This window comes from Haemaphysalis longicornis, unplaced genomic scaffold, assembly GCF_048455015.1.
Source record: "Haemaphysalis longicornis isolate Haplotype H1 unplaced genomic scaffold, Haemaphysalis longicornis Haplotype H1 scaffold_9, whole genome shotgun sequence".
Classification (NCBI taxonomy): Eukaryota; Metazoa; Arthropoda; class Arachnida; order Ixodida; family Ixodidae; genus Haemaphysalis; species Haemaphysalis longicornis.
The window spans coordinates 165,856,818-165,928,566 of NW_027526460.1; the positions used below are offsets into that span (position 1 = coordinate 165,856,818).

General features: G+C 48.6%; 1 protein-coding gene across 1 annotated transcript; it reads left to right on the forward strand.

The window, feature by feature from the left end:
* Window positions 1–3,942: 3,942 nt before the first annotated feature.
* On the forward strand, window positions 3,943–44,554 carry LOC144152589 (dnaJ homolog subfamily B member 9-like). Its single transcript, XM_077683898.1, has 4 exons — window positions 3,943–4,153; window positions 9,671–9,903; window positions 23,162–23,587; window positions 41,065–44,554. The coding sequence occupies exons 2-4, from the start codon at window positions 9,681–9,683 to the stop codon at window positions 41,133–41,135; spliced, it is 720 nt and encodes a 239-aa protein (XP_077540024.1). The 5' UTR covers window positions 3,943–4,153; window positions 9,671–9,680; the 3' UTR covers window positions 41,136–44,554.
* The last annotated feature ends 27,195 nt before the right edge of the window (window positions 44,555–71,749 follow it).

Genomic DNA, 71,749 nt, shown 5'->3' on the forward strand with positions numbered 1-71,749 from the left:
CCTCAAGGATCGGTTTTATCGCCTTTACTTTTTAACATCCTTATGAGTGACATTCCTATATTCCCAGATGTAACAACCTACGTTTATGCGGATGATATAGCGTTTTTTGGGGCCGCAGTCGACATTCATTCGCTATATGACCGTTTGCAGGCCTATTTATCTGTCTTGGAGACATGGCTTGATAGCATTTATTTAACGTCAAATGTGTCGAAGAGTGCTTTACTTGTCTTCCCGGTTGCAGGAACAATTTCAATTTCTCTCGCTTACAAAAATCAAGTCATTCGGCAGGTCGATTCGCTTAAATATCTTGGTGTTACATATACGTCTACTCTTGATTGGCAGGCACATATTAACGCATCAGTCACAAAATCGGAGAGAGCATTTGGTCGCATGAAAAGAATATGTGGGAAACAAGCAGGAATGCGCCGGGACACACTTTTGCTGTTGTACCGAGCCTACGTCCGGCCAGTCATGGAGTTTGGGTGCGTCTTGTTTTGCAGTTGTCTTATCTACAAACTGCGTCCGTTATGCCTGTTGGAGAGGCGCATTCTTCGATTTTGTCTTGGGCTTCTCCGGTTCGTCTCGAACCGAGTTCTGTACTTAGAGGCACGCGTTCCTGAACTTAGGGGCCGTTTTCTCTTGCTCACGGTGCAAACTTACCTCCGCATGTACGAAGCCCCCTCTGGGGCTGCCAAGCCTGTATTTATTTGTGCTCCGAGTATATTTTTTACATCTCCGTGGCCTAAACGTATCTCCCCCCAAGTGCTATTCGTTCAATCATGCCTGGATTGTATTTCTGTTAAGTTATATGAGGTTATTCCGGTATCCACAATCGAGCGAGAAACTGAGTTTTACTTTCAAAACCCCTTCCCTTCCGCTGCAAGACTTCTACCACGCTCGCTATTAGCCGCTATTTTAAATGAATATTTATCCAAGTATCCTGCTTCTTCTGTGATTTATACTGATGCATCTCAAAATGGCGAGAAAGCTGGAATTGGTATTTTTTTCACAATCTTTAGATTGGAGTTATTCGCTACGAATCCCGGATTACACACCCATTTTTATGGCCGAATTTTTAGCAATAGCTCTCGCCCTATGCAAAGTACCGCAGCATGTATCAAAAATCATCATTCTATCTGATTCAATGGCAGTTATATCGGCATTAACTTCCTCTTCGGACTCTCCATTGTACCGCACACTATTGTTTTAAATGCAGAGCACTTCTTTAACTCACGATGTCACCCGTTCTAGTTGCCCATCGTAGTCCGCACCCCTCCCCCTACACTATATAAAAAAATAATACTTACCGGCGCCTGGTTTCGATCCCACGACCCTGCGGGCGGAACGCAAGGTACATGGTGCTCTACCCACTGCGCCAGAAATCCGACACAGAATGGAGGGCTGCGAACGCGCCTTATATCCTTGACTTAGTGTCACTAGATAAGGTAGCTTATCTAGTGACACTACCTTGACTCATTCAAACTACATCAAGAAGCTGCTGATACAACGCATTCACTACGTGTGGGCGGAACGCGAGGTACATGGTGCTCTTCCCACTGCGCCACAATAATCATACCCACCTGCTAATAAATGATGTCACGTGACCACGCAATTACGTCTCCTCATTTAATTACAATACAACCAACAGCAACAAGTGCAACAACATTAACGTAACGCAAACTACTTAACGTCGTGCGCCCCCGGAAATGCTCTGCATTTGATCGTGTCCATCGCGAGGGGATGTTTAGTTTCCTGCCGCAGCAAGAACCAGGCGGCCTCCTGCGCAGTTTGTGGCGCATACCCACTTGGGGGATTGGCCAGGATCGTTTCACTTACTACATGCCGGTTTTTTTTTTTTTTGTTCCCAGGCACGTGAAGGAGGTACGCTTGTCTTGGGTACCTGGCCATAGGGACATCAGGGGCAATGAGCAAGCGGACCATTTAGCTAATGTCGCTGCCACAGCTCCAATTCAATTCTGAATTCCTAATCTAGCTCTATTTGCATCTGCGAGATTAAGACGATATTGGCATTTAGACGCCACCCGTTCCGATTCACTTTTATCATTTGAACAGTCCCAACATTTAAAGTTCGGGTGGAATGTTCATTTTTGTGGCTCTCGGCAATGCGAGGTGACCTTCACCGAGCTGCGCTGCAGGGTTCCAAGGCTTAATTTCTATCTGTTCAGATCAGAACTTTCACCTACAGAACTATGTGTGCGGTGCCAGGTCCCCGAAACAATCGAACATTTTTTCTCAACTGTCCCCGTTTCTCAACAGCTAGACAACTGTTTTTGAAGGACCCGATTGAGCGGATAGGGTTGACCTTATCGATAACACTTATATTATCTATTGGCGCATCAAAGCTGGGGTTTGCAAAAAGGGATATATATAATTGCATTCAAAATTTTCTTTCTGCCTCAGGTCGTTTGAATTGCTAAACGGTGCTGATTAATGGGTAATTCGGGTTTCATTCACAACTAAGTTTCCTTTTACAGCCTCTTCCCGGAAAAAATATATTTTGAAGTCCCCACGTATTTAACCGAATTAGCCCTGGCCAATCCCCCCTTGTGGGTACGTGCCAAAAGGTTTGAGGACATCATCATCATCCTGCTGGAAGCATCGAGTGTGTGTGTGTCTCTCAGGGCTGTGTGCTCTGCCGGGGCGGTCCCTCGGTGTACCCGCTCGGTCACCCTCAACAGACCTGAGTCGTAACGCCACTGTACAATCACCTCACACACACACACACAAAAAAAAACCTTTATGGAATTTTTGTGCTTGTCTGACTTCGTTCACTACGGTGAAACTTGGCTCCCTCTATAGTGTAGAACCCTGCGTATCATAGAGTTAATACTACTGGCTGCGTATTCCCGTGCTCGATCTACGTTTATAGATATAGATACTTGTCTATAAACGTTGCCCATGCTAGTAAAACAAATGACAAATCAATTTACACAGGATCACTCGGAGGGGGTGCGACCTGTTTACCAGAATTAACTTGAATGGAGTGGCAAAGGGAGAAATAATTAAGTAGCTAAAAAGTAAATAACTACATACAAAGCAAATGGTAACAGAGTGGTGAGCTGGGCAAGTTGGTATGGCGTTATTCTGGAAAACAGCGCGAAAAAAGACGCGGACGAAGGATGCATGAAGGAAATGGATTTAATTCTAGCTTGGTACATACCAAAAGGCAAACGCATACCAAACTAAAAAACACTGAAAGCTCCTGGTGTGTGACTCGAAAGAGTAAACAACTGCCATTACGCGTATCGGGAATCGCGCATTTTGGCGCGAATAGCTTCATTTCCTATCGAAATTTTTGTGTCAGACATACGTGCACACTGAGAGCGACGCCTCAGTGATTACGCAGAGAAAGAGAACACGCTTTCTTGAATTATGTATCTAAAAACCGATGCCGGTTATCAAGCAAAACTAAAACCCAAACCGAAAATGACAGCTGTTAACATTTCGTTAACCCCTACGCTGTACAGCTGGGACGCGCTGGCTTAGTTGCTCAATCGCAGCTGACTGCAGCAGCATCATTCCCGTTTACAAAATTCCTACCCAAATGCGCCCAGTTAATTCCTTCGAAGTGACGCAATATCTGCACGATTATGCACAGCGCTGTAGACTGCGCCCGGCATATCCGCTGAGGCGTATCATTTGGCAAACGCACAACGACGTCGACTACGGCACAGGAACACCTCGTTTACACCCTAGCTCATGTTTAAACCACCATCAATACCCCATCGATGCGGATAGCCCAAGCTACCGCAACCCGTTGCGGCTCAAATGTCGCGCGGTGTGCAGGACAGTAGACGAGGCCAGCTGTCAAGACAGCTGTCGCCTGATCGACGCGTGCGCCGCAGGAAGCCCTCCCCGTCGTCTTCCGCGTTGTGGCAGAGCGGCCAACTTCCAAGAGCGGCCTACATTCCGCCCTTCTCCTCGTCGACGGCGCAGGCCAATGGGAGAAGACTTCGTGTCCCGCCGGGAAATCGGTGGTGAAAGCAGCTCGCTCACCTCCGCTACAAGCCGGGAGACGTTGATAGTCCGGTTGAAGCGTGTTGTCGTTCGTGACGGGAATACGCCGAGGCCCCTGTTTGGCATTCCCTGAGAGTGGCTGTTTCGTCACCGTTCTTCGACTCTGTGCACTGAGGTGAGCTCACGTACTACGCGCGTCGTTTGAGCGTGCTCTCGGCGTGTTGGCAGTCTTGGTTCGCGTTTACTTCTCCCACGCGGTTCTTTCGTAGCGATGGGGCGCTCGATTTCTTCGACCCGTTCATCGTTTCGTGAGTGACACGTCAGCTCTGGCGTCCACTGCGCTGTCGTGAGAAGGAAGCACGGCGTACCTGAGCTGAGGAAACTGGTTGAGCGGAACGGCGGCTTCAGTTTGCTTCCTCTCTCCGGAAATGCACAGCTCGAGTGGCGCACTCGATTGTCAGTTCTCGGTCGGGATTGTCGCTGTCATATACTTGTCATTTACTTGCTAGCGATACATTGAACGAGCCTGCATCCATGGCAAGGCACTTTGCGCGCCTGCAGAGCGTACGGAACTGTCCACTTGCTGGTGTCGGAAAGTTGGCTTGGCAACATGCTGGAACGCGTTTGCGTGAATCAGTTTAAGCAATGCGTGTCCTTCGGGGCGTTAGCAACGACACACCAGGTTAACGAACGTAAGTAAGGCCTCTTCGGCCTCCTCCCGGCTCTCCAGCTGCTGTATCTACTGAAAACTCGCATCCAGCAGTCATGGAAAGATGAACTATAGCTGGAGAGCACAATAGGAGCTCTATTTCTGTCGCTCGGCCTGTGAAAGGTGCTGGTTCGGCTAACATTGTTCGCTGCAAATTTAGACACATGAAATTTGAATAAAGCCTGCAGTTTTCTGCTTAATGTATTGTTCAACAAGCAGGTATTGTTCTGCCTCAAATTATTTTATCTGCTGCATTTCATTGAGCATTGTTCCAATAAATACGTGTGAATGCTTTATCGCCATTCATAACTTCATTTTTAAATGCCTTGGCAAAATGGGTCGGCCTGCATGTGGGACGGATACAGACGGCAGTGTTGGTCCGTTTGTCCGAGTTGCCTTGGCAACTCCGATCATAGTGTCGACCTTGTATCTTGGAGTATGCCGAAACTGCTGTAAGGGCAAACATGCATGCCATGTCGGGGGGGACAGCAGAGTTTCAAACAGGGTGTTAGCTGCCGTGTGAGAAGGTTTACGTACAGTATTACTTCATTAAGCCATTCCTGGCAGGAGCGAGGCTGCAGCCGTTCAATGTGACTAGCTTTAACCATAGCAGCTGGTTATTTAGTATTTTAGCTTGTCCTTCCCAAACTCTGTTACTCCTACTCAAAGTGCTGCAAATGCACTTTGTGTTGCATACAGCTTTAACTATAGAAATTAATTGACACTTAAAAACAGCATGAATTACTGAGACAAAATAAAGAACATCTACGCCGCCAATATTGACATCACTGGCTTGTAGATTGAGAGGCTGTGATGCTCAGCTCGGACCTAGAAGCTTGACAGACAGTTTTCACTCAAGCTCAGGCAGCTACCACGTCCCAAAGAATACTGGCAGACTTCTAGCTAGGGGTTAAAAAAAAAAAAATCTGATGATTGACACTGAATAATTTCCAACGTCGCACTGCTTCCATTTTTTTAGAGTGAACCAACTCCCACCCACCTCTATAGTTACCCAGGCACAGTGGGGCGCAGTGTCCAAACGATATACGCACCTGTACGCCTGAAACGTGCTAAAGTATGCAGAGACCAGTGCTTTAATTTCCCCGGTGTTGCAGCTTCAATGACATAACAGCTGATCCCACAGGCATTCTTTTTAAAATTGCCTGTTTCATCGTCATGAGTGAGGTTTTGCTGGTAATAAAGTAAGGATACTGAGGGATTTGGGTTGGGAAGACAGCAAAATATGGCAACAGAAAAGAAAAAAAAACATTACACAGGGTGTCAGTGCAGTGAACCCAATGACTCAACTGGACTTGTTTTTGCTGTTGCATCAGTTTCTTGATAATGGCAGTGTTTACGTGCTGTGCGAAGTACGGGGTGGCCAAATCAAGATGAGCAACAGTGGGGGCTAGTTGACGTTGCATAGCTGGAGTGGAAAGCGCTTGAACAGCTTCGTCCTGTGTGGCCGTCTTTCTGGCCCTTGGTCGACTTGCATTGTTTACTACGAGTAAACCCTGCAGTTTTCTGTGGGGATGCTGTTCAACTTAAAGCGCTTTGTGCTCCAGCTATTGAGGTCAGAGCTTTTTTTTTTTTTTCATGGCGTATTCTCACTATATGAAAATCTTCTGTAATGTGTGTCACTTGCAAGGAACGATCTAAACAGTTATCTTTTTTAGTAGCCGTGATGTATGTACGCATCTTGACATTTCTTTTTCCCAGTTGAACGTGCCATGCATCTTTTGTGCGCCTAGCTCTTCACGTGGAACTTCAATATAATGCATCTGGTAGAAAAAAAACGAAGGCCCTAACTTTTTCCATTATCAGGAGAAGTTACAACAGGTCCAGTTGATAATGTTTTTGCGCACTTAGTGGATGCTGAGCAACCATGAAGGAAAAAACAAGAAAAATCTTCCACCGTCCCTCTTGTTGCAGTGACAAGTTAGGTTTTACAAAACTCCACTTTGCTTTGATTCTTTCCATTATTAATCTCCTGGGAAGTGCTACATTGTGGGCGCATTTCTGTCTTTGTGGCAGGCCTGACCTACTAGAGGACGCCACCCCTAACTTGGGCCTCGCAGCCTGCAAATAGGTCATCTAAAAAAAAAGTGGATGGGGCAGTTTATCCTCGGACAGGCAGGAAATGGGCGTCTTGGCAGAATTATCAGATGTCCACTTTTGCTTATTGGCACTCTGGTAGCCTGTTTACTATGAGAATTAAATTCAGAAGCCATAACTGGCTTAATACTGTAGCGATTGTTGTGCCACTTGATTAAAGGTTGTTAATACCTAAAAAAATACTTTTGCTTTTTTTTTCTTTCTTGCGGGCAAATTGTGTGAGCATGTAACATTTATAGTATGAATTAGAGCATTTGAGGCTGTCTTTATGGCTTAGTTCTGAAAAAATTTCGGGCAGAAAAAAACTGTGGGCCCGCAACTTTTGCTTGTCTGTATCACAGGTATAGTAAAGGGCACAAAAATGGGTGCAGTAGTTGATTGGCACATTTGCTCGTCGGGTGGAATGGTAAAGCCGCTTCACCTATATCGTAGAGCATACTATTCTGGTGTGCGGGTTAACTTGCGATAATTGCGACACAAACACGATGTTTAGGAGCCACCAGCATGTCTTGTTCGGCACATGTGGAGAGGAGACCAAGGAGTGTGCATTTTTGAACAGTGTATAGTGGAATGTCTTTTGTTGTGGAAAGTATTTCTTCACATTCCACCTTGGCGGTCGTCTGCCAGTCTATTGGCAAGGACTTGCTTAGATTGTAAAATGTGGGACCTTTTCCAACAGCACCGTTTCTAAACTAGGAACACGAGCGCAATCGCTGAAGTCTAACAAAAATGCCAAAGAACACTCTCCATAAATGACGAGCCCTAATGGGGCGTACCGTTTTCTCATCGCAAGAAAAGGTCGAAGGGGAAGTCAGATGTGCAGTCCAGGTGCCTCCCTTGTTCTGTGCCTTGTGGTGATGGTCAAAAATTTTGCTGTAGAGGGAAGTGAGACAAGAGGGTCGCTGTTGAGGAGGAAGAGAAGAGAATGCTGACTCTGCTGTAGGACTTAACGGTGCCGTGAACACAAAATCCAAGTTTCGTTCTTCAAGAAAACTGCAGCAGAACTGAAAGTTGGGTGAGATAGTATATTATCTTGGGAAGAACACAGTGCGCAAACTAGCGGGACAACAATAAAGAGGAACAGCACAAGTTCTGACTCACAACTAGTGGTTTATTAGGGAAAGCAAAGAACGCACATTCACAGAGGAACAGGCAAAGATTGATGCCACTCAACATGCAATAATGTTGAATAACGCGCAGCAAAAGGCGTGTGGGTATGGGCTGACAGGTCACATGAACTTGGGGCTTGTTTTTTGTGGAGCCATATTGCGGTCTGGCTTCCACAGTCATCTTTCTGAAGGTTAATGTAGAATGCTTCTACCATCTTCCAAACTGCCTGATTTCGATGCTTGAATAGCACCTCGGTGTCACAGAAAAGAGTGTGGCATCCACACTTTTTGCAATGCGCATGCAGATTTGCATGCGTGCGATTTTTTATTGTCCCTCAGTGCTTCATGCAGGCGTCTTTGTATGCTAACAGAACACTTGTACTAAGGTTAAACTTGGGGTGACTACCATGCTTAGAGCAATGCGCCGAAAGGTGGGATGTGGGCATGCCCTGTAATGTGCTGCAATGTTCATGCAGGCGCTCATTGATACATTGTGTCACACCACAGGGGATGCAGTACACAACGTTGATTTTGCAATCAACACACTGTGACTGGAGTATTATGCCGCAGCCCTTCTTTTGCGAAGACCCTTTTTCTTTCTGTTGTTGTCTAACTTCGTGTCGATTCCGGGACAAAGCTTATCTAACTAATTCTTTGCCGAAAAACCGAAGTCCACATTAATCCTGCCAGCTTCCAGCTACCCGCCGCGGTGGCTCAGTGGCTAGGGCATTGCGCTGCTGAGCACGAGGTCGTGGGTTGGATTCCTGGCCGTGGCGGCTGCTTTTCTGATGGAGGCGAAAAGCGAAACGCTCGTGTATACGAGATTTGAGCGCACGTTAGGGATCCCCAGGTGGTCAAAATCATTCCGGAGCTCTCCACTACACCATGCCTCATCGCCTGCGCTGCATTGGCGCATTAAGCCGTACAATCAGTCAGTTAAACCTGCCAGCTTTCTTTTTAAATTTATGAGATTCTGGGGGAACATTGCAACACGTTAAACAGGGCACACGCACGTCCCATCTTTCGGTGCAGTACTGTAGCCATGGTTGTCACCCCAAGCGTAACCAAAAAACAAGTATTCTGTTCGCACACAAAGATGTGTGCACGACGGAGATTTCAGAAGCCTTCTTGATAAAAAAAAAATTCTCATCGCCGCCAATGTCCTTGGTGGGTTGCTTATCTTGGCAACACTTGCGCTTCAGTTTTCTGTCGGGGTGAGTGTGTTGGGTGCAAGGTCTATGTCATGGCTGTGGCTGTGCACAGCTTTGATTCTCTGATTCTAAATAAAGCTTCAGTTGTTATATAGTAAGTGGTTGTGTTGTGTCCTCCTCTCGTCCCGTTAAGTTTGCACTGTTCAGTCATAAGGTGAGTCAGTGCTTGTGTTGTTCCTCTTCCATTTGTTTGCACACTGTGTTTCCCCCTTTGTCCCAACCGCAGTGATGGCAATTTTATCACAAACTTCAGACAAATAATCGAAGTATTGAGAAAACAGAGGAAGCAGTGGCGACTCCCCAGCCACTTTCCGGTGATTTCTGCGTGGCGTCTCTGGATCCTGTTTGTGTGATTGGTGGCTGCCGGCCCAAGCCGCCGCCAAGAAGCGCGAACTGGCCCATGGTTCCAGTTGGTGATACAACGGAGATGCTGATGTGCAGCTAACACGCTCCTGCCCATATTACGTCACTGCATTGTGGAGTGAGGGCCTTGTGCGGCTGCAGGCTGGCTCTTCCCAGCTGGACAGAGTTTCGTGTTGTCTTTGCAGTGGTGGGAGGATGGGGAGCCGGTGTTGTGCGGCAGCCCTGCTGCTGCTGCTGGCGTGTTGGGTGGCGTGTGTGGCGGGGGAGGAAGAGGCGGACTACTACGAGCTGCTGGGCGTGGAGCGGACGGCCACCGACCGAGAGATCAAGAAGGCCTTCCGCAAGCTGGCGCTCAAGTACCACCCGGACAAGAACAAGAAGCCCGGCGCTGAGGAGAAGTTCAAGCAGATCGCACAGGGTATCCTCCTCTCCTCTTCTCTTCTTGAGACTGTGTGCTCAATCTCCCACCTGCCTTTATGCGTGACTGCATCGAAAAGCACTTTTGCAGAGTCTGCTGTGTTGTGTAAGCTTCTAAAGTGTGGGAATTAGAGCATACACTTGATCACTTTGTGTGCCACTCATGTACCCTAGAATTTGAAATTACATTGAGGATTGAAGGTACAGTAGTTGACACTGTTTTTACACTTTTCTTTACTGGGGTTTACTGGTTGTGGTTGAGCATGAGAATGGTTTTTAATTGACGTAGCCAAGACTGGCAGAGGTTGAATTGCATTGAATGGAAACAAGGTCATCCAACACAATATACAGAAAGAGGTCCCTAAGTAAACACTGTAGCGGGACCTCTTGTTAGTAAACGCGAGAAGTTATCGATTGAAAGGTACAGAAAATGCAGTCGCGCGTACAGTAGATAAGGTGAAAAATACGACAAACAAGGCTAATAAATAATATCCGCTTGTGTGACAAATATTTTCGCAGACAAAATACATAATTATACAGTGCAACAGATTTAAAGGCTGGTCATGAACGTAAGCATAATAATGAATTTTCTATGTAATCACAGTAAAAAACAGACCACAAGAATTAGCGGGATAAAAATGTCCCGAGTGAGTGTTTGAATGAAGAAATAGGCGACAGATCTTCAAGTTCAAGAGGGAGGCTGTTCCAGTTCTTTATAGCAGTAAATTCTACCATTTGTTTTCCATAGTTTGTGCGCACTCTCGGAAGCAGATAGTTGTGTTGAAGTGAGAACTGTGTGTTGTTAGGATTGGTAAGTTGCTTTTTATTGATAATGTATAAGTATTCCGAATTTTTGGTTAAACGGTAAGGAAATATTCCCAGGTTATACAGAATGAGTTTGTCAATGGTAAAAAGGTTTAGTTTCCGAAAAAGCGGGGGCACATGCACGTTGTACTGGCTGGATGTTATCAGTCGAACCGCTTGGTTTTGAATGGGCTGAAGGGGGGGTGAGGTGCGAATGATAAGTAAGGCCCCAAGACACGATACAGTAGTTGATGTGACTATAAACAAATGCATAGTACAGGGAAATGAGCGTCGATGAGGCAAAATATTGACACGCTTTTATGAAAACTCTAATACCATATGCCGTCTTCTTTTTTAACTACTGAATGTGAGCAGTGAATTTAAGGGAGCAGTCCAGTTGTACACTGAGAAACAAGCATTGATTGCTTGGGAATATGGGGTGGGAGTTAATGAGTATGGTCACATTATCGTGCCTGAGCTTACGGGAACTAAATAATATGAAATGTGTTTTAGATGGATTAATTACTAGCTTATTCCTGTCGCACCACATGCTAAGTTTCCTAAGGTCGTTATTTAGCTGCTGTGTTATTTCATCGATATTTTCGTGGGCGTTGTAAACGGTTGTGTCGTCAGCATAAAGTAGGCAGTCGGCTGGAGTTGTTAGGCAGTTTGGGAGGTCAATAATGTAAGTTAAGAATAAGATTGGACCAAGGATAGACCCTTGTGGTACGCCTATATTTACAGTTTTTATATCTGACATTGCACCTGATACGTTAACGGTTTGTTCTCGATCGAGCAAGTAATTCCTAATGAGGTTTAAAGGGGGACAAATTATACCATATGAGGATAAGTTTTGAAAAGGAATGTCATGATTTATGGAATCAAATGCCTTACTAAAATCTATAAAAACAGATCCGACTATTTTACCTTCATCGATTGCCTTCTTAAATTCGTCAGTCGTTACTCCACTAATCGTGCTATTAGAGCACGATTAGTGGAGTAACCGGGCCGGAAACCGAACTGTCGAGGTGTCAGAATTGCAAACTTATTGAGGTAGTTTAAAAGACGTTCAATTAGCTTTTCAATCACTTTACTAAAAAATGAAACTATAGAAGTTGGTCTGTAGTTATTCATGGCAGTCGTATCCCCCTTTTTGAAGACTGGAATTAATTTACTTCTTTTCAGCTCTTGTGGGAAGACAGAAGTTTTAAAAATTAGATTTACAATGTTTATTGTATCAGATATAATATCAACAGTATCCTTGATGTAGCGCGCATGAATGTTATCCAGGCCGGCACTGGTTGTTTTAAGATTAGTGATAGCAGAACTAACTTCACTGGATGAAACTGGGAAAAGAAAGCATGATTGTGAAACCTTTTGTTGTGCAGAGGTAAAGGGTGCATTCGTTACATTTGATGTTGTCGGAAAAAAATGAGCTGGAGGCGTTAGCGATTTTTTTGTTTGTGCTGAGCGAAATACCGTTGTGTTGTATTTCTGAGATAACATTAGGAGGAGCATTGTATTCAGAAATTCGTTAATGATACTCTATTGCTTTCTGCTGTTACAACCGGTTTCACTTATTCATCGTTCGTAACAATTCTTTTTAGCGGTTTTCAGCAACAGCGTCAAAGTAATAGAATATTCTTTGTACCGCCTGAGAAGCGCGGCGTTGAAAGGTTGCCGCTTAGTTTTTTGTACAGGTTTTCTTTTTTACGCATGCTTTTGAGCAATCCAGGAGTTAACCAGGGGTTCTCAGGGAATGAGTAGTTTTTACAACACTTTACTGTAGATGTAGACGACGTTATGCAGTTGTTTATTATCGCGGTAAATTCACTGTACGATGACTGAGCATCTTGACACGACAAGACTCGGGACCAAGGTGCGCTTGACATTCTCTCTCGGAATTGCTGTTTGTTGAATATTGTTCTGTATGACTGATCTTTTCAATAGTTTTTTGCCCTGTGAAAACGAAGGGCTATTGGATAATGATCAGTGATGCTTGCTCGAATGATAAATGCTTCAGGTGGGGTGAGGGCATTTGTTAGCGCATGATCAATAAGTGTCCCTGAGTTGGTCCTCGAAGAACGGGTTGGTGCGTGAATTAGTGTCTCATATCCATAGCCAAGAAAGCAATTAGTGTATTCATTAACGCGCGCGACCGAGTCATCTAGAAGGTTTATGTTTATATCCCCTAAGATCACGACGTTTTTGTTTTCGTTTGACAGAGAATACAGGAGATCATCAAAAGCGGAGCAGAAGTTTGAGATAGGACAGCTCGGCGAACGGTAAATGCAGCCAAAAACGGTTTTCTTGTTATCGTTAAAAAAATTAGGACTGTCAACTTCAATCCATACAGATTCGCAATCCGGTACATTAAGAGAAAGGTCAAGTCTACTTTTATAGGTTACACTACCTAGTACAAAAATGGCTGATCCACCATGGCTTGAATTTCGTCGGTGGCAGTATTCGGCGGTATAAGACGGGAAGCCATACAGGTTCTTATCACTTTCTGATAGCGATGTTTCCGAGACACAAATGACAGAAATGGGGGAGGTTGTTGACGAAAATAAATTGTGAAATTCATTGTAATGTTTGCGGAGGCTACGGGCGTTAACGGGGACAGCAGAGTAGCACGTGTGGTTACTGATCGATTGGAATTCTTTCAGTCCAATGTAGGCCATATTTTCCTGTTGTTTGCTTATTCGGGTGCCATATTAACGGAAGATGGAAAGGTCAGCCTCGTTGCGAATACGGTGAACTTTGCTGTGATCGGTTTTCCTGGCCTTAATTTGGCAATTTTCGGTCCAGAGAAACTGCCACTTGTTTTCTTTTTTCAGGTTTAGAGCCTTCCCAAACAAACGTTTGTTGGCAGGGGTGAGGTGGTCATTAATGTGGACCGGTTTTGGGTCAGTACCGTGAAAGTTGATTTCGTCAGTTTGCAGTCAAGCCTCCGACTGCAAACCTGTGGTGACTGTTGATGCGATGTTACTTGCATTCTTGTGGTTGTGCGATGAATTTTAGGTGACCAACTGCGCCCCCTTGATTAGTTAAATGTTCAAATTTCCCCCTCTGCCTCCAGCCTCTCTCTCTCAATGCCTGTCAAGAACTTGCTGGTAACAAACACAAGCTTTGCGCAAAATACACACCATGAGGGGACGGGACAAGCGCAAACTCTCAACTAACGTTTATTGGACAGACCACACACATGAAGTACACTTGTTAACGGGTCACTCATGCGCACTTTTTACAAAACATAGCAACGAAGACCGCAGCGCAACCGCATTTCTAAAGATACGAGTCAAGATACATCATCTCCTGTTTGTGAAGGAACACGGGTGTGTCACTCGCACAATCTCCTCCCTTCTTTCTAAAGTGATGGGCCTCTAGAATTTCCTGTGCCTTTGTGCCGCTGCACCTCTTTGAACAGTGGTATGCACTCGCCACTCGTGCAGGCCAGACAGCGGGCAGACAAGTGCACACTAGCCTTGTTTTTAACGCAAAGGTCATGCTCACGGATACGGTCGTTGATGCAGTGTCCGGTGTGCCCTATGCAGGCTTTACCATGCTTCAATGGTATTTGATACAGCACGCCAACTTTCAAGTCCACATAGGGGTGGTTGGCATGCTTCTTGCCCCACCCTTTACGCTTCTTGTCTTCTTTTGTGATGCGTGAGCACATGCCTGCGAGTTTCACCGGGGCTGAGAATATCATTTGAATTCTGTACTTGTTGGTGACCTTTTTAAGGTTATGGGAAGTTCTGCATACATAAGTTCAAGCTTGCCAGCTCTCTGGTGCTCCTCTGTTTCATTCGCTTGCTGACTGATTTTAGGCTTCTTCAGCAAGATCTCCACTACATCAGTCTCTACCAACTCCGCTTGTCCCATCCTTCTGTATGTGTTGTCTATTTTCACAAAGCCTGTGGTGGTTGTAATGTCAAATTGAGCCCTACTTCAAAAAAAGCGGTTTGAGCCCAAGCATGCTGTTTCAGTTTCAGTTTCAGTTTATTATTCATTCCAAAAAAGTAGTACAGTAATATTTTTATACAGACGAGGGTCCCAAAGTTAAAAACTGTAACGGGACCCTCGATGCACTACAACAATCAATGAATTAGATAAAGTAAAAAAATTGCATAGGACATGATCTAAAAGAGATTGTGAACCCTGGTGGCCACATCTTGTTGGAGCAGTGATAAGCGATTCGTAGCCGAAGCCACTGAAACAGTTCGTGTAAGCCGAGTAGACACTGGATTCCATATCTAATAAGTTTATATTTATGTCCCCTACTAGCACAACTTGCTTATTCTCAAAAGATAACTTGTGAAGTAATTTATCGAGATTTCACAGAAATTCCAGAACAGGAGATGAAGGAGAGCGATACACACTGCCAATGATTAATTTTTTTCCGTTGTTTAGGAATGACTTGCCACATTCGATCCACACAGATTCGCACAGTGGTACGGTGAAAGACAGATCAAACCTGCGCGTGTACGAAACCCCACTGGAAACAAAAATTGCAGCCCCACCGTGCGCGTCAGAAGGTCGGTGACAATACTCTGCCTGATACTGTGGAAAAGAATGCATGTTTCGGTCTGCGTCGCACAGCCACGTTTCCGAAAGGCAGATAAACGAAAACTAGTGGTGCAGTAGAGAAAGAAAAGTGGTAATCGCGTCATAGTTCTTACGGATGCTGCGAGCATTAAAATGAATTAGCGAATATTTCTGTAACATAAGCGAATGTTTGAGGTTGCCAACGGTGATCGAAGTCATAAAAAAAAGAAAAGAAAAGGAAAACTGAGTGGCCGATACAGTGGATGTAAGGCGTCGTTTAAATGAAAATCGAGAGGTCAGAGGCGGCATTTATTCGAAAGACCCTGCTATCTTCAGACTTGCGTGCCAGGATGCGACAGTTCTCTGTCCAGAGAAATTTCCACTGGTGCTCTTTCTTTAGAGCCAGTGCCCTAGAAAAAAGCTTCTTATTTTCAGCAGTCAGGTGATCATTCGTATAAACAGCCTGGTCAGAAGATTCCGAAAAGCCAATGTTGTCAGTGCGAAGCCGAGCCTTGCGAGCTTTGCGGATGAAGTCATTTTTTTTGTCACGACTGCAAAACCGCGCAATGATGATGTTCTCTGCTGATTTCGTGGGAACACGATGCACTGTGTCTATGTCAGCAGGTGTCACAGTACATCCGATTGCATCACCCATGCACTTTAGAATGGCAGTACAGTCCTCGCCTTTAGTCGTTGGCACACCTTTAATTTCTATATTGTTTTGTCGAGAATATTGCCCAAGTTCAGCCAAACGGGTTTCAAGAGACTCGTTATGGGCCCTTAGCGCTTTATTTTCTGCAATGAGCGCATCCTGCTTCACACGCATGCTATCGTACTGAGCACTGAGGAACTTAACACTCTCGCATAGTTTCGCATGCTCTTCAAGGCCTTTGTCATCCAGTGTTTTCCTAGCCTCCGCCTTGACCTCCTTAACTGCAGTTTCTAATTGCTTTTTAAACGCAGATTCAAGTGCTTTAATTCTTTTAGCAAGTTCAGCACAGGTAGGCATTGTATACAGATAACAAGCAGCGTTGAGCAGCAGTCACGGTAATTTTTACAGCACAGAATAGTTACTTAAAACTCGCACACCAACCTGGAAATACAGAGTGAGATGATTCAGAGCATGCACCTTCCGCCGTGACTGCTGCTGCTGCAATGGATTCCAGGCAGCCCAGAGTGGTCCTTATAGCCCTGGTTGGATGTGCAGAGCAGGATGCGCAACCGCTGCTTACTTATCCCTTGAACACTGTATCTGGCGACACGCGGGCGTGACGGAGCGATGTTGCGAGGGGTAGAAGGGCGATACTCAGCAGCAGTGCCTGCCAAGCAAGGAACTTGGGCGCCTGGAAAGACAGAGTGAGACGATTCAGAGCGTGCACCTTCCGCCGTGACTGCTGCTGCTGCAATCGTGACTGCTGCTGCTGACAGCATGACAACAAAAGTGCACTCCATTAACCAATTATGATGCCGGTACTCTGCAATGTACGATGAACATCAATTTTTACACAGCCAACGCTTTATTAGAACCATAGGGATGGCTTACTGCAGAAGTTGCTTTCTGGTGTACTAAGTTGACTTATACAGCATATAGGACAGTCCCATAGCAGAGTTTTTCAGGTAGCCTATGAATTTTTGCAATAGCAGAAATTGTCGTTTCCTTTCTTCTTCTTTTTTTTAATGAAGGACAATGTTTGAGGCACTGAGTTTGAGCGCACCATATTTTTCGTACTATGCTTCAGCCTTTAAAGGGACCCAGAAAAGCTTTGTGAAGGTGGCAATCAAATGCATTCAGGTGGTAGAACACATAACGGGGGATTTTCGAGCCAAGTGTGAGCCCCATACATTGTACGGACAATATGTAAACAATTTTTGAAGATCGCCTTTCTCAGAGGATGAGCGCACCGCCGCAGCGAGCCGACCGCGGCTGACGCAACGGCGAGGCGCCCCCCCCTGGTTCGGCCCATCGTCGTCGCCGGCAACGTCACTGCCATTGGTTTTCGGCTGCTCTTCCTCCTTCCTGCGCGAATCCGAGGCAAAGGCGGGTCTGCAGCGATTGACGCGTGCCTAGGCGCAGGAATGTAGCTAGCGGAGAATGGAAGTTGAGCGTCGCGATGTCACATGGCTATTCCAGTGTTTCCAGCTGCTTTGAAAGAAGCGGAGAGGGAGGAGGAATCGATCGGAAATGGGGGAGAGGTGCACTTAATTGCTTCTGGCACAGCTAATACTGAATGTAGATCAATAATTCCAACGGCATTGCATCGCTGTATTGGTGCTACGCGACCTGTAAAGGCCTTTTGTAACTTTTACAAAAGGCTTTTCTGGGTCCCTTTAAAGGGACCCTGCAATATTTGCCATCGACTACTAGTAATGCATTCTGGGATAAAGTCTATTGTCCCAGAAGTCTCCTCCAGCAAAAATTATGAAAATCCGTTCACAATTAACGAAACTACGCGCGATGAGAAATCGCGCATAATCGTTCCCTCTCAACTCGACCGTGGACAACGCGACGAAAGCTGCGCGCTCTCTCCCGGAGAGGGGGGCGGCTCGCGGCGTTCTCTTCGGCGGCCTTCGATATATCACATGCCGGGTAGTTTTCTCCTTTTCTCCGCAACGCGGAGGGGCCTATTTCCGGTCTGGTGCCACAAAAAAGCAGGCATGGGTGCCTGCTCGCAAGTGCGCGCTCGGGCTGGTAGGGTGTTTTTGAAGCAATAAACGTTTGTAGTCGAGTGGTCCCATTGAAAGGGAAGTATTGAGCTCATCACTCAAACTCCGCGTGCACTCAAAACACAAAAGAAACGACAAAACTGTGCCTACAGGTTCAGGCATAGAAGAGGTTCGTACGCAGCGATGACGACGACGGAAATGGGAGACTCTAGCCGCGAAGTTGACCAGTGACAGCCGATCGGGCAGCCATGGCCTATGTGACGTCCCTTAGGCAATGCCAGGGGTTGCATAATGAGGACAACTGAAGAGAGAGCGGTTGGTTTTTCCGCGTCTTTCACATCGATTTGCGCTCTTACCGCTTCACGTGCACGTGTAATATTTGGCTCAGGTATTCCTGGATGTGTAATCTAAACGTCGCGCAGGTTTACTTGCACTGCTCAAAGACTGTTGCAGGGTCCCTTTAAGCTAGCTTAGGCCTCAGTTAGTGTAATGCTGTTTAGAAGCCTGGTGTAAGGGTTTAAAAATACAAATGGACTTTTTTTCCAGTACCTGTCCCCCTAAGTGTTGCCACAGCAAACCAGAAAACAGCAGCAGCCGCGGCCCCTGCAGAAAAACTCGTGCATGAAACGTTTTCATAGTGAAATCCCTCCTGCACCCGTACCTTTCACATGAATGCCCAGGAAGTAGGTGCACATTGTTGAGGGTAATCTTGGGTGTGCGAAGTGCCTTTCTGTTTCTTTTTTTTTTTAAGGGCAGAGCACTCCAGGGGCTCGTCTTGTCGCATCTCGCTCGCTGGACCCAAGTAGAGCCACGCGGTGTTCCGTCGTAGTGGCTGTTGTCGCGGCGGAACCCAGAGGCTTCGAAAGCCAAGCGGTTTATATAGTCATACGCATTTGAAACTCGTGAACCGCTGGTCCTACATCTCCCCGTTGCTTAGCGCAAAGAAATCTGTAGGTACATGTTAGGCGTAATATATGTAATTAACCGACAGTGCCTGTATTCATTTAGTTAGGAATGCTCGTTTGGTTGGTTTTTACGATAGTAAGCAAAAAAAAGTTGCATTGCAAAGCGGGCACGTGTGGGAGAAAAAGCAAGCACAAAAAGAACAGAATTGCCGCTGGTTCAGTTTCAAGAAGAGGGCGTGCGAGCACTGCGAAGGCGGGAAATTTGAAATGCGTTGGGTGGTAGCAGTGAACGGATAACGATGCTACAGCCCGTTGTGGCGAGTCACTGCTCTGCACTTCCAACGGCTTTTCACATTGAGTGGAACGGCTTTACTTTTTTCTGTGCTTGTTACGCCACCACTGGTAGCTGTGTGCTTGCAGTGTGATAAGCATCAAACTGGCCCCTTCCTTTCCTTTGTAAGCTTTTTTTGCATGTGTGTGCACGTGCAAATTCAGCATGAGCTGTCGAAAGAGCGGGAACAAGAACGTGCAGCTCTAGAAACTAGCCTGACTGCTCTGCAAACAAGCTGGGGATGCTTGTTCATATTGTCCAGGGTGACTGCCGGGAACATGCCCAGATGATCGCTGCTGGAGAAAAGTTCACTGGGTATTTTTGGACTCGGTTTATGTATTGTGTGACCTTCGTGCACGCTGGCTTATGCACATGCCGTCGGCATGTCAGATGTCATGATGCGGTCTTTTCGAGCATTCACATCTGAGGCCACAAGGAACTTTGTTGCCCTCTGCTTGGAAACGGCTACCGAGGCATAAAATGGCAGGGTCTTCTTGCTGAGCCTACGCCCTTTTACTGCAGGACATTTTTGATGTGCTGACGTGTTCTCCTTGAATGCTTGCTTGGTAAAGAAGCTGCCACACTGCAGGCAGCATTGAACAGCGCTTCTCAAATTATCTTGCAAAGCAGAGGTGTTGCACCCTGATTGTGTTTGTGTGATGGGAAGCCCGACAGTGCATGCAGAATTGTGCTCAATGAAAACCTGGTGCCAGAGGGCATCGGAGGGTCGCAGTCCCTTGGCTGATGTCACACGAGTGCTCTTGGCATTGGTGCTTCCCACCATTGCTGTAGTCCAGTGTGGCACTTTGATAATAAAGGAGAGATTGCACAACAAAGGCCTTGTAGCTGACAGAGAAAGGGCAACTTCCAGCAGTTTTTGTTTAAAGGAGCCATGAAGACAAAACACAAGTTTGGTTCATTCAAAAGAAGGCCTCGTTAGAATCATACTGACACCACTGTTAACATAAACTTTGCTCGAATAAGCTAGATAATTAGGCAAAAAAGGGAATGGCCATGCGACCCACTCGCTCATTTCCCGCAACAGAACCTATGATGTCATTCGAGCCAGTTCTGCGATTGGCAGAGGCCGTCAAAGCAAATGCAAATTAGGCTGAGCTTATAAGCTTGCAGAACGAGCTATTTGCGCTTAAATTTAAGGCACATTCTTGTTAAAGCAATAAGAATGGTGGGACAAACAGTGGTAGTCACAAAAGCATATGTAAACATAGAGGTACTGATGCGCACTGCTGTTGGTACTGCACGCACTATGGTAGGTTTAGCTGCACAGCGCTGCGCGGCTTTGGAGTTGTCTCAGACGACAATGGCCTATTGACACTAGCAACGGTGTCTTACGTGACCATATTTGTCGAGCGAGCACTATGTTTCACGAAATGATTTTCTCCCAGTACAAAAACAAGCCAGGTTTAAATATGCTCAAAAACAAACCAGAGGCAGAAAACGGCTTGCCATGGTATGGTGGCGCTATCTAGGTTCAGTAATGTAAACAAACGCTCAAGTACCTCAATGCCAGTGCCGCCGTACAGGGTGGAGACACCCTTTGAATGGTCCCATGTTGCTGCGATTGGGTCAACGTGCTCAACGCGTTGTCCTTTTCATTTCCCACGAGTCTCACCAACGCGAAACAGATAAGATGATTCAATCTTCGCCAGTGAACCGCGTTTTGGCGATAATTTTAGCACGGTTTTGATACAATGACTTGCTTCGGTGGTGAGCGAGTGACCCAAAATGGCGGCGCCAGCGTTATGTGTCTCCACCCTGTACGGCGGACACATGAATCAAGCGACCCTAGGCTGCAGAGCGGTCGGTTCCTAAGATGTCACTGCAGACCACGAAAACACAGGGTTTAGTGAGAAAATCAAAATATTTATTTAAATTTATTAATTTGTCAGTGAATAAAGCATTGTTTCTATCCCTGAACAAGCGCTGGGGGCACTATAAAACACGAAATCTTTCAAATAACACAGACTTGTATTTTGTCTTCATGGCTCCTTTAGCTGGTTTGGCTTGTGTTTATCGCAATTACTTTATCAATCAGAACCCTGCCATGCAGTCGAAGCAGGGATGCCAGCCACGCTCGTTGAGACGTAATCTTGCGATATAATCAAGGCTACACACACTGTTTCACTTTCCTTTATTTATATATTTATTTATTTTTATAGAGTGCACTCGTGCAGTTTTCTGTGCATGCTGATTTCTCATTGAAGATTTTGCAAGAGTTACTGAGGAGAGACTGCCCATCTCTCCATGTCACCCAGTTTTTCATGCGCCTCGTCATTGGAGTGCCTGAATGGCAAGTTCCTGGGGGGATCTGCTCTCATGCCACCACATGCGAGCTCAGTTTCAGAAACAGTTGTTGAGGCTGTGTTCGTCTGGAACTGTGTGCTCGGTAGTTTCCTCCACAGGGTCTGAGGTCCTGCTCCAGAAGATGAGGCGGGGCAGGAGGAAGGCAAGGGAAGACGTGTCGCAAACAGCCGAAGGGCCTCGAGCGTTGTGGCCCTTTAAGGATGTGCACACCACATGGAGGGAGGTGGCAAATGTCTTTTCGGCGCCAAGAAAGAAAGAGACCCCTTTGACAGTAGAGACAGTACCCTTTGGGATACTGCACTGGGGCGGTGTACGAGATTCTGCTGACTTGTGCGAGGGCCTTTTGAAATGGAGGAGCTGCACATTTGTTTGTGTGGTGTAGTTCTGGAATTGTGACAGCTAGCTAGGTCAGACAAGTATTTCGCGTGTGACTCGTGACCCAAGTGCGTGGAACTGGCAGCAGGCCTATTACATAAAGAAATGTGGCGAAAGTTGTTTCAGGGATTTGTCGGTGGCACTCTTGACATTGGAGTTTGAATTTCTGTTAAGCATGACGTGTTGTTCTTTTTAGTGTCCCTGTAATGTGAACTGAATATGTCGCAAAGCATGCTGCACGGGCTCGGCTCTTGATATTGCAGTCAAACCTCAATTTAACGAAAGTCCCAATGTAACGAAGATATTCTGATGCCCCTTCAGACGCCTATAGAGCGCAATACCTTGACTAAACTCGAAATAACGAAACCAACGTCATGATGTTTCCGGAAACGGTTTACTGAACCTTTTCTCAAAAAACGCAGCTCAAAAAGTCTTAATTTTTAGTCTATTTTGTGGAGAACGCCTCAAAATTGATTCATGGGGTGACGAAGATAACATCGCAGATCACCTTTTTGTTGCTTTTATGAAACTGTGTGGAGCAAAACGGGAGTTGTAATTTTGGGTTGAATTCACCAGGTGGTGCTAGAGGTAAAAAAGAAAACTATCGTGTGCCTGTCCAATTTGGTCCAGTTCACTGTTCCAGATCGGTCTTTGGCGATCGGATTCTTCGGGCCGTGCTTTGTGTTGTTATTTCGCTATAAATCTGTGCGTAGTTTCCGTCAGGTGCTGGATGCCCTCGATCTGCTGCGGATGTGTGCCGGAGCGCACAAGGGTACGGAAGACGCATTGAACGCACTAGAAACTTATGAGTGGTTCGTGCAAGTGTTGCTTTCAAGGTGCACACAACAGACATCACCAACTTCTTTGGGGGAAATGAATCTGTATTCCCCCGGGGGCTCTCCTTGGTCAGATAACAATTTTCATGATCTCTTGTCGTACGCGCGACCTGCAGTTTTATTTTCGGAGTATTTATGCTTTGCAAATATGACGCCGCATAAGCTTGCTGGATGCTGCTTCAGTATACAGTCGAATGTACTCGATTTACCGAAGTTCTCAATTTAAAAAGATAATTCGCGACTCCCCTAAACTTTGTTAAATTGAGTTTTGACAGTTGTGTATGAAATGATAGGACTCCCGAATCAAATCGGTCGAAGTAGCGCCAGTCATCCGTCTCTCTGTTTCTGTGCTAAGGGGATTTTTGAACAGATTTTTTTTTAATACACACGAAGCACTTCTGGCCGCTTTCGGTCTGAAGAAGACGTGACCCTGATCCGCGCTCGCTCTTCTCTTCTTTCGTTCCCGTGCAGCGTACGAGGTGCTGTCAGACAGCGAGAAGCGCAAGAAGTACGACAGCTTCGGCAGGTCGGCGTTCTCCCAGGGTGGGGACGGGGCAGGCTCGCCCTTCCGGGACTTCGACATGCACGACTTCTTCCGGCACTTCGACGATGCCTTCAACTTCCACCAGCAGGAGCACAGCCGGGGAGGTCACTTCCACCACCACCACCAGCACCACCAGGGCCACCAGAGGGGCGGGGCAGGGGGAGGGCCCCGGTCCTTCTTCGAGAACGCCTTCAACATGGACGACCTGTTCTCGGACTTTGACGACGAGGACGACGGCGGACGGTCGCCCTTCGGGGAGATGTTCGGCAGCGGGGAGTCGTTTGCGCGCTCCCACTTTTCGCGCCACGCCCACAGCCACCACGGCAACGTGTTCCGCCAGCGGAGCAGCGGGGGTGAGTGCCTTTGCACCATCTTGCCGCCTCCAGTGGGCCCCTGGTCTGTTCTTCTCTGTTCCTGTTCCTTCTCTGGCAAGAGAGGCATGGGTCAAGGAGGCTTTGGCAGATCCCCTCGGGGGCAGCAAACAATCCTTTTGCACCTCTTGTATCTCCCACAATGCACCGTGCAGTTGGAACCACCATGCAGCAGAGAGTTACAGTGCAGCCAATTCGAACCAGTACTTGGCATCTGTGTGCACATGACGCTTACGGGCCTGGTTTCTTGTGGCAGAAACTAGGCTGACTTTCAAAGCTTCGTGAAGCGGTGCGTCTATATAATCCTGCGCTTGTTTCATTGCCTTGAAAGGCACACTGAAGGGAACTTCTGTTCATGTCAGTATTCCACAGAAAGGCTCCAACTAACATGCTTTTTACCGTTTATTACTAAAGCAGTGTTGAACTTGAAAAGGCAGAAAGAAGAAAAATTGCCCTGCCGCAACAGCAGTGGCTGCAGCAACTACATGGAGCACTGGCATAAAACTACGCAAACGTTCTGTGCGATGCGAGGGGCTGATGTCCAGGTTTTAAAAGTTCATGCATATGCACTTGCTATTGTGTCAATGCCTCTTTTTTTCTTTAAGGGAGAACTTTACTTATTAGGATGTGTGGATACTGGAATACGAATCAAATAGTACCTCTGCAAATAATCTGATTCACGAATCGATTATGTACTTTCGATTTTTCTAACAGTTGAGTGGATTTTCCGAATGTCCCCGCTCTGCGAAAGTGAGAGATGTCTGCACACGCTAACCCGCTGCTGCTACATTGTCCGCTCGGCAACTTTTATCCACATCACGCTTTCAACAAGCGCGCCTTGCAGAGGAATAGAGTTTACTATCTCGCTGTACGAATTAGTTTGTGATTGCGCCGACAAGATCTTTCCTTCATGCCGGCACCATCGGCCTTTTCTTTCCTCCATTCTGTAGACTGTGGCGGCCATTTTGAATTCTGCGACCGCATGTCTACAGGCTAGGGCAGCTTCTGGAAAAGAAATTGCCACCGCCTTTGTTGTTTTTGACAGCACCTTCGTAATTTGAAATCAAGAGGTTCTGGCATTTTTAATGCAGTTGGTGTATGTTTATTGCGCGTGTTTTTTTTTTTAGACCATAGGGGATAGCGCAGGCTCGTGCACGGTGCCTGTAATGCGATCTTTCCGTCCACAATGCATTACTCATGCTCTCCATGTGTTTCTGAATTGTGGTTGTGCCGTGTTTTCGTGTCGTATTCATGCCTGTAAAGCACTCGCTCCAGAGGTGCGAGGCCTGGTTGTTGCCTATGATTCCAGTACTGCAACTCCAGTGCAAGTCTCTTTCCAAATGCATATCGTGCCCGCTCAGGATTTCTGAAGTACCGCGTAGTGGTTCGGTGACTGGACTGCTGCGAATGAGAGTTGAAAAGTGCGTTCTTCTGGTTGAAAAAAAAGTGAAAAAGTGTCATGGCTCCTGAACACGCGAAGTAGCTTCCATTGTTGCACGAAACGTATGAAAAATTGGGGCCTGTAAAAACAGAAATTCATATTCCATATTCGATCCGATACACAACTTTTTTTTCCTTATTTATTTATTTATTTATTTATTTATTTTATTTCACAATACTGCAGGCCAATGTGCTGGCCCAAGCAGGAATGGGTACATCGAAACATAATTGTAAAAAATAACACACAACAATACAAAAGAAACAAAAATTAAGAAAGAAGGTGACGCTCCAGGTCACCAAGAAACCTATTAGAATGAAAGATGTCACAAGGCAAACAATTGCAGTCCTCCATAGTTCTGGGGAAAAAACTATATTTAAAAGCATTTGATTGGGCAAGAATTGGGGTTAGAGCATGTTCATGACCATGGCGAGTACGTCGTGCTGATAGCGGTTTAACACAGTCAGGGAGATCAATTTTTATATTACCACACAAACAATTGTAAAGAAAGGAAAGACGACTGAACTTTCTCCGAGCTTCTAAAGTAGAAATGTCGTTTAATTGCATTAGGGTGGTCGGGGAATCAAGCCTGCGATATTTGCCAAGAATAAACCTAACTGCTTTTCTGTTAATACGTTCCAGATTCATATCTTTCTTCGTATGCGGATCCCAAATAATGGAAGCGTACTCGAACGAACACAGGCATTATAGGCTAGAATTTTAGTGCGCGAGGGTGCTGATGCTAGTTTTCTTTTTAGCAACCATAGCTTACATAATGCGGAAGTGGTAATGTCAGATATGTGGGCTGACCAAGTTAGCTTGTTTGTGAGAGTGACCCCCAAGTACTTATACTTGTCTACATTATTTATGTTAGTGCCTCTCAGAGTATAGTGGAATCGACTAGGACTTAATTTCCTGGTGAAAACGCAGTAGCACAGTTTTTTTAGTGTTTAACTGCATGCCCCAGTTCTGACACCGGTTATCGATAGCGATAAGTGCTTCTTGTAAAGCCACATGATCACACGGTGAGGAAATTTGTTTAAAAATGACACAATCATCCGCAAACAATCGCACAGACACATTTTCAGGAATGGCAGAAGCGACATCATTGACATAAAAACAAAAGTGGTCCTAACACACTTCCCTGTGGGACTCCAGAAGACATACGAAGAATAGTCGATGAAAAATTATTAATCACTACATAATGACGTCTATCTTTAAGATAAGCATGTGATGCTCCCCGAAAGGGAGATGGCGCCACGCTACCAACTGGGTGGGTCCACGCAGAGTTGAGGGGAAATGAGACAACGCAGGCTCAAATATACCATTTAATCAACAATAATTAGTGCCGGTGCCGGTGCGCTCACCCGTTGAGAGGCTGGGACTCGGTAGAGGTGGGTCAGGTGGGCGGCTGGCGCCGGGTCGTGGAGCCGGGAATTCTTTCACATGCGGCGTTGCGGTGTGCATGTGCTCGGCTGGGCCGTTGGGGGGGGGTGCCGGAACTCTCGTGCCGGGCAGCACAGGTGGTCCATACTTCGCTGGACCGTGGATGCAGTCCCGAGATGAGGCCGTTTGCTGGCTGGTCAACGAAGTTCGGGAGATTCAGAAGCCGGAGGTCCCCTCGTCGCAATTTCGGCCCGGGTTGGGGAGGGAGCGCACGATCGGATGACTCCTACGGGCGGCTTCCTCGTTCGGCCTGGCCGGATGGTGCCTAGTCGGGAGACAGTGTCGGGGGCCTCGTTCACTCGCCTTCTTGGGTTGCGTACAGGGAGGGCAAGGGCGAGCTCGTTGGGGAATGCTGAGGACCGGCCGGTCATCGCCCCGCATGCGGGCGCGCCGCCCTGCAAGCATTCCGGCCGCTTCAAGGTCAACATTTCCTAACACGCGGGGGGCGCATGTTCCGCACGCGCGCGGTCTTTCCTCGTGGCAGCACGTGTTTGCCCGCGCGCGTGGTCTCTCCACCTGGGAACGTTTTTGTGTGAGCACGTGTTGTCCGCTGCAGCCAGTGGCGACGTCCGACCATCACAAGCCTGAATCCACTAAACGATTTTTGTAGGTAATCCTAAGCAACTTCCTGTGTGCCACTTTATCAAAGGCTTTACAAAGATCTAAAAACAGTACATCAGTTTACCCAGAAACATCAAGTACACGTGAAAATTCATGTACAGTTGTAACTGACTGGGTAAGAGTAGATAACCCCCTTCTGAAGACATGCTGATGCTTTGATAGCACATTGTGTTCACTGATAAATTCATAGACGTAATTAGCAATAACGTGCTCAAGAAGTCTGCAACAACTGCTTGTAATAGAAATGGGGCGGTAATTCTCAAACTATAAAGGGTCACCTTTTTTATGAATTGGTTTAACACGTGCTATAACCAAATCAGCCGTTTGACGAGCCTTGGCCAGGCTTGGCTACGGAACTGACTGCATGAAGCTGCACGTGAGTGCGATTCATCACCAATATATGGCCCTGTGTTAGTCTATGCTATCACCATCGTCACTGCACTTGCAATGGAAGTTTCACTTCGGAATGGCGGCAGTGCGTGTTTGCCATAAAAGCACCACCGCAAGAATAGCATGCGCTCTCGTCGTCATCGAGCGCTTCAAGGTTTGAGAACAGCGCTGAACTTGCAACCGTGAACTTTGTCGTGCCTTGATGGTGTCGCGAAAAGGGGAGGCGCTTTCCTTTCAGGAAAAGCTTGAGGCACTAAACGCAGCAGACAAGCAGCCAGTGCAGAAGAGAGTTGACATCGCTAGGGGCCTTGCATAGCCACACGTGGTGTTTTCCAGTGATCGCAAAAGGCGGAAATCCTACATTCTTGGGTTTTTTAAGGTTCCTAAGTCAAGAATTGCAGAAATACATGGTTGCTAGTCGAAACTACATTGTTTTCGTTTATTTTCGAAGGTTTCCTCACTGCTGCACTTTCCTGGTTGCGTTTCGTTTTCCTGGCCCACTGAAAAAAGTATGAACGGGGTTCCACTTTATATTGTTCTTGTGGTTTTTTAGAAAGTTGTCCCCATCATTTTCAGCCTCGATTTTCTGCAATGAAATGCCTGGCGTCTGATGTTATCGTTGGCCCCACATTCTCGACACCTCGGTAATCAGTGTACCCCGCTTCTGCCACATTGCCCGGCCACAGAGTGGGTCGAATTAGCTGGCCAGCACCGTGCAGGGTGAACAAGTGTCAAACTGCCTGCTGCTGAATCATGAGCCGAGGCGTATGCAGTGGCTGAATGCCCTCCGCGTCATTGGAGAGGCCCAACTGCGAGGCGTTTTGCCCACCCCTTTGCAGCTTGCTCGAGTGTCCCGTCCCATGCCCTTTTTGGTCACCATCTCACCTCCAGTGGGACCAACAGGCCCCTCGCATGGCGTGACAGAGCAGTGTGCAATGGCGCTACCCTTTCGTTAATGTTGGAGACAAAAATTGGAGAAATGGAGCAGCCACTTAAAATTAGCGCGGGGCCAAGGATCCAACTGGGAAAAATTTGAGCAAACTGCCAGCATGTGCATGGACCCTCTGTTGGGGGTTTCTTCCCCTATTGTGTGTTAGGAAATGCAAGCAGGAGGCCACCGGGCAGCACCAACGGCTGTGCTTCTCTGCGGAGCCAGTGGCCAGTGGGTCGGGGTGTCTACCAACCTGGAAAACAGGGAAAACCTGGAATTCTCGGGGATTTTGAATAGTCTCAAAAACCTCGGGGAATTTGTGCTCCTATCAGGGAAAATTAGCTGTACTTATAAAGGAAGCGAAGTTCACGCTAATGCTGGCTCAAGTAACAGCAAGTCAAAAGTGGACAGCGCCGTCTGAAGTCTCTGGTTCCAATGAGAACTAGTTTCATACAGCTTGCAAGTCGCTGCCCCCAGCCCCTTCCCCGCCTCCCGACCCCCTGTACGCTCCCCTTGTGTTCTGGCGTGTTTCCCAGGCTCCTGAAAGGCGGAAGAAAACGTGCGTTGCGATAGCTTGTTGGGGCAGCGTAAGGGAGTCCACAGGCGCAGGGGCAGTGATAGCTTTCAGTCCTGTGCTGGAACACCTGGCACCCTCGACTTTGGTTTCTAGTTAGTTGACACATGTCACGAATCTTTGAGTTGTGAATCTGGGGCAATAGAAAAACGCACATTTCTCTTAATTTTCAACTTTAAAAGTTTGCAGCTGTGTTTATTCAAAATACGTTAAGTATCGAATATAGACATTGTGCCCTGTTTTAAGAATTACTTTCAACTGCAAGCCAGCGCTATATTCTGCTGCGTAGAAAGACAGAACATGTTTTGGCTCTGGAGCTTAGCTGCGTGCCAAAAGAACTTTGCATGGAGTCGCCATAGCGGGATGTAGTTGGGATGTTTCGGATTTCCAATGTGAATTCCAAATAAACTCTTCCCGCTCATCCTGTGCAGCGCTTTGATGCTAGAAGTATGGCGGCATTTAAGGGCACCTAACATGACGGTGTTTAAGATGCAGGTGTCCCTCATCCAAACCAAAATAAACTCTTTGAAGCAGTGAAATACAGCACTGAGGCATTGAGTGCGAGCTGGGAATGTGGCAGTGCGGTTTTACCATTTTTTTTTTATATTTCATTCACTATTAATTTTACTACCACTCTGTTATGTTTTCTTTTTGAATGAGATAAAGATTACTGGTTGGCATTCAAACTCTATTATGTCATATTTTGTCATATTATTATGTCATATTGTCACGGAACAGTTGGAAGAAGACGATGAGGGTAGCTACGGCTATGTGCCGTTTGGGCTGAACTTTAGAAGAGGAAGAAGGGCTTCCAGCTACTGGTCTCTGTACTTTCCCGCTGGCATTGCTAAGCATTGTAATTTCAATCAATACACTGCATTTGCGTGCTTCTGCCTCGTAACATCTTGGTGGAGGTTGCGGGCTTTTCCCATTTACCACGGAACTCCGAAGCGGTCGTCAAATTCCGCCATCCAGGATGCCTAACAGCACCGACCCTCCTTCAGGCGCTGCGATTCCCCCCCATCATCGTGTCTCACCCTCGAGAACCTGGAATGTTTACCGGCAACGATGGAGTCGACGCTGATGAGTGGATCCGTATGTTCGAGTGGGTCAGCCGACTTAACAGGTGGGATCCCACAGTAATGTTGGCCAATGCTGCGTGTTGCCTGAAAGGCACAGCACTGACATGGTACGACACCAACGAAGAGACATTGACCAGCTGGGACGTCTTCAAGGAGAAGCTACGGGCAGCGTTTGGAAACGCTCCTCACCATCAGCTTGCCACCAAGAACGACCTCGCGTCTCGTGTCCAGAGTTCAACCGAATCGTACAGTGCATATATTCACGATGTACTTGCTCTGTGTGTCAAGGTTGACCGGGCAATGCCTGAGGAAGAAAAGGTTGGGCACATCTTAAAAGGCATTGCGGACGACGCTTTCAATTTACTAGTTTTCAAGAACAGCTCAAACGTGGATGACATCATTGCAGAGTGCCGACGCTTGGAGCAAACCAAAAGCTGCCGTATTGCCAAAAACTTCGTCCGCCTTCCGAATACGGCCGCTACTTCGTCCTGCGACGACGTGCTGCTTCGCCCACACGACGTCGCCCCACCTGCACCACCTGAGACGCTCACCAGAATAATTCGTAGAGAAATTGAGGCCATGTCGCCAGCCCCGCTCACAACACCCAGCGGCGACAGTCCATCCATTTCTGCTATTCAAGCTGTCGTCCGCCAAGAACTTGACAACTTGGGCCTTCGCCCGGTTTGCGCCTACCCGGTTCTGCCCGGTTCTGCCCGGTTCTACCCGGTTCTGCAAAGCCCCGCACCCATCTATCATACCACGCCTCGTCGTTTCCGCAATCCGGCTGCCTGGCGGACCCCTGACGACCGTCCGATTTGCTTTTGTTTCCATCGTATCGGACACGTCTCCCATTACTGCCGCAATCGCCCTTACGATGCTGTCCGTACTTCGTACTACACTTCCCGGCGACCTGAGAATGCTCCCCGACGATTTTCACCCGATCGTGATACCAACAGTGCCGACACCCCTGCTTCATTCACCAGACTTAGCCGTTCGTCCTCGCCTCATCGTCGCCAGTCCCTGTCCCCCGAAGCTCGCCGTCCGATGTCGCCGCCCCGCCCCGGCCGCCTCTTCCCGGAAAACTAGATCATGCAGCTCTCAGAGGTGATGCTGCATCGACGATCCCGACCGAAAATCCTCTGCCCGCTTTACCTGCACCTTGCAGTCTTCTTGATGTCCTTGTTGATGGAGTTCCTGTCCAGGCGCTAATTGACACGGGTGTGAACATATCTGTGATAAGTGCGAACCTTTGCAGCCGCCTCAAGAAAGTGCTCACTCCTGCCCCATCCCGTGTTCTTCGTATTGCTGATGGAACTTCCCCTACCGTTGTCGGTATGTGTACAGCCCGCGTCACCATCGCCGATCACCCAGTCCCCGCTTTGTTTACTGTTTTGCCCCACTGCCCCCATGACCTCATTCTGGGCCTTGATTTTCTTTCTGAATATTCTGCGCTTATCGACTGTTCGGAAGGCGCCATCAGCTTTGACCTACCTTGCCCCGAAAGTGTGCCCGAGGAAGTGCAATGTCGCTTACATTCGACGGAGTTCATTCGTCTCACCCCGCGAGCTGCTACTAATGTCCTGCTTTCTACATCGCCTCCTGTTCGCGACGGTGACTACTTCCTTGCCCCACAAATTGACGCTCTACTCAGCCGAGACGTGGCCCTTCCGCACACCGTGGTGCGTGTTTGCAACAACCGCACTACTCTCCCTTTGCTTAATTTTGGCGCTAGTCCGCAAATTATTCCTGGTGGCATGACCATCGCGACGGCTCACCCATTGGACCAGTGCAACCTCTTGACCCTTCCTTCTGCCTCGCCGGCATCCGCTGCCGGTTCCTGCACCTCCCCTTCACCGAAAAATGCATTCAGAACAATGATGGCACCTGATCTCTTGCACGAGAATACTGCAGCCCTTTATCACCTCCTGCACTCTTACAGCGACATTTTTGACTTTGGCACTCGCCCTCTCGGCCAGACAAGTGTGGTCAAGCACCGTATTCACACGGGTTACGCCCGCCCGATCCACCGCAGGCCATACCGCGTATCCGCAACTGAACGTCGCATTATACAAGACGAAGTCGACAAAATGCTCGCTAAGGACATCATCGAGTCCTCTTGCAGCCCTTGGGCGTCACCGGTTGTACTGGTTAAAAAGAAGGACAACACGTGGAGATTTTGCGTCGATTACTGTCACCTGAACCACATAACGAAAAAGGACGTGTACCCTCTTCCCCGAATTGACGACACCCTTGATTGCCTCCACGGAGCAAACTATTTTTCTTCCATCGACCTACGTTCCGGTTATTGGCAAATCGCCGTGGATGAAATGGACCGAGAGAAAACCGCCTTTATTACACTGGATGGTCTCTACCAATTTAAGGTAATGCCTTTCGGCCTATGTAACGCGCCTGCCACATTCGAAAGAATGATGGACGCTCTCCTTCACGGCCTCAAATGGACCACCTGCTTGTGCTACCTCGATGACGTCATCGTTTTCTCTCCGACCTTTGAAACGCATTTAGAACGTTTATCCACGGTCCTGTCTGTTTTCCGTCACGCAGGTCTTCAATTGAATTCATCCAAATGCCGATTCGCCCAACGTCAACTTCAAATTCTTGGTCACGTCGTGGATGCCCGCGGCGTGCAGCCCGATCCAGCCAAAATACACGCAGTCAAAAACTTTCCCCAACCACACACCGCAAAAGACGTCAGAAGCTTTCTTGGGCTATGCTCCTACTTCCGCTGCTTCATACAAAATTTCGCCCATATTGCCAGGCCTTTAACCGACCTCCTCAAGAAAGACGTTCCATTCACGTGGGAATCTGCACAAGCTGAGGCCTTTTCCATGCTTATTGATAGGCTTACTACCACTCCTATTCTAGCCCACTTTGATATTTCTGCTCCAACCGAACTACGCACTGACGCCAGCGGTCACGGCATAGGAGCGGTCTTAGTGCAGCACCAGTCTGGCGAAGTCCGCGTGATCGCGTACGCCAGCCACCTCCTTTCGGTCGCCGAGCGCAACTATTCCATAACCGAACGCGAGTGTCTCGCTCTCGTGTGGGCAGTGGCGAAGTTCCGCCCATATCTCTTTGGCCGTCTGTTTTCTGTGGTCACGGATCATCACGCCCTGTGCTGGCTGCAATCACTAAAAGATCCTACGGGCCGCCTTGGCCGCTGGGCTTTGCGTTTGCAAGAATACTTGTTTTCAGTCGTGTACAAATCGGGACGGTTGCACCGTGATGCCGACTGTTTATCGCGTTACCCCGTGGATCCTCCAGACGTAGCCTGGACTGACACAGAGGCCTGTATTTTTTCCATCTCCGCACTGCTGCAAATCGGTGCGGAACAATACCGGGACCCCTTCCTCCGATCAATAATCGATCGCCTCTGTACAAATTGCCCTGATCGAACCTCCCGGAATTACGTACTGCAGGACGGCGTCTTATACCATCAGAACTTTCAAAATGATGGCCCAGAACTGTTGCCTGTCATACCCCCTCACTTGCGCTCCACCGTCCTTGAACAACTTCATGACCATCCACTTTCTGGTCACCTTGGCGTTACGCGCACATACACTCGCGCACGCCGCCGTTTCTTTTGGCCTGGCTTGTACCGTTCGGTCAAGAAGTATGTTCAAGCTTGTGACCAGTGTCAACGGCGAAAGGTTCCCTGCAAATTGCCTGTTGGACTCCTTCAGCCCCTTCCTAACCCTCACGAACCCTTCGCCCGCGTCGGTCTCGACCTCCTGGGGCCTTTTCCTGCATCCACTTCTGGCAATAAGTGGGTTGCCGTTGCAACAGATTATGCAACACGCTACGCCATAACATGGGGTCTACCCACTAGCTGCGCAACTGACGTCGCTGACTTCTTCCTTTACGACGTCATCCTGCATCATGGAGCACCTCGACAGCTCTTGACCGATCGGGGCCGCAATTTCCTCTCTAAAGTCATTGCTGACATTCTTCATTCCTGTTCCACTAAGCATAAATTGACTACCGCTTACCACCCTCAAACGAACGGCCTCACGGAGCGACTAAACCGCACGCTGCTCAACATGCTTTCTATGTACATTTCCCCCGACCACCGGGAATGGGATGCCGCCTTGCCATTTGTAACCTTCGCCTACAATTCCTCCCGCCATGAAACAGCTGGTTACTCCCCTGTCTACTTGCTCTTCGGCAGGGAACCCGCTTTACCCTTGGATACCCTTGTCTCGCCTGCCTCAACTCCTCCTAGTCAGTACGTCAGTGACGCCATCGCACAGGCTGATCTCGCTCGTCAGATCGCTCGCACATGCCTCACTTCGTCACAAGCATTCCAGAAGTCCCCTCTATGATCGCCACCACGTCGATGTCCAGTTCCATCCAGGTTCATTGGTGATACTGTGGTCACCCCAGCGTCATGTAGGACTTTCGACCAAACTACTTTCTCCTTACACCGGCCCTTATCCCGTGTTGCGCCGCGTCACCGACGTCACGTACGAAATCACGCCGTACCCGTCTTCCTCTGCCCAGCCTCACACGGACCTTGTTCACGTGGCCCGGCTCAAGCCTTACCACCCCAACACCTAGAAGTTATGTCCCCAGACGCCGTGGCGGCGTCTTCCCGCCGGGGGGGTTGTGTCACGGAACAGTTGGAAGAAGACGATGAAGGTAGCTACGGCTATGTGCCGTTTGGGCTGAACTTTAGAAGAGGAAGAAAGGCTTCCAGCTACCGGTCTCTGTACTTTCGTGCTGGCATTGCTAAGCATTGTAATTTCAATCAATACACTGCATTTGCGTGCTTCTGCTTCGTAACAATATTATGTCATATGTCAGAACAAGTATCAGTAGAAGTAATGTAGCAAGTTGGGCAGTGAGTACAAGTGCACCTTCGAAAGAAAACCGATCTGAAAGAGACAAAACTGCAGAACAAGCAGAAAAGATGATCGCTCGGCGAATGGGGCAGTGCAAGGTACCAGCCTGCCTTTCTGCACGTGTCATCTGCTTCATTACTGTTTCTGCTCCCAAGACAAGGTCGAGGGCTGCAGTTCCTTGCCAAGGGATTAAGTGTGCACCTTAACAGTTTTTCATGACATTTGTATCTGTAAAAAACGGAACTTGTCCACTGTACTGTCCTCAAAAACTGACCACGGACCTCACTTTCTTCACACTGATGGCACGTTTGGTTGTGAAAGGCAGGGCAAAGAAAAGTAGAGAGCCGTATCCACGTTTTGGTGCTTTTTTTTTACTTATTCCATTTTACTTAATTTTTCCGTAATACATAATAAAGGCGTGATTCGCCTTTTCTTTTTTGTTGTTTTCTGTGTAAACACATTTTTTAAAAAACTGGCGCATTTCATGCCCCGTGCTATATCTCTGCTCTGAGGCGCAGCTTATGTTGCAGGCTGGCAGACTTATTCATGGTGGTCAGCGCGAACGAAAACAGTACACAGAGAAGAGAATAGACGACACAGGCGCTGTGTATTGTTCTCTTCTCTTCTCTGTGTATTGTTTTCGTTCGCGCTGACCACCACGAATGCGATCCAACTCGCCCAATTGGCCACCCTGTGGCAGACTTATTTTAACCAGCTGGTGATATTAAACTTGGATCGAAAACTCGATACACGGACGTTCTCGATTTCCATCTACTCCAGAAAAACGGTCATGGGGAAGGGAGATTGAGGCCAATTGTGGTAAGCAGCAAACGGCTTAGCCACTCAGCAGCTCCTGCAGTCACACTTGTCAAGTATTAACAATTTGAAGGGGTCGGACCTTCTAAACGAACTATGAAATGCAGAAAGTTTGCACACATCTGTTGTGGGCTTTTGCTGTTGCACAGTGGAGCACTCCTGCAGCCTGATTGCTCCAATAAAGTCGCAGCTAGGGAAGGGCAAAGACGTTTTATATCCCGTGCAAGCTGCCGAGAATGACATTTCGTTTGGTCAGCTTGCGCTACGCTCGCGCTTCCAGCAGCAACAGACCATTGCTACATTGGTGCTCATTCATTTCCCCTGTTGTTACTTAGAGCATGATAATGTTGAATTGTCTGGAGGGGAATGTTCGTGAGCGGGTACGAAGTTGATGGTACGTGAAAGAAAAAAAGGCCTGAATTGCATTGACTGAATATCATCAACGGAGCGTCAAACCGTTTTGGCATGAACCGGTAACCGTTATTTCTTTTTTCGGTTCAGTTCCGGTTCGGGTTCAGTGTGCTAAAAAAATAACGGTTCGGGTTCAGTTCTGGCAAAAATACCGGTTCAATTCCGGTTTTCGGTTTTGTTCGGCTCCGGTTCGACACCCTGGTTTTTACCCATTGGGAATGGGAATAAAATGGGAAAGAAACCTCATAATCAACTGCACAGCAGGATGCAGGGAGCAAGTTTCAGCAGGGAATGAGTGAAGGTTTGGCAGCTGTTGTTGGCATAAATCTTGGTCAGTCCACTCCCAGTAGTTGCTAGTTTCATGATGGTGTCGTCATGTTTCCAGTTGGTGCTGAAGTGTGCTCTTTACGCTAATGTTGTGCAAAGTGGCATTCTTCATTACATGTGATGCACTCTGTGAGCTGCAACAAAGTGCTTGGCCCATTTGCAGATTTATTGCATGCATGCCTGTTTGATGTATGCGTAGGTAGAGATGTGCTGCATTAGCTGTACGTGCTTACCATGTCATCCTGCATGAGCAGTGTTCTGGGTGGGGTGTGGAGCCGGAGGGACCGGTTAGTCCCCCATGCTCTGCCCTTCGTGGCTGCTGAATTCACTCGACGGTGGGGAGGTGAGTGATGTCGCAAGACGAGTTCAGCACTCACTCTCGAGGCAATGTGGGCATAAGGGCATAAGCAGCTTGTATTTTTGCGCAAGAGTAGACACCAACGTTCAGTTTGTGAGTTCCACTTACTCTGTTGCAAAGCACATAGTCACAGGGAAACCTGAAGATTAGTTCTATTGCATTCAGACCTGTTTCCCAAAGCAAAGGGCCACCGTCCAACCAACTACAGGGAAAAAAATCTTATAATAGCCCTGCAGGTGTGAAAGCCTTAGAGAAACATTCGGTCATCAATGCCCATCAAGACAGCCAATCCCTGGCATCCCAAAGATCACATCCTGCAATTTTGCCAGCACATGAACTCAAAACGCCGCTAAAATCGTGGCATCGCCTGTGGCATCAACACATGCCTTGGAAGTGGGGGGAACGGTATTTATCCCTCCTGTCGATATATCGCGTTGCAGCAGCCTGAGCGAACCATTTCAGGGTTTCAGGAAGAGCGTGAGGCGTGGTAGCAAAGAGTGTTAGAACGGCGCCACAGCCCCTGCGGCCAACCGCTGCTCTGCACTTCCGACAGCCTTCACGCTGAGCGGAACTGCTTCAACTTTTTTTTTGTGTATGTGACAAATTGGTCTGCGCAACTTTCTTTTTTCTTGGACAGGTTTTTTAAATGTTTACCTACAAAATGTGTACTCGAAAGTTTAGTTTGTGATACACTTTTTTTTTTTTTTTTTTCATTTTCTTCGACATCTGGACAAAAATTTTTTAATTTGATAATGTTTTCCGCAGCATTTCTTTATGAAAGCATTATTAAAAATGGTTGGTGTTGGAAAGGGCATTGAATCATCTGCATTTTATGTCCCATCAATGTGTGCCTAACCACTATGTTTAGCACAAAAAAAAATGTTTTGTTAGACACTGAAAAATCAATCAGTATTCCGGGATAACGAAAGAGTTAAAGAAAACATATGAAGCAGTGTCGACTCACCAGGCACTTTGCAGAGAGGTCTCCAAGACATGAGAGAAGCCTGTTTGCACGATTGGGGGCCGCCGGCTTGAGTTACCCTTGAGGCAGGATTCAGTGTGGTGGGGAATCTAGCTCCGTTTGATCTCAGTTAAGGCTGAAAGTTGGGCTAGTTGGTGTTGACTTGGAACCATTTTACCAGCGAAAAACGGACAGGGACCTAGAAAGAAGTAGACGGGACACTACAGTCTACGCTCGTTACAGCAGATCCAGCAACAACGGACTTTCGGGTACAACAGACCATTTCTGTTGATTTGTCTGGTCCCTATGCATTTTAAATGGAGTCCACTCCATTCATAATGGACCCGGCTAGAGCAGACTGTCGGCTACAACAAACTAAAATTTTAGGCGAAAGTTGTTTCGACTGAATATTTATAGCAGACTTCCGTGGGGCCGGCACCCGATATGCTTTTTCTTTGTTTAGTTTGGCAAGAATACTGTTATGTCTGGCTACATTGCTGGCAGCTGGGTCGTTGGCGCAGCCAAGTCAAGCCAGTGCCAGTGGCTTTTTTTTGTGCGACTAGAGGCATGAGCGGTAGGGTAGCTGATTTCACTGTCGGATAAATTAAGCGTAATTAACGCTGTCGAACATGGGGAAAAACAGGCCGACATCGCCAGAACTACAGGCCAGTCTAAGCAGACAGTCCGCTCTAGCGTCAAGAACAAGGCCGCTGCCGATAAACACGACTCCGGTAAGATTGAAAACAGCGCTATCAAATACGCAAAGTGGTGCACCCGGAGGTGAGTCTGCCCTCGTCAGTTTTTTTTTATGTAATAAAAAACTCGGGTTCAGTGGAGTTTGGTCTTTATTATTTCCATGCATGCATAGTTCCCATTCCGTTTGGTGAAAAAGGGAAGAAATGATTCAAGTAGGGGGGTTGGTTCCCATCCATTGTGTGCAGTCTGCCGGTAACCGTGCGCAAGTCCAACTGGTCTAACTTTCGATTTCACAGCTGTCCGTGATCAGATTATTTCATAACAGCTGTTTCAATGACCAGACTAAAATCGCTAAAAATGTGGAAGCTGCCGTGGGGGAACGTCAGGCAGCGATCCGGTTTGTTTGACACGGTTTCGGGAAAACCTGCCATGTCGTGAAGGGATTTAAAAAAGCCTAGCTAATTCTGATGGCCACGGCTGACGTTTTATAGCCGGTTAATAATTGCGCCCAGTTATAATCTTGCTTTATTTGCTCAGCTTATCATGCGTCTGTACACGCTTGACCGCATGCGCTAGGCCTTTTCAAAGTGCCGGTGCTAAGCTTTGGAAACAGTGTTAACGCGATTCTTTGCCCTTGCGCGAACACTGTGCAGCGGTGCTGCAGGCATGTAGAAAGAACAAAGTGTATGTACTATGTATATGCAATATCGGTCAAAGTACCCACTTTAGAGCTCATACCCCCCCACCCCCCAACCCCGTCGGATACTGCATACTTCGGCTACAGCGGTCGTTTTTTTCCAGATTAATACGGTCCGTTGTAACGGCCGTAGACTGTAGTGAGTGTCCCGTCTACTTCTTTCTAGGTCCCTGTCTGTTTTTCGCTGGTAAAATGGTTCTGTTTGATCTCCTCTCTTGAATGCTGCTGTGCAGTTGCTGCCCCATACTACGTCACTGTAGCATGAACTTTCAAAGTTCTCTAATGTCTTTTGCATTTTTCCCCCTTGAAATACAGTCTTTCATTGCTGGAATGGAGCTAAGTTCTTTCCAATAGAACAGTATTTCGTTACTGCACCACAGATGAACGGAGCAGACAACAGGAGCGTCCAGACCAGAGTTACTGGATACAGGAGTTGCAAAACTCCCTATAGGCCCCATGTATCAAAAAGTGGCCCTGAGATTGGTCCACTGCTTTGGATCTTGTTTTACAGTGGCGCCATCTTTTGGCGACAAAATAAACTATACAACTTGCTTCGCCGCTCGACGACCTGGACGAAAAATGGTATTTGAGTGCTAACGTAAATTTGTTATGCCAAAGGTGCCCAATGTGTTGAACTATGCAAGTGTTTTATATACATACGGAGCAAAAGTAGTAAACAGAAATGCAACCATGGGGTCAACCGTTGCTTACGTACTGTCGTCTGCTGCGTGTCCTCTTTGGTCTTCTGGCCACAAAAAAATAAGTCGCTTCGTCGGCTTTATGCCACCTGAAACTGATTATTTAGAGCCGCTTGATCGGCTACTGTATTATTTTTGGCATACAATGAGCTGTAGGCCAAAGGATAACTCCGAATTTGGTACTTCAGTTCGGACCTATGTTGTGCCGGAGTGCCCGCACAAGCGCTAATTGGTCGAGGCAGATGCGCGGACGCAGAAACAATCACCACCTAAAAACCGGAGTGAAGATAGCAATGAATAAGTTAAGAAAGGACAAAAATAAAGAATTATGCACTTTAAAACAAAATTTAACCTTAAATTGTCAGTTTGAATAATTATTTTGTTTTTTGGATAGTGCATGTGGCGGCCGCAGTGGCGCCACGGTACGCACGATCCAAAGTAGGGGGGGTCCAGGTGCGGGCCGTTTTTTGATGTGGAGTTTCGCAACTGCCTACATCGAAGAGCTCTGGTCCAGACAGCCATCAAGAGCAGTCTCCATCGTCGTCAACTTCCCCACTGCACTGTGGAAGGAGCGAGCAGGAGATGGATCGAAACCATTTGAAAGCGTTACGGTGGATTGCAAAGCACAGTGTCTTAAGCGGCCAAATTACCAAGCCCATTGAGAACATGAGGCAGAAGCAAGGCGTCTGAGGCCTTCAGCCAGGCATTGCTGCTTTCGCATTCACCACCCATAAGGAGGGCCTCTGACTTTTTGCCGCTTCTCTGCCCGTGTGTTTGCATCTGTAATATGAGGTGAACCTACACAAACTCGCCCAAATTCCTACATTACCCACACAGAGCAATAAGCCGCAAAGCTGGGCCCTTACATATTATGAAAAATGTTCACGGCTACGTTAATACAAGTGTCGCAACCCTAGGGGGTCGCATTTGGCAAAAAAATTTCACCCTCAAAAGGTTGAAAACCATGTTTCGTGGCCGGGGCAGAGCTGAGTGATAAAGAACTATGAAAAGCTAGTTCTTTCAAGTTGAACAAAGCTGTATTTAATTAAGGGGTGTGATGTTTGAGTTCAGCAGTGGTTTAACTGACGTGAGAAGAGCCGTGGCACCATGAGGCCTAATCCACTTTCTTTTTCTTGTTCCTGTCGTCCTTCCAGGGCAGGGCCACTGCAAGACAGTTACGCAGAGGGTGGGCAACATGGTGACGACGTACACCCAGTGCTCCTAGGGCCCACCGTGACCCCCGCGCGGAGCCGACCCTGCTGTGCGGTGCTCGGGGGCCTCCTTGGACATCCCAAAGGACTCATGGCTATTTTATATAAGCACCGTGGCGCATTCTGTCATTTTGACAATGTCCGCGGGCCTTTGAGAATGGCAGCACTTCACATGTCTTTGTAATAGAGCGCAAGTGGGGAATACGAAACATGCATTTATGCGCATTTGAGACATCCAGAACCTGGTTGCAGAGGCGGTGGCCGTGTGGACGTGTCACGTCATTCGGCACGCTCAATCACCCTAGAGCCTTGGCAAGTGGTGCTCTGTTTTTTCTGCGCAACAAAGTACCCGCCTGTGATTGATGGGTATGCTCAAGTGCTTTTGCGTAGTTTATTTTGCAGACCGCAAGTTTTCTCTTTAGTTGTTTTGTAGGTTGTGTAACATATTTAATGTGTTAGGAAACGCTAGAGGAAATGTTTTGCACTTTTAAAAGGGCTGCTTTAGTTGCGATTTTCGTGTGAGCAGCTTTTTTTTGCACTGGAAGCTTGGGAGCATCTCTTTTAACAACATTGCACATGGGCAGAACGTGCCTCTCTCGTTACGCCCTGTCTAGAATGGTGCACTTCTAGAACGCACCTGGTGCATACTGTTGGTGCGCTCTTAGTGCCCGTACAGCTCAAGCCATTGTAGACAGTCTAGTTCAGGGTTCAGAAAAAATGGTTCCAAGAAGGTAAAACAAGATTTTAGAAGCAAGGGGAAAAATGGCCATTTAGAGGACTTATCACTCTGATGTCTCAGTAAATGCTTCATATATAGCTTCAGTATTTTACAAGTACTTTTCTTGGACCTTGTAGGTTAGAAATAAGATAAACCGGGGAAAGAGATTGTTTTGACGAATTTTCTGTTCTCAAGACCTGTCTGATCTCTTCTCTCTTTGTAGTTTGTGTCGTCCTCCTGTCCCTTCAGTTACAAGTCGTGCCTTTAACTGTTTTCTTTCTGAGCATATCGAGACAGTGGGAGGAATAATCAGCACATTGTGTCACTGTCACGAGTTCGATTCTGCAATTTTTCTGATGGAGGCAAAAATGAGAACAGCTGCCTCTTGAGGTTCCTGTGCATGTTAACTATTTCCAGGTGGTCAAAATTAATCCGGAGCACTCTACTGCACTGTGCCTCATAGCACAAAATCCCCAATTTTTTAATTTTTTGTGTCAGTTAAGAAATGGAAGCATGGTGGCAAAGCATGAACTACCACGCACATTGCATAGCATTTTCACCAATCTGTAAATACCAAGGATCAGTTGCAGAGCAAGTGCTGTTGTTTCATTTGTCTGAGAAAACCTTTGCTGGCACTGCATGACAACCGCATCCACTGGAATGACAAACTTCACCCAAAGGGCTGAGAATAACATGGCTGGTAGGAAGCCGTGTTTGTGCAGACACTGCTGACATGAAGCCCTGTCTGGATTCAAGGTAGTGGGGCACATTGTCAAGCAAACGTTCTCAAAAACCCTGGGTGGGATGAACGTCTATCTCACTGTATTAGAATCTCGCACACACGGACACCAAAAAAGGCCTTGTATGTAGGCACACGAATCCCGGGGTTGTGGGTTTGTTGGGAAAGCCAGCTGGGCATGCAAGTAGCTGTTCGGGAAACATTCCCGAACTACAAGTAGCCACTTGTAGTGTTTGACCCAAAGTGGCACTGGGCCAAGTGCACTTGCCAAAGCAATTTTTCTGTTTTAGTGGGACTGGTGCAGCGTTGTTGCGTTGAGTGGCCTTGAGCCCCAGCCTGTCCGTTCAGCTGCCCTTGAAGACATTGCCATGTTGCCCAAAAATGGTGTGCTTGTGTAGCGAACGAGGACATGAAAAAATGGGAGCGTGACCGGAACAATGGCACCAGAAAGACGATGGGACAAACGCTCATGTCGGGAACGTCCTGAGGACTGGGCACAATGACGGAGGGTCTGACAAGTTGAGGCTGAACGTTGCTATAGCACCTCGGCCCTCATGTTTTGTGCATCGGGTCTTCAGTCTTAAATGAGCCATGTAGCCCAGAATTTGGTCTTTATTCCCGCAATTTTTTATAGTGTACTATATATCTGTCAATGTTCCTGATGATGATACAGGCTCACCAATGTGTGTGTGGATGATAATCACCAGCTACACGCAAAATGCTTGCACCACAGCTCGCACCACACTAGCAAGCTTGCACCACTCACAAAATGCTCGCACCACACTTGCAAGCATTCGCCTCTGTGGTGGTGTTGGGGAGAACTATGGAAGTCTGTGCGGCCAAATGAATGAAGGCTTTTTTTTTAATGCCACACTAGGTTTATCGCTGGTTCGTGAATGCCCACGGTTGTACAGCAAGGCACGAAGTGCTCACAGATGAACACGCAAGTACAATACAGTTCTTATTCGCAAGTTGCATGCTGCTCACACAAACCTGTAAGGCTAATGCCATCTGACCTCCCACAAATCATGGTTATGTTTGCACAAGAACAAACTAGGACTAGGGAGTAAATGCAAGGCTCGCTATGTTGCTTCCACGAATGCCTTGCCTTGCATGACGTACTACATGAAAAACAGTAGAAAGCAGTAAGGATGACCAAAATGGGCTAATGCTACATTGTTTGGCAGATGGCTGCTAATTGCTTTTGCGCTTTTCTGTGTTTTTAAAGTGTGGCAGTGTGTAAGCTAGAGTTTTGCGTGTAGTCCAGGGTGAGATTGGAAAACTGCATTTTCAGAAGTGCGTCCATCACGCCTGGGTGTCTTTTCAAATAATTGTGCTTTACTGTGAAGTTTGTTGTGCATCAGAGATATCTGTAAGTTACTGTACAGTGCCTTTGTGGCTTTCTTTTTATTAGAAGCATGTGGTTTTCACTTTTGTGTACTACACTTCTCGTTGAGTAAAAGACATGGCATTTTTATTATTTATGTCGCTGTTTTCGGGTGTTGTGTAGCAGTATAGTGGACACAGCCAGGCTGAGGATGATGATGGCAGCATAGGAAGACCTTCTCAAGGTGTATTGCTGCCATGGTCATGAGTGTTATATGCACTTCTTGGTTTTGTGTAACAGTATGCTCATTGTACATATGCAGTTGTACATAGCCTTAGATTTTAAACTTGTTGATTTGCATGGCAGCGTGCTGAAACTTAGAGGTTGTATCACTGCAGTTGCTTGCAATTCTGCAGGTATGTGATAAGCAAAGCTTACTGGCAGTGGGAGTTGCCGCAAAGTAGGCACCCTTTGCTGACCGATATCCGGTGCTTTTGAGACGTTTGTGTTAACGTGATATTTTGTGCCACTTCAGAAGTTGCACACTACATGAATTTTGTGCTGTTCCACTTGCGATTGTGCAAGCATGTGTCACACCTGGCCCTGTGAAACATTTGACACCGAATTGGAATAAATTATTTACTCTGGCCTCTTCTGACTGCATTGATAACCAAGGTGGGAGTGCAGCCAAGCAGTGCTCCAGCCTTGTACAGGTGCATGCCGTAACGCACACATCAACAGCACGAAGGGCTGGTGAGAAGGGGACGGGGGCAGCCAGTGGGCGTGCTTCCTCTTGCCACAGGGAGGGGACGAGAGAGAGGCAGAGGCGGCCGGCAGCAAAACCTGGCTGCAGCCCGGTTCTGCTGCCCTGCATGTGACAAAGGGGGAATGTGAGGGAAGTGAGAAAGCAGAAAAATTGCAGGAGCTTCCTGCTGGGCATGGTCGGGTGAATGTGAAAGCCGTCGTGCTTTATGCTGAGCCTTCAAGGTCGGCTTCACTGCTATGCACAACTGCATTGCTGGGAGGAAATTTTTGCACAAGTATTCGAGGCAGTTCCGTAACAGAATAAGAAGGCCCTAGTGCATTTTGTTAAATACCGTCATTGAATAGGACTAGTACAGCAGCAACATTTGTAACATGAGTGGGTGTGTAATCAACCAGAAAAACTGTTTCGGTGTGCGGCCTGGCAGGGTGCATGGAACGAGCCTCCCGATTTGTTTGACAGCGCCAAACGTGACACTGCCCCAGGTGAGCCCCTTCGTGTTTGATTGGACATGTGAAGATAAAACGCACTCCTGGAACGAAAAGGTGTGGCAGGAACGCGTTCAGAGTGAGAGACTGGCCGGGAACAGCTTGTCTATTCTGGGGCACGCCACACTGTGCTTTTGGCCGCGAAAGTATGGCACGTGTTTGCATAGGCGTGATGATGATGATGGTTTCCCCTATTGGTTTCCCCTTTGAAGCGGGGTGGTGACATGTCATCTTACCAAAAAAGAAAAATTCCCCCGCATTTCCCCGAGGGGGAGAATGTGAAAGTGCGAATGCACGGTTGTCGGCCCGCTTGCGGCGCTTGCGCTCGGCCCCCGCAGCCCACCGCCTCGCCGCCTTCTCTTCCATCTCTTCCATCGGGTTTGTAGTATCACGTGTACACCACGCAGTTATCAAGCCGCTATAACGCCGCTGAGTCGCCAACGCACGCCGCTGACGACGTAGTTTGAATGCGTTAAAGATATAAGGCGCGTTACTCACACTGATATCAGCGTGGCTTTCGTGGCTTAGTCGGTAGCGCGTCGCGCTGCGGCCGCAAAGTCCTCGGATCGAAACCTGGCGCCGGATGCTGTTTCTTTTTTAAATATAGAGGAGCACTGCGGACGCCGCCGCCGCCGCCGGCGGTGGATGGTTTGGGGTCGCTTATAAAGTGCATTCGCACTTAAAAGAACTAATATAACCATGTTTTACACTGTTGGTTTAATACTAGCACTGCTTAGGGCAGGCACTAAAGCTTATTAGGCACGAAATACTTCTTTTTTCCCTGTTACAGGTGGTAACTGTCCTAGGCAGTATTCCCCTCTCTGCTTTTCGTCCACCAGCATTCTAATCTTTTCGTCCCCTCGACAGCCTTGAATTTAACTTCCTCTGTGATACCCTTAAATCCTAGGGCTTCTGGAAGCCCAATATTCCCTTCATGTAGATTTGGACGGATACCCTCACATTCTAACACTATGTACCGCATAGTTTCTGTTTCTTTTCCGCAGACCACCCATACCCCATCATTTTGTGAATACTTCCGCACAAAACTCTTAGTTCGCAGGCAACCTGCTCTAGCCTCAAAAAGCAAAGCACTGCCCTGGGAATTATCGTAGAAATTTTCCTTTCTGATGTTCAATTTCTCAGCCCTGTACATCTCTACGACGTTTTAGCTTCCATTTTTTCCCTCCGTTTATTCGTTTCAATCTGCCTTGCCTCTTTTTTGGTTACCTTGGCTGTTTTGGATTCTCCACTGTTCTTTCCATATTTCATTGTTAGCCTTCTAGTCTTCCTTAGCCACTGCGTGTCCACGCTTTTCAAGTATACGTACCTAAAAACCTTAGCTGCCCACCTTCGTTGATCCATTGCCCTCAGCCTCATCTCAAAGCATATTTTTCTCTGAGCTTCTCTAACTTCAAACGACGCCCAGCCCATATCTCCCTGAGCTGCTTCGTTAGTTGTTTTTCCATGCGCGCCTAAGGCCAAACGTCCTACCGTTCTCTGGTTTACTTCAAGGCCTGATAGAATGTCTGATTTTAAGCAGAGTACAGCATTCGCAAACGTGCGACCCGGAACCATGACTCCTTTCCACATTCCGCTTACTGCTTCATATTTGTTATACTCCCATAGAGCTCTATGCTTCATTATAGCTGCGTTTCGCTTTCCCTTAACCCTAAGTTGCTCCTCGTGAGTTCTTAAAGGAGCCATGAAGAGAAAACAAAAGTTTGTTTTATTCAAAAGATTAGGTGTTTCATAGTACCCCAAGCGCTTTCCCGGAAGCAAATTATGCTTTATTCACTGAGAAATAAGGCAATTTAGGCCAAAATTTTAAATCTCCCGCTAAAATTGCACAAACAGATGGGCATCCTCGATTTACCAGTCCTGGACGGTCCGCGGGCAGTTCGAGGACTGCGTTCGGACCGGGAGCCCCATAGGGAATACATGGGAAAATGGAGCGCCGGATCGCGTCTCGGGCAGTCCGCGGACGATCCGGGACTGATAATCGAGGAGGCCCATTTGTTGACTCCATATAGCACCCACACGCGGGAGTCGACCGAGACGGCGGCCATTTTAAAAATACTAGTAAAACCTAGTGCACCCGCAGCCCTAGTCATGGAATCGCCTGATCCGGAGAACAAAACTCTCGCCGAGGAGCTCGGGCTAGCATTTAACAACCTCACACCACTTGAACGCTCAATGCTTCTAAGTGCACGAGCGGCAAGAGTTGTGGGATAGGCGGTGGACGGGAAAGCGACCATTCCGCGATAGCCACAACAGACGAACGCCCTGCCGTCGGCACCGCTGCCTCGTCAGCCCCGTCGCGACGGACGAATACAGACTGGTGCGTATGTGCCGTATTTTTATTACGGTTAATAATAGTTCAATTTCAGTAGCAGTATCGCACTTGGCCGGTGTCGTGTATGGAAAGCCGTTCGCGCGAGCTCTCTGCTTCGACCAGAAAGATACGAGCGTCAATGCTCGGTGCCTACGGCATTTTTCCCCCAAGGTCACAGCGCTTTGAGGGCGATTTGACGAAGTCGGCGACGAGCGCCAGCATGTCCCAGGAGTGAGCTAACGGGTCCCTCCCGTAATCACTTCCTCGGAAATGAAGCGAGCACACTCGTACTTCCTTTAGCTCTCTATCTCCTCCGTTTGCAAAGTTCACAAAACGTAGCAGCCACTTGCTTCGCCGAGATTCGTCGTTGGGCAGCATATGAAAGGAGATCTCCTCACCGGCGGGGATGTCGCACTCCCTCGGCGATTTGCCCGTACTACATGGGCATTTCAAAACGCAGCAACGAAATTTCATTGTAAACTACTCGAACAAACTGAAGTTTTCAGTGGTTGTAAACTGGAAACGAGCTTGTAACGACAGCAGCAAGCCAACACCATTCGAAACTTCTGCGACGACTGGCACTATCTCGTTGCTGCTCTGTGTTCCTTACTCCCCTTGTTTCTATTTTTACCTTTGCTGGTTGGCGATATGACGGCCAACCTCCTGTCAAGGGATTAAGATACCAAGCAAGGTCGCGGCTGTGCGTGCTGGGACGGTTCGTTGGCCCCGAAGAGCCTTGAACCCGAAAATTCGTCTGCGCGACGGTGGCGACGGCGAGATGTCGCGTTCGGCTGGCGGTAGTTTCGTACGCATTGGCATACACGCTTGCGTGTTCGTTCGGAACTTCAACCGTTTACTCCACCGTTCTTTGTCATAAAAAGAATGTGCAGTATGTTTCACGGGCATTTAGCTCGCTATGCAAACTGTAAGCCCTGCCTAACATGCGTTTGCGTTTGCCGGCCTCCGCCAATCGCAGAGCATTCTCGAGTGACATCATAGGTTCTGTTGCGGAAAATGAGCTGGTGGGTCGCATGGTCATTTCCTTTTTTCCTAATTATGTAGCTTATTTGAGCGAAGTTTGCGTTATAAGTGGTGTCGTTATGGTTCTAACGAGGCAATCTTTCGAATGAACCAAACTTGTGTTTTCTCTTCATGGCTCCCCCTTCGTTTATCCACACTCCCAAATATTTATATTCCTTCACTCTAGGTAATTCGCCTTGCTGGATATACACTACGTCAGTGGTAGCGTCATTGAAAACCATTATTCCTGATTTTTCTGCACTGAAATTTAAACCAAGGTCGGTGGCTTCCTGGCCGTTAATATTTATTAGCCGCTGCATATCGGTTTGGTTATCAGCTAAAAGAACAATGTCCTCTGCGTATAACATTCCCGGAATATGCTGTTGTACCACTTCGCCTTGCAGCATATGGGTTAGGCTAAACCCTACTTGACTTTCTTCCAGTTTCTTTTCTAACCCTGCCATGTAAAGCATGAACAGTATTGGGCTCAAAGGGCATCCCTGTTTCAGTCCCCGACGGATGTTGACCTGCTGGGCGCATTTCTGTCCATCCCAAGTAAGGTGCACTCTATTGTCTTTATATAGGTTGCTATAAGGAACTGTACCAACTCGTCATCTAATCCCTGGAGTTTCAACATTCTCCACAGCCGTTCTCTGTTTACGTTGTCATATGGCCCTTTAGGGAAGTTAACATTTTTTTTAATATACGGAAGAAAGAAAAAAAGAAAAACGCATCCAAAGTGGGGACCGAACCCACGCCTTTTGATTAGATCTCGAATGCCTTACCAATTCAACTATCTGGGCGACTGTGTTCACCGTCACTTTCTGGGCTATTTATATTTACTAGAAGTGTATCTGACGCTTGAGGGTGGTAGCCAGCGCCACTCCGACTACACAGGGAGAAGGGCCGGGACCTTCTTTTCAACCCCCGGGGCGTGACTCGAACGTCTACAGCCTGTCATGAGCGGGTAACTGGCGGGAAGCCCTCTTATGCTACCTGAGCATCAAGGCTGCCAGAACCGAGACCCTCGCTATCGCAGAATAATATAGTAAGGAAATGAGGGGCTCGTTGAGGAAATACAGAAAGATAGGTCGGCAGTCTACAACGCCAAAGGAGGCATAGGGGTGTGGTTAGGCTCTTTTTTTTACTACGGTTAATGCAGTTAACATTTTTTTAAATATACGGAAGAAAGAAAGAAAGAAAAACATGCAAGAAAAAGGAAGAATTGGTAAGGCATTCGAGATCTAATCGAAAGGCGTGGCTTCGGTCCCCACTCTGGGCGCGTGTTTTTCTTGCTTTCTTTCTTCCGTATATTTAAAAAAAATTTAAAACGATGATTGAATTAAAGGGACACTGAAGTGATTTGTAAACAATGCGGGATTACGAGCGCAAATTGTAGTCCGGAGTCCCTAGGCCCTGTTTCGACCACTCTGAGCGTGTTTACGCGAATTTATTTAGTAGAAAAATCAATTCGAAAATGCTGTCCTCCTCTCTGCACTCTCGCCCATTTTCTGTGGCGTTTTCGTGTGACGTCAGCAGGAGAGGAGCTGGAAATTGGCAGCGCTACTGCACGGCTCGCCGACCTTCCGCGACCGAGTCAATCGGCCCACCGTTTAGTCCGCCGGCCGCCGACGGGTCGTCGCAATTCGCTCGATCAGTTGAAACTAAGCCACAACACGTTTGGGAATGGAAGAATGTGCCTTTCTTTACTTCGTTAGTTTGTACACTGTATCTAGCTCCAAGTCAAGGTCGCTTCACACAAGCGCTGCACAAGCGCACAGCGACGCTTCGCTGACTGGTACGCCAGTAGGAAAATATAAGGCCTCTTGAAGGCGGAAAAGAGTCAGCGAAGTCAATATAGGTACTAAGGAAATAAATTCAACTGATATTTTTACCGTACAGCGTAAAACTAGTGTGCGGGAAGCACTTTTTTGCGCTGGGCGAACAAGCACAGCGGTCAGCAGCACGACTACGCATCTGCCAACGCTTTTCCGTCTACGAAATGCAATTGCTATGCGTGAGCTATTGTGGAAACTCGGGGACGCTTACTGCACGACCACAATACAACAAATAGTCACCTAAGCTGCTTGAAATACTAAAACTAAATAAAAGTGTAAACTGGTTATACATTATATACCTTATATTTCCCTGTCAGCACCGCCCGTTTGTAGCCTAGTGGTCTGGCCAGCGCTAGGTATGTCATCGGAAGTGTTTTGCCAGTCACAAGGTCGAATCCCCGGGGGTACATAGATTTTTTTAAAAACTTTTTTGTTTTTCGCCGATGTTTTCTATACTGAGTTCACCTTTTTTGGGCCGCAACGTTCATTGCTCCACGAACTAGTCCACATAACTTGCGCAGGCTGGCACTGGCGCGCTAGCGTGTTCTCATTGGCGTGTTGTTGCCATAAGCACCGACTGCTTGCGGGCAGTGGGCACAGGCCAGAATCAACAGACCCTTGGCCTGGTGCGAACACGCTTTTTACGATACAGGCATGAGTGAGGCAAGCTCCAAATATGGGGGAAAAGCGCATGGATTTAAGCGTCTGCGGGGACGCGGAGGGCGTTCATGCACTGCGTAGGCCTCAGCTAGTGAATGCTACGATTCCAAGCCGTCCTGGGAGGCTTATCTTATGCATTTTACAGCCGACAACATGGCAGAAGCGCGGTACTACGATTACTGTGATATTGAGAATGCCCATCCAACGACGCCATCGGATGTCAAACATGTTTCACAGAACTGAAACCGAAACTTGTTTGATTGCTAACCTTGGGCATCGACCAATCACGGTGCCCCCTCCTCCTAACGTCACAGCTTAGTTGGTGCAGCCGCCGCAAACCGCGCATGGTAGTTTTTCTTTCGCGCTTTGTAAAATAATTACCGACTTTTCAACCGGATAAACGATGAAAAGTGTGCTAATTTGAGCCAGTCTACGCAGTGAAAGCAAAAACGGGAGCTTGACAAATTCACTTCAGGGTCCCTTTAACGTTTCGACCGGGGTGGAAACGTTAGTTCAATAAGCACTACGTGCAAATCGACGGGACCTCGATGGGAACAAAAATAGGACCCAACTATGCTAATATTTTCATTGGCACATTGGAGTCTGAATTTCTAAGCAAGGCACAGCTTCATCCTCTTTTCTATCGAAGGTTCATTGACGATATTTTTGTCATTTGGTGCCATGGGGAAAAGGAACTTCTAAATTTATCACCGCTTTCAACAACGCCCACGAGAGCATTTCATTCTCCCACTCATATTCCGCATCTGCCATTAACTTTCTCGATGTTTTAGTGAGGATATCGGACAACAAGCTTGTGACCTCAGTGTACAGGAAGCCAACGGACCGACACCAATACTTGCATTTCAAAAGCAACCACGTCAAACACTGTGAACTCGGCATGCCATACAGTCAGTCTCTGCGTTTCAGAAGGATTATGCTCTGACCCAGCTGATTTTGCCTCTAACTGTCAACAACTAACTAATGACCTAACACGACAACAATACCCACCGTTTGTCATCAGTGATGCTATTAGGAAGTCTGAGAAACAGGACCGCCGCCACCTGATAACTAAAAAACCAAATCTCTGAATACGACCCCCCCCCCCCCCCCCTTATTCCAACATACGCCGCTTAATCCTCCAGCGCAAACTGCATACTCAGAAACCACCACAACATTCTACTTCAAAGCGAAAGGTTGCGAAGTGTTTTCCCTGAGCCTCCCCGCGTCGTGTACCGACGTGCGAGGAAGAGATATTGTAACGCCATCTAAGGTAACACCCCCACTTTCACAGGCAGCGGACCCTGCAATAAGCACAGGTGCAAACCATGATGACTAAAGCCTCTGTCGCCACCAGCACCACGTTTTCATTCTCTTTCAAGATAAGAGGAAACTTTGAATGTGACAGCGCAAACATTGTGTGCCTTCTTGAATGCACCATATGCCACTTCAAGTACGTTGGCCAAACTGAGAATCTGTTTAGAATGAGAATCAACAAGCACCGAGCACACATAAAGTCACTACCACACCTTCCCCTATCTAAAAAAATCACGCCATATCCACGGAATGAATGATGATAAGTGGGGCGAAGCTCGAGAGGGGGGATCATCGGTAACCGTAACTCTCCCGTGAAAGTTCGCCCAAAACATCATTAAGAAAGACGTAAGACTGTGTGCGTACATTGTACAAATCAACTTTTATTTTCGGAGTCAATGCTCCCAGGCCCAGACCTGGTGAAAGACCCCGCGCCATCGAGGACTACCCCGCACCTACACCACAATTTGTCACGTAGGATGGGACACAACGGTAAAGAAAGAACTTTTATTTAGGGCGAACTTGTGCCCGAACAAGACGAGAGGAAACGAGCAAAGGTCCTTGCGTCTCATTCGATCTCCGAGAACGACTGCCTGCGTTCGTGGCGTGATCTCTTGCGTGATCTCCCCCTCGCAGTGCACGTGCGCTCGCGCCTCCGTTGGCGAACACAGACAAGCTCGCGCTCCCGGTGCCGAGTTTGCGCTGCCGGTTGCAGCCGGTTCTTGCGCGTGCAACGCGGCCCACTTTGCGACATCTCCGAAAGGATGCGGCGGTCACGTACCACGAGACACAAGGGATGGACAGACCCATGGCTTTAGGAGCTTCGCCCCTAAAATGTAAATAGTCTAGGCCACCCTTTCCACGCATTCACAGCCACAGTGCTCCAGTCCAATTTCAAAACGTGTTATGATCGTGAAGCCCGTCAATCGTACCTTATTTACAAGTTGAACACTGTCTTGAGCGGCATAAATGAAAACACAGGCCGATAGTCTTGCTTGCCCAATCAGGCACCGGAGAAGGCCGATGCAGCGAGCAACTGAGAAACTTTGTTCTGAAAGAGAAGCGTTCTCACTTCTTCTTTTCTCTTTTTTTTTTTTCAAATCTGTGTACGTATTGTACTTTGTACTGTAACAGTGTATTGCTTGTGTGTAGTTGCCGTACCACATAGGCACGAATGTACATAGATTTCACCATAGTACCCCTTGCTTTAAATATCTTTTTATATTTTTCTTTATTTGTATGATTATTATTTTGTGTCCTTTTGCACTGAACAATTGCTATGGGGTAGATAAAACCGCTTGTCTTTTTTGTGGTGATGTTCTGTATATAGTTTTTTCTGTGTGTCTGTATGCGGGTATGTAAAGAAATATGATCTTGCGTGAATGCTCTTCAAAAACTTCATGTGGCACTGTATATCTCCTTTTTTCTATGTGTTTTTAGCCTTATGTTCATTTATTTTCGGTATTTATGTGATCAAGCTTATATTAGCGTTACTTTGCATTGTATTGTCCTTGCATTGCATGACCTCGTGGACGCCTCGTGGACGGCTGCCACGTTTTACGCAGGAAAACGTTTCCGCGATTTAACGCCCTGTAAAACCACGTGTCGCTTGGGTCTTTTCTTCGAACCTCTTTCATCCCCGCAGCCCCCCCTGTGGTTTCCGTGCCCCTCCCGCTAATCTCAACCCCCCTCTTCCTTCCCACGCTTTCTTTTAAGTGCGAATGCACTTTATAAGCGACCCCCACGTGGGGGATTGGCCAGGAATCTCCTCGTCTTCCTTGGCAACGGGGGGAGATGGGCGCGCGCTGCCTGGCCGCTGACATGGCACATACCCACGTGGGGGATTGGCCAGGAATCGGGCGTGAGAAGGGCTAATGCACCCGCTTAAAGGAGTACTGACACGAAATTTCAAAGCTGAGATCCGCTCTAGCAATCAAGTACAACGACAACACAAATAGGTATCTGTGCATGGCACATACCCACGTGGGGGATTGGCCAGGAATCGGGCGTGAGAAGGGCTAATGCACCCGCTTAAAGGAGTACTGACACGAAATTTCAAAGCTGAGATCCGCTCTAGCAATCAAGTACAACGACAACACAAATAGGTATCTGTGCATGGCACATACCCACGTGGGGGATTGGCCAGGAATCGGGCGTGAGAAGGGCTAATGCACCCGCTTAAAGGAGTACTGACACGAAATTTCAAAGCTGAGATCCGCTCTAGCAATCAAGTACAACGACAACACAAATAGGTATCTGTGCATGGCACATACCCACGTGGGGGATTGGCCAGGAATCGGGCGTGAGAAGGGCTAATGCACCCGCTTAAAGGAGTACTGACACGAAATTTCAAAGCTGAGATCCGCTCTAGCAATCAAGTACAACGACAACACAAATAGGTGTCTGTGAATAAATGCATCTTTCTTTCTTTGTAGTTGTGTGTGTGTGTGTGTGATCTCTCTTTCGCGAACATTACCGAACCGCGCAAATTCAACTCGTGCATTCGCACTTTCACATTCTTCCCCTCGGGGAAATGCGGGGAAATTTTTTTTTCTTTTTTTTCCTTTGTGTGTGTGTGTGTCGTTAATGATGATGATGATGGTTGGGTTTTTTATGGCGCAAGGCCGACTAAGGGCAATGAGCGCCAGAGAAAAGGTTATTTAATGAAGTGAAGTGGTTACCACAAAAAGGTAGGTAAAAAAACGTGTGAACCGAACGTAGTAAAATCAGTTAAAGATAATGGTGATGGCTGGTGTATAGGGCCAGATTTGATTATGCGTGATAGGAAATGAGGTTTAAAAACTTAACATCTGACAAATACTTAGACACGCGTTTCACAGAAACCATGGCATCGTCACCCCGAAACAACGATGGGTGTAGGGGAATATGTTGTCTGTAGAGTTCTCTGAAGTGTTTATGTTGTGTTGTGTCAAGTGCCTTGCATTGTATGAGTATGTGGACTACGGATAGGCCCTCCCCACACCTGCTACACAGGGGCCTTAGAGATCCAGTGAGCAGGTGCGAGTGCGTTACATGCGTATGGCCTATCCGTAACCTAGCTAAGGTAACTTCAATGTGCCTGTTCTGTGAGTCAGTAGTGTATTGTCCGAAGTGTGGTTTTATTACGTGTAATTTGTTGTCTGTCTGTTCGCTCCAGTCTGCTTGCCAAGTTTTACGGAATTGTTGTCCAATGTGTGCCTTGAGGTCGGTGTAAGGTAGTGTTGCCATGTCTACTGTGTTTCGGAGTGCAGCATTGGCGGCCATTTCATCCGCCACTTCATTACCGCCAATGCCAGAGTGGCCTGGCACCCAACACACAGTCACCCCAAGGTTTGAGGAATAAGCTACCATAATTGTTTTGAAGACAAGATTAATGACATGGTTTTTTGATGACTTTCCGGATGATAATGCACGGACGACGCTCAGCGAATCTGTATAAATGATGGATGTAGGAATATGATGTTCAACTATGTGACTTACAACCAGAAATATGCCATATGCTTCTGCCGTAAAAATACTCGTCTTTACATTCATTGTTCTACATGCTTCGAAATTGGGACCATGCGCAGCACAAGACACTGCAGTGAACGTTTCAGATGCATCGCTGAAAAACTCTGCAGCCCTGTATTTATTCTGCAGATGCATGAAATGCTGCAAAATCCCACTTCTTGGTGTCCTGTTCTTATTGTATTGTATGAAAGACAAGTCACATGCCACAGGACGAAGATGCCATGGTGCTACAAGATCAGTGTGAGATGATTTGAATGTGTCTAAGAGGGAGACGTCATGAATAATCACCTCGTCCCTCACTCTCCGCGAGAAAGGAACAGGAATGGATGGGCGGTTTAAAAAGAGTTTAGTTGTGGACGTATCATTAAAAACCGGTTTAAAGGGATGATTATTCATTGATGAGATTTTGGAGGCATATAGGAGGCCAACGTAAGTTCGCCGGTACGCTAAGCACCATTTGTCGCACTCTGCATAAAGACTGTGGACAGGACTGGTACGGAATGCCCCACAAGACAGGCGAAGCCCCAAGTGAAGCATTGGGTCGAGCATTTTAAGTGCTGTTTTTGTGGCTGACCCATACACAACGCTTCCGTAGGCCAACCGTGACCCTACCAACGCGGCATAAAGTCGAAGCAAGAGTTGTTTGTCTGCACCGTATGATTGGTGAGACAGGACTTTTAGAATATTCATTGTTTTTAGGCATTTTTGTTTGAGTCTGTAGGGCGCTATGTCGGGCGAGAGGAAGGAGCCTCAGGCAGGACAACCGTTCGTCGGCAAGAACAAGGAGATTCTATTAAGTGAGAATGCACTTTATAAGCGACCCTGAATTCCGTTGACCGCCGTCCGTCCACATAGCAACAGCTGCGGGTGCGCGCGCTCCTCGTCTTCCTTGGCAACGGGGGGAGATGGCACATACCCACGTGGGAGATTGGCCAGGAATCTCCTCGTCTTCCTTGGCAACGGGGGGAGATGGGCACGCGCTGCCTGGCCGCTGACATGGCACATACCCACGTGGGGGATTAGCCAGGAATCGGGCGTGAGAAGGGCTAATGCACCCGCTTAAAGGAGTACTGACACGAAATTTCAAAGCTGAGATCCGCTCTAGCAATCAAGTACAACGACAACACAAATAGGTGTCTGTGAATAAATGCATCTTTCTTTCTTTGTAGTTGTGTGTGTGTGTGTGATCTCTCTTTCGCGAACATTACCGAACCGCGCAAATTCAACTCGTGCATTCGCACTTTCACATTCTTCCCCTCGGGGAAATGCGGTGGTGGTAAAAACGTTTATTTGAGCTTTAGGGGAGAGGGAAGGGGAAGTGGTCAGCCTCCCATGTCCAGGAGGCCGCGAGCCCGCGCCGATTCCAGAGCTCGTTTCACCAGGGCGAGCTGCTGCTCCGGTGACGAGCTGGTCAGAGCGGACTCCCACTGCTCAAGGGTGGGGGAGTGAAGGGGGGTTGGGTGCTGCGGGCAGGAGAAGACTAGGTGGAAGGTGGTAAGAGGAAGGTCACACGCTTGGCAGTTATGGGGGACTAGGGATGGGGAGATGTGTGAGAGAATCGTGTGGTTATAGAAAGTTTCCGTCTGAAGGCGGCGATAGACATAGGCTTCATGTGGGGTAAGGGATGGGTGGGGAGGAGGGTACCTTCTTCTGTTGTTTGTGTAGTGGGAAAGGATGGAGCTATAGGTAGAGTCCAGCGGTGTTAAGGTGGTGCTTGCAGAATCTGGACGTCCTGTGGTATCTAGCCTTGCAGAGGGGAGTGCCCGGAAATTTTTTTTTGTGAGCACACCGCAAGACCCCGCGTCCTCGTGCGCTCGCGCGGCCGCGCCTGTCCCGCCATGTCGCTTGGGCTGCCGCGCGAGGTGCGGCGCTCGATCTAGCGATGTCGCTGGAGCTGCTACTACAGGGCTCCAATTATGTAGGCGGCCGATGAGGCGGTGCGGCAGGGCCTACATTTATTTCAGAGGAGAATTCGGAGACAGCAGAAGCCCCGCGAGTCGGGGAGCGCCCGTGGAACCGGCCGAGCAGTGCAGTAGCCTGGTGTTCTCTGGCGCGTGGCTCGTCGCGCGTGTCGTGGCCACGCGCTGCTGACGATGGAGGTAGCGGCCAATCATGATGATGGTGGGTGCTTGCTGTCGATGATGAAGTGGCCGCTACAGGGCTCCCCCCTAGCGCGGAGCGCGACAAAAGAAAAACAAGGGCTTTGCGACTACCTAGCGAGGGAAACTATATACAAGGTGACAGGGACATGACAAAGGCTCCGTAAGTATATGCACAAAGTGTGTCCGCGGTCAGAGTTCCTTAGGGAGTCCGAGTCGAAGGGTTTCCAGATGTTAAGGTTGGTTCAGGTTGCTTTTGTAATAGCGTACGGGGACAGTCCAAGTCGTCGTCGTCGTGAGAGCTCCCGGAGCGCCTTGGAGCCTCCGGTGGTCCGGGCTGAGAGTGGAGCAGCGGACGAACTTCAGCGCGAACCGGCTGGTCCTCTGTCGGGCCGCCGCGAATGTCCACATTTAGGCAGCTGATGGGAGGGAAATGAAAGCACGGGCGCAGTAAGTGCAGAGTTCCACGACGTGAGTGTGCTTGACGCGAAATCTGGAGGTGACGCCAGGGATGTCCGCTGTATGCGCGTGGTGGGGATGTCACCAAAAGTAAGCGACGACGCGGGCAGAACCGATGACGGGTCCATCGCAGGCACCATGGGCGTTGGCGTGGTCGCAGCAAACGGTTAACATGGCATTTCGCCCTCGTAGAAGGCGTTCGTCGTGGTCGGTGCTTGCGATATCGGCGGCGACGTTTGACGGCACTCGTGGCTGCTGGTTGACGACCCTTCAAGGGTGGAGAGGGTTCGTTTTTGTGAGCTGGACCTTGTGGCTGATTCCTCGGATGTGCAGGACCTGTGTCTCGCAAACTCTGCGTCCACTCAGCCATGGTGATCCTATTAGAGCTGTACCGTAGAGTCGTGTGGCCGGGGTGTGTTGCGGGGCCCAGAGCGTTGTTGGTGACACCGTCCTCACTGTCGGTGTCCTGGTACCGGTAGGTCGTATGGGACGGTGGTAGCTCGTTGGAGGGCGGGCTTTCGTCGTGGTTTGGAATGAGCGACAAAGTGGGCGTCTCCTGGATGCAATGCGGCGATTTTAGTGGAGCTGGAGGGGAAACCTCAGCCACATCACAGCTGGTCGAGATGCGTAGTGAAACAGCGCCTTCGGCTGACGTCTCCTGTTGTGAGGACGAACACGGCGTGTTGGGTGCATAACTTGAGCGTGCGTCCACAGAAGCCGCTTGTTTGAAGGGTGGTAACGACGGTGTGTTCAGGCGCCAGCCAGGTGCTTGCGTAAAGCAGGCAGGCAGTGTAGACACAGTGGGCAACAGACTGCTGGGGTGTGAGGCGCAGTCGTTTATCGTTGCCGCTGGGCTGCCATCCACGGGGTAGAGCGTGGCCGGAGTAGTCGTCGGGTTGTCACAGAGCGGCACCGTCGATGCCAGCATGGTGGTGTGAGGCAGATGATCCTCCATAGGCGAGGTGGGAGGCTCGGTGGCTGGCGCGGGCGGAGTCGAGTGCGTGGGCACAGCCAGATTGGAGTGGCGTTCAGCGAAGCCTGGTGGTGGTGCAACGTTGCTTCGCTCGCGTGTCGAAAATTCATTGAGGCACGAGGGAAACTGCAAGCTGGACGGCGCAGTTCCGGTTGCATCGTGGGTTACGTCGTGCGAGGTAACCGCTGGATGGGGCGATGCAGCGTCCTTGTGGCGGGAAAAACCCGAGCCGAGCAGCGCCATCACGTAGGCCTGTAGCGTGTCGTAGGGCCGCTCACCGTGTTTTAGCGGCTCACAGCCTAGGTCGGCCGGAAGCAGGGTGGTGGTGATGCGGTAGCGCTCGGCCTGTGAGTCGATGCGGCGGATAAAGAAGTGCGCTTCCATTTTGAGGAACCAGGCTCGTGGGTAGCGTCGGTCGAAGGCGGGGTAGGGCGGCAGCGAGCAAGCGGAATGGGGCTCCATGCCGCCGACGTCCGAGTCACCAATTATAGGGCGCTATGTCGGGTGAGAGGAAGGAGCCTCAGGCAGGACAACCGTTCGTCGGCAAGAACAAGGAGATTCTATTTTGTGAGCATACCGCAAGACCCCGCGTCCTCGTGCGCTCGCGCGGCCGCGCCTGTCCCGCCATGTCGCTTGGGCTGCCACGCGAGGTGCGGCGCTCGATCTAGCGATGTCGCTGGAGCTGCTGCTACAAGTCGTTTTATGTGGGGTATGAATGTGAGTTTCTCGTCAAACACCACACCCAAAAACTTGTGTTCTTTTTTTTACTGGAATTAAATCACCAAAGAATTTATCGCTGTGGAGATAATTCCTAACAATTATATAGACAACAGCAGCAGTATATTTCTCCTCAATTTGTATAGTAGCCCAAAAAAATCGAGGCAGAGCTTTAAGGCCATCCTAACTAAAGTGGCACGGCTGGCCGGTAACGCTCCTCTGATTGTTGGTGGGGATTTCAATGCCCCTCACCAAGCGTGGAAATACCCTTACTCCACCGGCAAGGGTGAAAGGTTATGGACGCACGCCTCGGACCTTAGTCTCACTCTCATTACAGACCCGGGTCACCCAACTAGATGCGGCACTTCTACGTGCAGGGACTCGACGCCGGACCTAACTTTTGTCCGGGGAATCGAGAAACCTAGCTGGGTGAATACTGATATTGACCTCGGCAGCGATCACTATATTGTAGTCGTCAGCTTCGAGGTAGTCTGTAAGAAGCTGAGGGAGTTTAAACTGATTGATTGGGATAAGTTCCGCAAATTGAGGGCTAATCCCGATGCCTCTCCCGATGAGGCAGATCCTCCGCTCGAGAGCTGGATCGAGCAGCTTGGGCTGGACATTCACGCGTCAGAAAGAACCATCCTCACGGATGTTGGAACTGAGAAGATGGACCACAGACTAGCTAATCTCCTTGAGGCTAAGCAATCAATACTAGCACGGTGGAAAGGCCAACGACTGAACACGAGACTTAGGAAAAAGATCGCGCTGCTGAACAGAGAGATTGAGGAGTACTGTAAAGTTCTATGTAAACAGCAATGGGATGAGATATGCAATTCCTTAGACGGCCAACTTCGCAAAGGGAGAGGCTGGGGTCTCCTCAGACATCTACTAGATGAGGGAGGTTCCAGATCCAAGCCAACCCAGCGGTCGCTACTGAGCAAAATAATTCACAAGGCGCGGAAGGAAGCTAAGGATGACGAGCTCTTGGAAGATCTAGCCGGTCAGTATTTGCCACTTATAAAAACGCAGACTTTCGTCCCTCCGCCAGTAGTGTATACGGGTTCTCCCAACCACGCGCTTGACGGAGATTTTTCGGAGGGAGAAGTTCGTTTTGCTATTCAGGAGCTTAACAGTAAATCTGCTGCTGGCCCTGATGGTATTTCGAACAGAGTTCTTCGCAATCTTGAGGATAATTCCATCAGCTATCTAACCAGACAAATCAATAATATCTGGAGAGAGGGCTACGTCCCAGATACTTGGAAACATGCTAATACGATACTCATTCCTAAGCCGGGCAAGCCTCTCGGACTTAGAAACCTCAGACCGATCTCTCTGACGTCCTGCCTCGGCAAGGTTGCGGAGCATGTTGTGCTTAACAGGCTATCCGCTTATGCGGAGGATAACCAGCTTTTCCCGTATACCATGATCGGTTTCAGGCCGGGTCTTTCGACCCAGGAAGCTATGCTCCTGATCAAAAAGAGGCTGCTAGATCGGGTCACTCAAGACACAAGGGCCATTCTGGGCCTTGATGTAGAAAAAGCCTTTGATAATATACGCCACACGGCTATACTTCAGGCCATATCGGACCTTAGTCTCAGCGAGCGTTTCTTTTCTTACGTTCGATCTTTTCTCAGCGGCAGAACCGCCTCCCTACGCATTGGAGATATTATATCAGAACCCCTCGAGCTTGGAGACAGGGGAACTCCTCAAGGCTCGGCACTGTCTCCCTTTTTGTTCAATCTAGTCATGTCCAAATTAGCTAGAACACTTCTCGATATTGAGGGGGTTGAACACACCATCTACGCTGATGATGTTACCCTGTGGAGTGCTGGGGGCAGTGACGGTGAATTGGAGGCTCGATTGCAAAAAGCTGTCAGGGCCACAGAGCTATACCTCGCCCCTGCGGGTCTTAAATGCTCCTCAAAGAAGTCGGAGTTGCTTTTCTATAGCCCATCTAGACCAGGGTGCAAGCCCAGGGGTTGGGAGCAGGACAGGAGGCCCAACGTTGCGCTTTTTGACATGCACGGCAATCGCATTCCGGAGGTCAATTCCATCAGAGTTCTGGGCTTAATTATCGAAGGAAACGGTTCCAATAACTTCATGTTACAGAAGATTACCGGGGAAGTTGAAAACGCGTTACGAATGTTTCGACGCATTCTCAACAGGAATAGGGGTATAAGCGAGGAGTGCGCCATCAGGCTTATCCACGCTTTCGTCCTATGCCACATTTCTTACGTCGCGGCTATGCTCAATTGGAAGAAAACCGAAGAGAAACGCCTCGACACCATGATTCGTCGTGTTTTTTTGGTAGCTTTGGGGCTTCCTATCAATGCATCCACAGATCTCCTACTGAAACTAGGGGTTCACAATACGTTATCAAAAATCGCAGAAGCCCAGCACACTGCGCAGGTAGGTCGACTGTCAGGCACTAGAGCAGGCAGAGACATTCTGGTCACTCTGGGCATCTTTACCGAACATAATAAGGAGAGTGTTAAACACCTTAGCAGAGAAATCAGACTCCATCGTGGTCCGTCCTTTCCCCAGAAACGTCCACCCTGTCTTTAATCAAGGAAGGAGACTGTCTCGAGCCAAGGCACTTCTAGCTGCAGCTCTCGAGAGCCCTACGGAGTCGGCTTTTGTAGATGCTGCTCAGATAAATGGAAGACAGGCCTTTTCGATAGCCGTCATTGATTCTCAAGAACGGATGTGCAACGCACTTTCCGTGTTTACCAAGAATCCGGAGGTTGCTGAGCAAATGGCCATTGCACTTGCTCTGCTTGATCCTCAACATAAGGTCATTTATAGCGACTCTAGGGCGGCCACTCGAGCCTTCGCCAGAGGAGTGGTTGATGCCAAAGTCTCCAAGTTATTGGAAGATAGACACATTAGTAATCATTCGATAGTCTGGTTTCCAGCCCACATGGGCGACCTCGGGGGAGGACAGCGGAACTTCAATGAATCCGCACACGAGGCGGCGCGAGGACTCAGCAGCCGCGCACCCTCCCAACCACCCCCGTCTCCACAAAGGGCTTTCAAGGATCAACTTCAGACCTACAACGAGCTCACCAAGCACTTCTACTTAAATCGACGGGAATTTGCGCTCCCACACAAAGGACTCAACAGGGCGCAGTCAGTCACTCTCCGCATGTTACAAACGGACTAATACGCCAATCCTTGGAGGATGAGCCACATCGACTCGGACTACGACGGAACTGCATCGTGTTCAAAGTGTGATGGGCGTGTGAACTTGGGTCATATGTTGTGTGGTTGTGCTACGCAAGCCTCCTATCTGGAGGATAAGGTCAAGTGGGACAGTGCTCTCAGGAGCAGTGAACTTAACGATCAACTCTGGGCTGTCCAGAAGGCCCGCGTAGCGGCGGAGAGTCTCGGGCTCCCCGTCCCGACGTGGGAGATGCCCTCTACACCTTAACACCGGTCAGGTGTCCTTCAGGACCCTTTTTGGAAATAAAGTTTCACCACCACCACCACACCGCAAGACCCCGCGTCCTCGTGCGCTCGCGCGGCCGCGCCTGTCCCGCCATGTCGCTTGGGCTGCCGCGCGAGGTGCGGCGCTCGATCTAGCGATGTCGCTGGAGCTGCTACTACAGGGCTCCAATTATGTAGGCGGCCGATGAGGCGGTGGGGCAGGGCCTACATTTATTTCAGAGGAGAATTCGGAGACAGCAGAAGCCCCGCGAGTCGGGGAGCACCCGTGGAACCGGCCGAGCAGTGCAGTAGCCTGGTGTTCTCTGGCGCGTGGCTCGTCGCGCGTGTCGTGGCCACGCGCTGCTGACGATGGAGGTAGCGGCCAATCATGATGATGGTGGGTGCTTGCTGTCGATGATGAAGTGGCCGCTACAGGGCTCCCCCCTAGCGCGGAGCGCGACAAAAGAAAAACAAGGGCTTTGCGACTACCTAGCGAGGGAAACTATATACAAGGTGACAGGGACATGACAAAGGCTCCGTAAGTATATGCACAAAGTGTGTCCGCGGTCAGAGTTCCTTAGGGAGTCCGAGTCGAAGGGTTTCCAGATGTTAAGGTTGGTTCAGGTTACTTTTGTAATAGCGTCCGGGGACAGTCCAAGTCGTCGTCGTCGTGAAAGCTCCCGGAGCGCCTTGGAGCCTCCGGTGGCCCGGGCTGAGAGTGCAGCAGCGGACGAACTTCAGCGCGAACCGGCTGGTCCTGTGTCGGGCCGCCGCGAATGTCCACATTTAGGCAGATGATGGGAGGGAAATGAAAGCACGGGCGCAGTAAGTGTAGAGTTCCACGACGTGAGTGTGCTTGACGCGAAATCTGGAGGTGACGCCAGGGATGTCCGCTGTACGCGCGTGGTGGGCATGTCACCAAAAGTAAGCGACGACGCGGGCAGAACCGATGACGGGTCCATCGCAGGCACCATGGGCGTTGGCGTGGTCGCCGCAAACGGTTAACATGGCATTTCGCCCTCGTAGAAGGCGTTCGTCGTGGTCGGTGCTTGCGATATCGGCGGCGACGTTTGACGGCACTCGTGGCTGCTGGTTGACGACCCTTCAAGGGTGGAGAGGGTTCGTTTTTGTGAGCTGGACCTTGTGGCTGATTCCTCGGATGTGCAGGACCTGTGTCTCGCAAACTCTGCGTCCACTCAGCCATGGTGGTCCTATTAGAGCTGTACCGTAGAGTCGTGTGGCCGGGGTGTGTTGCGGGGCCCAGAGCGTTGTTGGTGACACCGTCCCCACTGTCGGTGTCCTGGTACCGGTAGGTCGTATGGGACGGTGGTAGCTCGTTGGAGGGCGGGCTTTCGTCGTGGTTTGGAATGAGCGACAAAGTGTGCGTCTCCTGGGTGTAATGCGGCGATTTTAGTGGAGTTGGAGGGGAAACCTCAGCCACATCACAGCTGGTCGAGATGCGTAGTGAAACAGCGCCTTCGGCTGACGTCTCCTGTTGTGAGGACGAACACGGCGTGTTGGGTGCATAACTTGAGCGTGCGTCCACAGAAGCCGCTTGTTTGAAGGGTGGTAACGACGGTGTGTTCAGGCTCCAGCCAGGTGCTTGCGTAAAGCAGGCAGGCAGTGTAGACACAGTGGGCAACAGACTGCTGGGGTGTGAGGCGCAGTCGTTTATCGTTGCCGCTGGGCTGCCATCCACGAGGTAGAGCGTGGCCGGAGTAGTCGTCGGGTTGTCACAGAGCGGCACCGTCGATGCCAGCATGGTGGTGTGAGGCAGATGATCCTCCATAGGCGAGGTGGGAGGCTCGGTGGCTGGCGCGGGCGGAGTCGAGGGGCACAGCCAGATTGGAGTGGCGTTCAGCGAAGCCTGGTGGTGGTGCAACGTTGCTTCGCTCGCGTGTCGAAAATTCATTGAGGCACGAGGGAAACTGCAAGCTGGACGGCGCAGTTCCGGATGCATCGTGGGTTACGTCGTGCGAGGTAACCGCTGGATGGGGCGATGCAGCGTCCTTGTGGCGGGAAAAACCCGAGCCGAGCCGCGCCATCACATAGGGCTGTACCGTGTCGTAGGGCCGCTCACCGTGGTTTAGCGGCCCACAGCCTAGGTCGACCGGAAGCAGGGTGGTGGTGATGCGGTAGCGCTCGGCCTGTGAGTCGATGCGGCGGATAAAGAAGTGCGCTTCCATTTTGAGGAACCAGGCTCGTGGGTAGCGACGGTCGAAGGCGGGGTAGGGCGGCAGCGAGGAAGCGGAATGGGGCTCCATGCCGCCGACGTCCGAGTCACCAATTATAGGGCGCTATGTCGGGCGAGAGGAAGGAGCCTCAGGCAGGACAACCGTTCGTCGGCAAGAACAAGGAGATTCTATTTTGTGAGCATACCGCAAGACCCCGCGTCCTCGTGCGCTCGCGCGGCCGCGCCTGTCCCGCCATGTCGCTTGGGCTGCCGCGCGAGGTGCGGCGCTCGATCTAGCGATGTCGCTGGAGCTGCTGCTACAAGTCGTTTTATGTGGGGTATGAATGTGAGTTTCTCGTCAAACACCACACCCAAAAACTTGTGTTCTTTTTTTTACTGGAATTAAATCACCAAAGAGTTTTACGTCGGGATCGGGCAGGATGCCCCGCCTTTTTGAGAATTCAACGCAGGTAATTTTAGAAGGATTAAGTTTAAATCCATTTTCATCTGCCCCGCGAGAAAGTTTGTTTACCCCGATGCACCTGACGTTCACAAATGGATATGTTACATGATTTGAAAGATATTTGAACGTCATCTACTTACATCAAGCAGGATATGGTTGGCGGCAGTGCCTTTCGGAGATAGTTCATCTTAAAGGAGTACTGACACCAAATTTTGACGCCTAAAAATGATATAATTGGCTTCAGTAGTGTGTACAGATGCCTCACAGAAATTTTTGCAGCGATCCGAGGCCGGAATCACATCTAAAATAGATTTTGATTGTCCAGGCCGCGAGCTTCCACAAATCGGCAGCACTAGCGAAATCGATTTCGGCGTGGCGAAATATCGGCCTGCGTGTCTGGCCGGTTCAGGGTGACGTCATATAGTCGTTTTCGGAACCGGAAACGATATCCTGCGCTGCTGTTGTCGGCGGTATTCGTTTGGGCAGGAGACGTGGGCGTAGCTGTGTGAGCAATGCTTGTGAACGTTACGTGTTCGACGTCTTTGCTCTTCAGTTCGTGGCCGGCGCATGGTGTTCCCTTGCACTGGTGCCGAAAACTGCGCGGTGCCGGCACCGCGCGGTGCGCGATGTCGACGGGCACCGCGGCGACGTGGCGGTGCGCGTCGCCGAGCTCGCCCAAGTTGTGCTATGGCAAGCTCGCGGTATGCGAAGTACTGCTCGTGGAAGCCTGTCCGAGCAAATCGACGACGACGCCAAGATGCATTATTTTCCACGCGACGACATGCAGTGCTAAACGTGGACTGAGTTCGTGCGGGGCGGCGGCCGCAAGAACTGTCGCCCAAGCCAGCGGGCTCGGGGTTGCACGGGTCACCTTGGGCGACTATTTGATCGCTGGTATCTGTACAACTGCGAATGACCATCCCTTACACAACTTTTCACCCCACTATCATCCCCTTTTTCGCATATGGAGCTTTATTTTGGCAATAATTTCCGTTTCAGCGATCGGTGACCAAGACATCTGCCGCGGCCTGTTTTGATTCTAACGCGCAGGCGGCGCCATCTTTCGGCCGCTCGCCGCACCGCGGTGCCGGCAGTGCTGGGTCGGAGCGCCGAACCTCCGCTGCCGGTCAGCGTAGGCTTACCATCGCGGCAAATATCTTAACGCCACTTTTAAATTCAGCGCTGATAACAACCCCTAGCACAATGTTCCAACACACCAACATCTATTTTCTCGCATGTGGAACTTCTTTTTCGCGATCAGATTGATTAGAAGAGTGGCGACAAGCTGTTGCTATCAAGGTCTGCGCCGGTTCGAGCCGCAGTGATATTAAAAAATTCCCGCGCCTTCCCGCGAGGGGAACACGAGTAAATGCAGAGCATTGGCGCCTCAGTACTGGTTGAAGGCAGTGTTGCTTCCATCGCTTCTTCCGTGATGATGGAGTAGCAGACACGAGTAAACGTGGGAGCGAGCGTCAACCAAGGAAGGAAGGAGCAACGCAGTGACTGAAGCACGACCGACCGCTAGCCGCTTTTTTAAGTGCGAATGCACTTTATAAGCGACCCCAAACCATTCACCGCCGGCATCGGCGGCGGCGTCGGCGTCCGCAGTGCTCCTCTATAAAGAAACAGCATCCGGCGCCAGGTTTCGATCCGCGGACTTTGCGGCCGCAGCGCGACGCTCTACCGACCAAGCCACGGACGCGACGTGATATCAGCGTTAGTGACGCGCCTTATATCTTTAACGCATTCAAACTACGTCGTCAGCGGCGTGCGTTGGCGACTCAGCGGCGTTATAGCGGCTTGATAACTGCGTGGTGTGCACGTGATACTACAAACCCGATGGAAGAGATGGAAGAGAAGGCGGCGAGGCGGTGGGCTGCGGGGGCCGAGCGCAAGCGCCGCAAGCGGGCCGACAACCGTGCATTCGCACTTTCACATTCTCCCCCTCGGGGAAATGCGGGGGAATTTTTTTTTGCAGCGCGCGCAGTAGAGGGAGAGCAGTACGGGGGGGGGGGGAGAGCGCGCATGGGCAAGCAGCGCGCGCCCTTCCACGCCCCACCGCGCTGCTATCACGCACATGTTACGCCGAGACCGCGACGGAGCGAACGGGCTGACTACGACGCATGCGCTCGCCAGCTGCTGTTGAGAGAGAGGAGGGAAGGAGGAGAGGCGCACCTGCTGCGGACGCGGAGCTGTTGACGCCGTCCGACGCAGGAAGAGGCGAGGCTAAGAAATGCTCTGCATTTAAAACAGACGATGGCGATGACACCGCCGGCCTAATCGCCTGGCCAAATAAAGTTGTTCTGTCTGTCTGGTGGCAGCGACTCATCCGAGTCTGACGATTCAGACGACATGTCGACTGCGCGGGCGAGTGCGGACCGTGTGCAATCGTAGCAGACGATGCGGCGAACGCATGGAGGAAAGAAAAACGTCCCTGACATCACGGGTGAGACCGTGACGTAAGGCTGGCCCGCTTGCAGGCTGGCCTTCGAACAGCCACTTTCCCGCGCGGCGACCAAATTTGCAATTGGTTGCAAGAAACGTGCTATAATTAATTCTGTGTTGGCGGCTGACGGCTTTCGGTTCGATTTTCGTAATTACTGGGCCAATAGGTATTCTTTACAGCATAAAAACTGAAAGCGAGAAATTTCGTGTCAGTACTACTTTCAGTATATTAAACTTAGTGAGGTAGCTGTTGAGACGTTTGGAAAATAGCTGTTCAATAAGTTTACTTAGACAAGAGAGAACGGAAATGGGGCGGTAATTAGATATTAATAATCGATCGCCTTTTTGGAAAATGGGTATCACTTTCGCTTTCTTCAGAGATGATGGAAAAGTTCCAGATCTAAATACAAGATTTATTATATGGCTGAGTGTATTTCAAATTAAATCGGAAACTAACTTCAAATGGCGAATAGAAATGTTATTTAGGCCTGGGCTCCTGTTTTTGAGTGCACCAAGCGTAGAGAGCACTTCTGGCGTAACAGGGAATAAAAATAAAGATTGGCTAGCACGCCGCAAACCAAGTTGTGCATTCACAGACTGAGGGGTATTGTTATAGACCGAAGAAAAATAATCGCAAAAAGCTTCGGCAATGTCAGTGGGGTGATTTAGGTTTATTCCATTGTGGGTAATTTTCCGTATTGAGGCATTAACTGTAGTCGTGTTAATAAAGGTGTTAAACAGATTCCATTGTTTTTTGGGGTTATTTTCGTGTTTAGCAAAATCATTCTCATAATAACGTTTTTTTGCTGTTTTAAAAGAATGTTTAGGAGGGAACAGTATTTCTTGTATCGCTTAGCTAAATTGGAATTAAAGGGTTGCTTTTTTTTGTACAGGCTATCTTTCTTTCGCATGCTTTCTAAAAGACCATTAGTAATCCAAGGATTAGTAGGGTAGCTGAATCTTTTTTTACGTTTACCTGTAGTTGTGCTAGATGACACAGCTTTTGAAAATGCTTATGAAAACGGCTGCATTGCTACTTCTGCATCATCCAAAGAGTTAATTGTACACCAGTCAGTCGCCCTTATAGCGTCCCTAAATTTTACTGAATCAAATACGGACGTAAAGTCAGAACTGCATTTTTCAGGCACGTCCGCGTCAAAAATAAGCAAAATAGGAAAATGATCGGTGATGTCTGTATCAAGGACGGCTGAAAAAGGTTCGGGTGATACGTTAGATAACGCATGGTCTAATAAAGTACAAGGACCGTTGCGCACGCATCTGGTAGGCGAATGTATCAGAGATTTGAATCCGAATCCACTAAAGCAATCTGTATATTCGTGAACGAAGCAGTCGTTCACCGCATTCGCCTCAACGTCGTTTTGCTTTTACCAGCCACTACTTGCACAAGACGCGCCGATTTGCCTCCCCTCACTGTCAAGTATGCAGTGTCCGTGAGGACATGGAACATGTACTGTGTGTGTGTCCCCGTTATGACACCCCGCGGCTAACCTGGAAGACAACTTTGGGACTGCGTCTTGATGCACCATTGAAGCTTTGTGACGCCATTGGTCCTTGGCACTCAACTGCCGCGGCAACACGGAGTACACGGGCTTTGGTGTCATTTCTCCGTGGCTCCGGCCTGAACGAAACTCTGTGAATGTGCGCCTTAACTTCACTTCTGTTTGTGCGCCGTGTGCGTGATCCTGCACTTGTCAGTTTGTGTGCTTATTTGCTTTTGTAGTGTCTGTATGAGTTTTTGTGTCTTCGTTTCCCTTCACGTTCGCATATCTCATGTTCATGTGGAGTAGCAAGCCAAGCTCGCTGCCAGGCTGACTTCTCTTCATTCATTAAAGGCATTCCTCCTCCTTCTTTTATATGCAGCAAATGAGTTAGACTCATTTGATATGAATCCGAATCCACTAAAGCAATCTGTATAAGCAGCAAATGAGTTAGACACGGTATCAAGTAAGTTAATGTTTAGATCGCCAACTAACAAAACGTCCTTGTTTTCAAATGTTAGCTGATTAAGAATGGTACCAAGGTTAAACAGGAATTCAGCGAGAGAAGATGAAGGGGAACGATAGATGCAACCAATGACGAAAATTTTATTGTTATGTGGAAGGAGGGACCTATCTGTTTCGATAAACACTGATTCGCAAAGAGCAGTAGTAAACGATAGATCATTTGTACGCGTGTACGAGATATTAGGGGAAATGGAAATTGCTGGTCCTCCATGGCTATCTGATGCTCGATAACAATACTCGGTTTGATATGACGGGAAACTGTACATATAGCTGTCAGAATCTGAAAGCCAGGTTTCTGATATGCATATGATCGAGAAGGGATGTTTGAGCGAAGCTATAAAATTATTGATTGTGTCGACGTTCTTCTTTAGGCTTCGTGCATTGAAGTGAATTAGAGACTGTTTGTTAGAAAGACGGATTTTCGCATCATCGGGTGACAGCAAAGCCATTGGTTGCAGTTTGCCAGCAGTAGCTCAGAAAGATAGAAGACTGAGGATTATGAGAAAACCCTCAAGTCCCTCTCTGTGTCTATGCGAAAGACCTTGCTGTCCTCGGTTTTTCGGGCCTTAATGAGACAGTTGTCTCTCCATAGGAATTGCCAGTGGTGCTCTTTCTTAAGAGATCGGGCCTTGGAAAAAAGCTTCTTGTTTTCAAATGTGGGATGCTCGTTAACGAAGACAGGTACATCGGTGTTTCCAGAAAAACCAATGTTGCTCGTCTGCAGCCTTGCCTTGCGCGCCTTCCGGGGCAAGTCATTCTTTTTTTTCACGCGAGCAAAAACGAACGATTATGTTTTTTTCATTCTTCTTTTTCGACATTGTTGGGACGCGACGCACCACGTCAATGTCCGTTACCTCAACAGGGCACTCAATAGCGTTTGCCATGGTCTGTAAGATCTCATGGCAGTTTTCGCCTTCCGTCACAGGAACTCCCTTGATCTCAATGTTGTTCAGTCTCGAGTACTGTTCTAAATCGCCCACCCTTTTTTCGAGAGCAGCGTTGCGTGCCGAAAGCTCGTTATTGGACGCTATCCGCTCCGCCTGTTTCGCCTTCATCAAGTCTTATTCCGTACTTCGGAAGTCAACAGACTCAGATAGCTTAACGTGTTCGCCGAGTCCCAGGTTTTCTCATTTGGCCTTA

What these genes read in the sequence shown, in the direction of transcription:
- LOC144152589 (XM_077683898.1), top strand. Translation starts at nt 9,681, where the DNA reads ATGGGGAGCCGGTGTTGTGCGGCAGCCCTGCTGCTGCTGCTGGCGTGT. An exon ending in GTTCAAGCAGATCGCACAGG is followed by an intron (nt 9,904 to 23,161) that starts GTATCCTCCTCT and finishes GTTCCCGTGCAG; the next exon opens with CGTACGAGGTGCTGTCAGAC. An exon ending in CCGCCAGCGGAGCAGCGGGG is followed by an intron (nt 23,588 to 41,064) that starts GTGAGTGCCTTT and finishes TCGTCCTTCCAG; the next exon opens with GGCAGGGCCACTGCAAGACA.